The 72,089-nt window shown below is 38.1% G+C and overlaps 1 protein-coding gene across 6 annotated transcripts; it reads right to left on the bottom strand.

Moving 5' to 3' along the window:
- Window positions 1-5,897: 5,897 nt before the first annotated feature.
- Window positions 5,898-30,649, bottom strand: PEX2 (peroxisomal biogenesis factor 2). 6 transcript variants are annotated; one of them, XM_063327082.1, is made up of 3 exons: window positions 30,331-30,649; window positions 20,368-20,528; window positions 5,898-10,743 (listed from the first exon to the last, which is right to left on the bottom strand). In XM_063327082.1, the coding sequence occupies exon 3, from the start codon at window positions 10,722-10,724 to the stop codon at window positions 9,810-9,812; it is 915 nt and encodes a 304-aa protein (XP_063183152.1). In that variant the 5' UTR covers window positions 10,725-10,743; window positions 20,368-20,528; window positions 30,331-30,649; the 3' UTR covers window positions 5,898-9,809. The 6 variants fall into 6 exon arrangements, with proteins under 6 accessions (XP_063183152.1, XP_063183154.1, XP_063183156.1 ...); XM_063327084.1 differs by lacking the exon at window positions 30,331-30,649 and adding an exon at window positions 29,946-30,319; XM_063327086.1 differs by lacking the exon at window positions 30,331-30,649 and adding an exon at window positions 22,477-22,809.
- Window positions 30,650-72,089: the final 41,440 nt, after the last annotated feature.

Raw genomic sequence — 72,089 nt, forward strand, 5'->3', positions numbered from 1 at the left:
TCTTTCTTGGATCAATTTATATTTGTACAAAGATGAGTTTTTGGGGCAGTAAGCAACGGTGCAATGAGCAACCTGCATTCCTTTGTGCCTTGCCACACATCTACCACCTTTGAAATTGTTACACGGTGCCTGTTATTGCTGCTACCAGTCACCTGGATTGTGAAAAGGCTGCAACTGAGAAGGTCCATCTACAACTTCTGCAATGGCCAGGTTTGCTTAAACCTGGAGACAGCTGGCCAAGCACGGCTTGTTATCTTATTTTCCACAATGCATGTAATAGAAGCTGTGCCACTTCGTTAATTGCCCATCTCATGATTGCATTTGCACCATGCTCTGGCCATTCAAGCAATGCTTTTGGAGAAGAAATACTTCTTACCACATGGGACCATTTTATCTTCTGTATAGGGAATGAACAGCAGTGAGTGCAAAGCTTTTGCATGGAAAAAGCCCTCTTCAAAATCCTCTAGAGCTCTGATTTCTGTGTCCAACACCACTCACTAGCATCCAACACGCCTCTAGTCTGGCCCTATTCTTATCCTTTGTGTAAATATGGAACAAATCAGGGATGGGTCGTTATTACTAATAGTGTAGCAGTCACAGAGATGTTAGAGTCTGTTGTGAAAACTATACTGAAGTGATGATAATTATTTGCTCTCTGAATCTGTCTTTCAACCATGATTTGAACTATGTGACTTGATTATGTGGGGCAATTCATGGGATCCACAGTCTTTGGAACGAGCTTACATTGATGTAAGTGCATTAGCTGGAGTAGACTTAGGAGTTACCAATAAATACTGCGCTTGGTTAAACAGGATTTTGGTAATTACAGAGACTGTTTTGTGGATATTATAACCAGCTATGGTAATCACTCATATGACAAACTTACCTACTTACAAGGCGAAGTGCCGGGTCCTGCTCTTGGGTCACAACACCCCCATGCAGCGCAACAGGATTGGGGCAGAGTGGCTCGAAAGCAGCCCAGCAGAAAAGGACCTGGGGGTGTTGGTTGATAGCCGGCTGAATATGAGCCAGCAGTGTGCCCAGGTGGCCAAGAAGGCCAACAGCATCCTAGCCTGTATCAGGAACAGTGTGGCCAGCAGGACTAGGGAAGTGATCATCCCCCTGTACTCAGCACTGGTGAGGCCCCACCTCGAGTACTGCGGTCAGTTTTGGGCCCCTCGCTACAAGAGGGACATTGAGGTGTTGGAGTGTGTCCAGAGAAGGGCTACAAAACTGGTGAGGGGTCTGGAGGACAAACCTTATGAAGAACGACTGAGGGAGCTGGGGTTGTTTAGCCTGGAGAAGAGGAGGCTGAGGGGAGACCTTATCACCCTCTACAACTACCTGAAAGGAGGTTGTAGAGAGATGGGGGCTGACCTCTTCTCCCTGGTGACAAGTGATAGGACGAGAGGAAACGGGTTCAAGTTACGTCAGGGGAGGTTTAGATTGGATATTAGGAAACATTTTTTCACTGAAAGGGTTATTAAACATTGGAATAGGCTGCCCCAGGGAGGTGGTGGATTCACCATCCCTGGAGGTGTTTAAAAAAAGGGTAGATGGGGCACTGAGGGACATGGTTTAGAAGTGGCTCTTGTCAGGGTAGGCTAAAGGTTGGACTTGATGATCTTAAAGGTCCCTTCCAACCTCAGCAATTCTATGATTCTATGATTCTACTTAAGTACAAATGGACTGAAACCTTCTTTTCATCAATGCAAAAGTATTTTCAGAAAAGTTTAATTACCCTCTGGGTCTGCATTGTGAACACTGCTTCTTACACCTTGTTATGAGCCATGAATCTCCACCCGGATAACTGGGTCTCACATAGGTATGTTCAGTCAGATGTTCAGTTCCTGCTGTGGTTTAATGCATCTGAAAGTAAGATGGAGATCACCAGTGACAAACTGGGTATCAACATCCAGAATACCAAGCCCGTTGTTGTACCTTACTGCACCGTGTACAACCATGACTAAAATAACCTTACATCAAGACTGGGTATAATAGGGGAGGATTCCTTCAGAGTAATCACTTAACAGGTGGTTGACCTGATTTATGGCAGAGCAAGTTTCAAAACTCTTTGTATGTCTTTAGTACTAATACTGATTCCAATGTAAGAGTCATTACTGCCACAAACGTTATTTACTGTCTTTGCCTGTTGCAGTAGCCACCCTTCTAGTCACCTAGCCCCAGTGATTGCCCTGCCTCTTGGTGGAGGAACCTGATCCTTTCTGCACCCCGTCATTAGGCCCCAAACAACATGAGAACTAACTACAGAGAGCAAGGTGGCAATCTTAGAATCATAGAATCATAGAATTGCTGAGGTTGGAAGGGACCTTTAAGATCATCAAGTCCAACCTTTAGCCTACCCTGACAAGAGCCACTTCTAAACCATGTCCCTCAGTGCCCCATCTACCCTTTTTTTAAACACCTCCAGGGATGGTGAATCCACCACCTCCCTGGGGCAGCCTATTCCAATGTTTAATAACCCTTTCAGTGAAAAAATGTTTCCTAATATCCAATCTAAACCTCCCCTGACGTAACTTGAACCCGTTTCCTCTCGTCCTATCACTTGTCACCAGGGAGAAGAGGTCAGCCCCCATCTCTCTACAACCTCCTTTCAGGTAGTTGTAGAGGGTGATAAGGTCTCCCCTCAGCCTCCTCTTCTCCAGGCTAAACAACCCCAGCTCCCTCAGTCGTTCTTCATAAGGTTTGTCCTCCAGACCCCTCACCAGTTTTGTAGCCCTTCTCTGGACACACTCCAACACCTCAATGTCCCTCTTGTAGCGAGGGGCCCAAAACTGACCGCAGTACTCGAGGTGGGGCCTCACCAGTGCTGAGTACAGGGGGATGATCACTTCCCTAGTCCTGCTGGCCACACTGTTCCTGATACAGGCTAGGATGCTGTTGGCCTTCTTGGCCACCTGGGCACACTGCTGGCTCATATTCAGCCGGCTATCAACCAACACCCCCAGGTCCTTTTCTGCTGGGCTGCTTTCGAGCCACTCTGCCCCAATCCTGTTGCGCTGCATGGGGGTGTTGTGACCCAAGCACTTGGCCTTGTTGAACCTCATACCATTGGCCTCAGCCCATCGGTCCAGCCTGTCCAGATCCCTCTGCAGAGCCAACCTACCCTCAAGCAGATCAACACGCCCGCCCAGTTTAGTGTCATCTGCGAACTTACTGAGGGTGCATTCGATCCCTTCATCCAGATCATTGATAAAGATATTAAAGAGAACCGGCCCCAGCACCGAGCCCTGGGGGACACCACTTGTGACCGGACACCAACTGGATTTAACTCCATTTACCACCACTCTCTGGGCACGGCCATCCAGCCAGTTTTTTACCCAGCGAAGAGTACACCTGTCCAGGCCATGAGCAGCCAGTTTCTCCAGGAGAATGCTGTGGGAAACAGTGTCAAAAGCTTTGCAAAAATCCAAGTAGATAACATCCACAGCTTTTCCCTCATCCACTAAGTGGGTCACCTTATCGTAGAAGGATATTAGGTTTGATAGGCATGACCTGCCCTTCACAAACCCATGCTGACTGGGCCTGATCACCCTGTTCTCCTGCATGTGCCGTGTAATGGCACTGAGGAGGATCTGTTCCATGACCTTCCCAGGCACCGAGGTCAGACTGACTGGCCTGTAGTTCCCCGGATCCTCCTTCCGGCCCTTCTTGTGGATGGGTGTCACATTTGCTAACCTCCAGTCAGCTGGGACCTCCCCGGTTGTCCAGGACTGCTCATAAATGATGCAAAGTGGCCTGGCGAGCACTTCTGCCTGTGGCCTGGCGAGCACTTGTAGAGAATCAGGTAAATTTACCTGAAGATTTCTACTGAACCTATAAGCCATGACTGTTTTTTTTTCCATTAAGATAACATATTCTGAGGATATGGATATGAGGATCTGAGGAAGATCCTTGATGCAGTCATTGCAGCAGAGGTACCCTTCCCAAACGTACAAGCAATTCGGAGATGGAAGGTTAGGCTACTTCCTTGGCAGACTGTGCCCTGAAAGACCAGTTAGGTAAGATCACCAAACAAGATGGCACACCAGCTACCAGCAAGTGTCCAAGAGCTAGGGAACATGACAGGACACATTGGTCAGTTTAATCAAACTTAGCAGTTCTGCAGTCAGAGGTTAGACAGACAGAGGGTTGTAATGAATATGGAAAATGGCAGGAGAGGAGTCATTCTCTCCCCTTCTCCTGGGCTACTGAAACATAGAATTGAATCATAGAATTGTTAGGGTTGGAAGGGACCTTAAAGATCATCTCGTTCCAACCCCCCTGCCACAGGCAGGGACACCTCCCACTAGATCAGGTTGCTCAAATCCCCATCCAGCCTGGCCTTAAAAACTTCCAGGGATGGGGCTTCCATCACCTCTCTAGGAAACCTGTTCCAGTGCCTCACCACCCTCACGGTGAAGAACTTCTTCCTAACGTCCAGTCTGAATCGATCCATCTCTAGTTTTAATCCATTCCTTCTAGTCCTACCATTACCCAACATCCTAAAAAGTCCCTCACCATCTTTCTTGTAGGCCCCCTTAAGATACTGGTAGGCCACTACAAGGTCTCCTCGGAGCCTTCTTTTCTCCAGACTGAACAACCCCAACTCTTTCAGGCTGCCCTCATAGGAGAGGTTCTCCAGCCCTCTGATCATTCTTGTGGCCCTTCTCTGGACATGTTCCAGCACGTCCATATCTTTCCAACATGCTGTGATCAGTCCTCAGCTACAGCTCTTCCAATATAGCATAATGCAGAGCAGTTAACAGACTGATAACCTTTTGTTCCCTGAAACATCCTTGAATTATCTTCCTGAAAGTAGACCGACTCCTTTGAGATGAATGGTAGCGCACTGGCCAACTTTACCATACTTTGCATCACTCTGTTCTCTAAGTAGACTCAGGATCAGAGAGATACGTAACTAGGGCTTTTTTACTTACTAAAAACTGCCTGCAAGATCTAAACCCACCTGTACTTGCTGTTGCACAACATATTTGCCCATAGCTCCTACCTGAAATGGGTCTGCATTCTGTGTGCAGAGAAGAGACAGTTTAAGCAGAGGTATAAAACCCCAGGTGTGCCCCAGAGAGCTGAAAAGATCTCTTCTTGGCCTTAACAGATGCCCTACAACTATCTCTGGTCATGTTTGTGTAGTCATCTGGTCCCAGTGTTCCAGCCTGAGAGGGCTGTCTTTTGCTTGAAGGCGATCTATTTGATCACCTTGCCAGGCTTGCGTCAGATCCTGCCTTGGAATTGGGCTCCCCTGGAATGGTGGAAACTTAAGATTGCAATAACAATTTAGGTGGATGTTTTGATGGTGACAACATGGAAAACTCTCTTGGGAAGGCGAAGGCAGGCAGCTGTAATCTACTTGACCAATTTTACTAGAGTTTTTCCTGGAAATGCACAAGGTGTTGACATTCAAAAGCACCACTTTAAACCGCTCCCTGGTGTTTTGGTTGCATGCACTGTGACTTGCAGTAGCCCAGGTTACGATATTTTTGTTATTAGAAGTAAATGACCATCAGCTTTAATACCTACCGTGGCAGTAACCACATGACCCTATCCTCTGTGTCCAGTCCTGCCACAATATTCTCTTCTTAGTACAAGCCAAGACAGCTTCCAAGCAAACACGCAGCAAAGTGTAACAGTTGACAATTTATTGCTATGACTAGTCCGCTCAAAAGGAGAATTATTAAAATGATAATTTGCTTTGGAACCTAAAATTGAAGAAAATTTTTAAGTGAACTGTAACTATAAACCAGTTTCCCACTTTGCATTTTAGTCTCATGAATACTGAAGTATGAAACCACCTGACAGCCAAACCATTGAATAGGCATGAAAACTAGCCTTCCAAAGAAAAATTAAATAAATAAATTCTCACAAACTTCAGAAACTCCTGTTAAGAAGCATCTTTTATTTGCCAACTTGGTTTTCATAAGAATAATACATCCCAGATAACAATTGCAGTAATATTCTCAAATAAGGACATTCATCAGTTTGGGTTGCATTTAGGAAATATATTTCTTTCGTCTTTCTTAACATTTTCTCTTCACCACTTTGTACAGATCATCCTGGCTAGTAACAGCTCAGACTTATGGAAAAATAAAGAAAAAATTCCAGGTAATGCAGGAATCAAACACTATCCCTGTAATTTCTTTTACAGAATATTGAAACTCCTGCCTTTAAGTCTTCCATAACACTACTTAAATGAGACCTCTTTTAAAGCTACTCCATAGAGTAGCTGGAATGGAGGTGGTTTGTGGAAGCAAGGAATCGGTATTCCCTGACTCCTTTCATCTAAATGCCTCCAAAACCACACCTTATGACAATTGGTAATTCTCATTCAAATGAAGGTATATTAATAAATATATTAAAAAACTGTTTATAATTAGTCTGTTTCAGTTATGGCTTCATTTTTTGATTTCTGGCACAATGAAAACATTCACGTAGCACACAAAGACGCACAGCAGAGCACAAATAAAACTGTTCATACAGGGCTGTAACTCCTATCCAAGACTGAATAAGAGTTCTGGTCCTTTAAGCTTTCTTGAATTCTAGGCATTTATCCTTTTCACTGCTGCACATATGACTGCTCAGAAGTACCTTCTCATGGTAGCTGAACACTTAAAACCTTTTGTTTAGAGAAAATGACTGAAGAGATTAACATTCCAAAATAAATTTTATTCTCTCTACTGCAGGAAGCATCACCAGATGTATCTTAGTCCTTTGTTACAGCAGAGTTTTAACCTGAAAATATGCTTATGATGACAAATTATCCATGCAATTAGTAGGTAAAATTAGATTATCCTTTGATTAGTCTACAAATTATCTATTTTTTCTCTGTAACATCTTCAAGTAAGACTTTTCTGCAGTTTACGTATCACAAGCCACAACAAAACAGAAATACAACATTAAAAAGGTATATTTTTAACTTTACAGTGCCACAATGAAGCTGCTGAGTATTGATTTTGGAGTCCTAAAAAGCTAACCTGGTAGCAAGCAGCTTTTCAAAACACAAGTTGAAGTTTTGGTCTCATGAATCTGACTTTTGACTACAATCGAGCAAAGGTTTCACCACATTAGATGAAAAAAAAATAATAGTTCAGTATCTGACAAAAGGAAGCACTCTCTTCCCAAATCTTTTATTTCTGTGAGATGCATGGCACCTGCTACTTGCATGGAAAATAAAAGAATTAAAGCCACACCTTAGGATCTAGGATCTTAGGTTAACGCAAACTGTTTATTTATGCCATAAGACACAGACTTCACAAATTGGTCAATGCCACAGGCTACAAACCTAACACACTGATGATGAGGTACTACAGTAGTAGGCCAATGGTTTGGTATAATAAGCCATCATAAGTCAAGTATGAAAAGTTCAACTCCAGAAGAAAAACAGGGAAACCAACTGCAATATAGCACAGCCAGCAGAAAAGCGCTGTACAACAGAGGTACAAAACTTCTGGAAACAGGTTTTGTACTGATACTGTAACAGGGATGAAAAACATTTTACTAGGATTTCACCTGCGTGAAGCTGCAAGAGGCAAAACAAACCTCAGGAAATTCATACAGCTTAGGTAAATCAAACAGCAGGACACAGAAAGATGGAATAAAAAAGGAAGATAACAACATTCTTTAAATATTCAGGAAAAAGAAACATTTCTAAATAGAAAAGAAGTTAACTCCTACATAAGAAGAACATGACACCTAACAGAGTCCAGTATAGAAAATCCATGCCTTTTTGACACAATACTGCACCGTGACTTCAGAAAGAATAAAGCGCCCACAGGAAACAAAGGTCTGCTATGATTGTAAACTACGAACACTGGATTTTGCACATGTAAAGGATAGTTAAAGAGAGAGGTGATGATCCTCACCCGAAAGTCAGGGATGCTAATACATTTCTTCGGGAAGAGCTATTAAGTGATGTGCGGAGACAGTTCATAGGGACTCACTTCGGGACCAGCAAGTGACTCCAGGATATTCTCCAAGAGACTTGCCAGTTTTGATACTTCTAATAAAGACAGATTTGTACCTGCTGGTTCAAGAGGCAACTGCAAATAACAGAAATTTGGCAGGCTGCTGATAAACACATTTGATGTCAAATAATATATTGCGGCGCAGTATCTGCAAGCAGTTGCTCTGAAGTCTGTTGACTCACAGAACAGTAGCAGAATTAATGAAGTTTTGGGCTGCCCAAAGATACTTACGAGCCTGCTAACTATATTTAATTGCATCAGATGAAAGCGTTGTGTGTCACTCTAAAGATCAAAACTTAGAATTTAAGATCTTCAAACAAATAGGCTGGTGGGTTGTTTTAATCAGACACTGAAGAATGTAATAAACCATTTCATAAAAGTAGATCAAAGATGTTGGATCAGTTGTTACCATACTATTTTTGGGACTGACTATTGATGATAGCGAATCAAGAACACAGCCATCATAAAGCGATTTACTCAATTTAACTGTGTAAGTTTTTGAGAATTTTATTTAAGAGCCAAAAACGGATGCACTGTATTTTTGGGTTAATGAGACACTTCTGGGTAAGACTTTCTGTTAAAAAAGGACTGCAATTTTGAAAAAAATAATAAATCTTATAAAACCAGGTCAGAGAATAAGTGGATGAAGTGTTAAAACAGGGAATAATAAAAACACTGATACATTGGAAAGCCAACAGAGAAAGCAAATAGTAAAAACCAGGAAGAGTTACCTATTTTTTTTTAATATGTCTACATGCACATAGCTGCGTTTGATCTTTTTTCTGTGTGGTCTTGAGCCGTTAGCCAGGTTTGGCAGTCACCTTGACCACACCAAACAAAAAAAGAGTGGCAAGTCCCAAAGACAGCATCTTGTGAGTAAACAGTTTTCTCCAGTGCCTCTGACTCAGAAGAATGTGGATTACCTTGGGCAGCTGCCACATCCCAATGGATGATGAGTGGACTGCATCCCTCAGCTTTATAGGGAAGAAGTGGGAGGTGGTCATATGTACATCATTGAAGATCACAGACATATAGTTGAGCGAGAAAATAAGTCTGGACATCTCATGAAGGTCTAGAAGGTGCACTGTATTTGCTCAGGAAGTGCTTATATCTTCTGTAGGCATATGGTAACTATGGAGTATCTGTCTGTCCAGCAGATAGATCACTTAAAGCTTATGGTCTATCAATAAGAGAGCAATTCTGAATTAGAGAAAGAGTATGTCCTGTTATGGTGGCTGAATACGATGATAACTATTAATTATCTTCTGAGATGACAATTCATCTTACACCTTTCCTTTTCACAGTGGAACATCTGACTGGGAAATCAAATTTAAAAATATACAAATTTAAAATGACTCTTCAGGCACGACAAGGATAGCTTTCCCACTAAATCCATCTCCTAGCTAAGTTAATAATGGCAGAAGCTTTTAAAACAAGGTTGAGAAAATCCACAAAATGGATAAAAGGTTATTTGGCTTCTTTGCTATCTTTGAGGGAAGTATATAGCATGCAGTTAGGAACTGGCAGGCTGAAAGACTCGGGATCTAAGGACGGACTTGACAACACAGGGGTACCAAACTAGGATCAAGTAGCCTGAGAAAGTAGAAGAGTTGGTGAAATCCTTTCTTTTCTTTCCTTCAGAGGCAAGCTGGCACTGTTACTCAGAAAAAAAAAAAAAAATAATACCAGTAAAGACATATGTTACAACAAATTACAGAGACTCCAAAAGCATCTTTAAGCTGTCTGTTTACAATAGTTTCTGAATTTTTCCATTAATCTCTGCAACATAATATTTCATGTACAGTACAAAACCCAATCAACTCCCTATCAGGCATGCAATTCTGTCATTTCAATTTTATATCTCAGTGGCTGAAGACTGTGTACCTCTGAGCCACATTTAGGACATGTAAAATACATATCAAATAAGTAGTTACTTTTAATACAGTAGTAACAAAAAATATGTGAACAGCCTATGGTATGAGGCATGGTAGGCCATTCCCCACATAGTGAACATTCCTTGCCGTGAGCTGCTAATGTGTTTTCACTATTGGAAAGACCTGTAATAGGCGAAAACCAAGAAGAAATTTTAAGTTTTAGTTTCTGTACATTAATAAGTGGTAGCAGATAGATCAGAAATTCAGCAAAGCCATGCCATAAGAGCTCCCTATTCATGTATTCAAATCCTACCTGACGAACACTTTGCGGCTTGCAAAAAACTGACCTAATTCCTAGAATGCGTTCTGTAAGTGTTGCAAATGTTCCTTTCTGAAGAAAAATCAGAAAATTTAGAAGTCCGCAAAGTTTAAGAAGTCCAGATCCAAAGTTAATATAACGCTTAATTTTGCAGAAAGACTGCAGTTGACGATTGCTAAATAAATCATAACATCTTTCTTCCAGCCATCTTCCACCAACAGTCAAAATAAGATACCATAACTTCTGGTGCTTGCTCAGAGGTTGGTATTTCTCTGTCTGAGATAAGTTATTCTTGTACTGAATATTCAGAATAGCCTGTCCCACGGTTGCATTCTTGGAATAGATTGTGAATCTCCATAATATAAGCCATAAAAATGCTTTTACTTCTGGTTCAAAGTGAGCTAACACCCCTGGTTTAAATCCATGAAAACAGCTGGTAAACTGGGACCACACTAGTTGTTCCAGGGCTTTGTTTAGTTCAAGAGCATCAAGTTGGCTTATTCTGAGCACAGGATTCACACTCCTTTCCTTTCCAGTGCTGGAAGCCATCTCTTCACAAAAACACTGTCTAGGAATAAACACAAATAGATTTCAGTATAATAGAGCATTTCCTACTTTTATTTTTATTAAAGATAACAAAGTTGCAGTATAACAGCAATAAACAAGAAATAACAAAACAGCTTCTTCAGAATGCTGTATTAATATGCTACAAGTCCTTATAAGAAGCTTGATGTTAACAGTAAAAAACTTCATCTCAAAAGAAGTTATATTGGACTATTTCTCACAAACAGTAACATTTGTATTTTGTTATAGACAAGTGTTTAACCCCTCCCAAATATTTAGAAAACTACACAGATTTAGCATTTGACTGTGTAAATAATAAAAAAAAAATACTGGACATAACTAATATTTAATTGGAACTTAAAATAGAAGACCAGAAACAAGAACTGTAAAACTATATGGTGTTTTACAGAGAAATAGGGAAAATGAACGTAATAACTAAAATCTAGAAGAGAACAGTGGGTTGGACAGAAAATATTGCTATATGAATACTTCAGCAGCTGCGGCTGAAAGTAAAATCTTAGAAATACTAACAAATTTAAGTATTACATACAGAAAGATATGGCTGTAAATTAAGGTGGGAATGATAAAACTTGCTGAATAAAGGTAGTGATTAGTTTAGAGAAGAATCATTATATGAGATTAAAGAAATATTCAGCATTCAGACATAAATTATCGTACAGTACATCCCTGAAGCCTGCATATATTTTCTAGAGTCTTTTGACAGGTGCAGGATTGTGCTACTTGTCATATAACAAATTTCCTGGCAAGATGATTAATGTATACCAGCAACTTCAACAAATGCATACTCTTCTTCTTCAAGCATTACAGAGAAAAATAAAAATATTGTTAAAAATTGCTTGGTTTAATTGTTATTGTAGCTGGAATTCTGTGACTAGGAAAATAAATGTAATAAATTGCAAGAGCAAAATATGGTAACACCTCATTAATGCAAAATTGTGGGGTAATTGAGTTTTTGTTCCTTTTGTCCACATAAAAACCCCAAAGTGTTTTAGGAGAAGTGGTATATTACAGGTAGTATGCACCATATTTCACTTTCTAAACCAGATGCTTTACATAACAGACAAGCAAGGGTCAACAGCCTCCTGGAGAGAGTACTGAAGAAGGTACTTCAAATCCTTATTTATAAGAGGAAAATCTGCTACAACACAAGACTGCTTTGAATAAAAGATGCCATATAGGATCCTATACAGGAGTGGTTGCTAATGAAGATAAGAATACTAAAAAAAATTAATTTCTCCAAACCAATAACTCTTTGCTGAAACAAAGAGCGCCAAAAGTTTTAAAATCCATTACAAAGCATTATTTGTAGCATTCCTACTGTTTTCTGTACCTATAGTTGGTCATGGCTGTAAGGAAAATACCATGCAAAGCTAACGCGAAAGACAATTTTGTTCCTAATGTATGTTGTATAACAGTAGTCTCCAATTTACTAAGACTGGCTATATGGGTAGAGCATACAATAGCTCCACTATGTTTCTTTAAACTCCTCCTTCCCCATTACCAAGCAAAATATGGCTGAAGGCAGTACAAGGCCGCCTCCGGGCAAACAGCTATGGTGTTCATTGCATCAACCTGCACTGGCCTGACAAGCCCATACACAAGGGTATACAAAGGCAGTATACCCAAGCCTGGCTCACTCATGCTTCTGCCTTTTCTAGAGTAAGCAGAGGCACAGCAATGTGGCTGGAAAGCTTTATCCACTATCATCCCAATACCGTACCTCCTCCACTTTGAGATCAAAGGATCAATTCAATCCCTATTGGATCTTGCTGTATCACTTCAACAATTCCAGCTGAAATGACTATCTACCTTCCTACCCCTCATCTTCTCATCCCACTACCCTTTTAGGAACCACAGCCACTGATAATCATCTGCTCTGGAACTTGTCACTCCGCTTTGGCGCTATTCACTCATAATCCCTACAAGTCTATTGTCTTCTTCCCTTCTAACACCTCAGTCCTTTCTACTCATTTCACTCCATTCTATTCATTTCAGTTACACTCCTACTAGTGTACTATGCAATTCCCAATACACAAAATCTCCTTCCAAAATTCTAGTTATTTGAAAGGGACATCTTAACAAACTGCTTCCTTGATCCATCTACTAAGACAATTTTCCAACATCAGTTCTACCATCTTTTCCAGCTGTCTTCCATTACCCCAGGTGCTATGAGAAATTGCTGTTATAGATTTCTCATAAAGTAGGCTAAATCTGTGCATATTTCCCCCCACCCCGGTATAGTCAGATTATCTAAAGAAACCTCAGCAAGTGAGGAATGTGTTATCAGAAACCTTCTGAAGTTCAAGGAAAATGTGTCAAATACACAGGATTATGATGGATCATAAGATCCACAAGAAAACCCATGGATCACTATAGGCTGGGAGTTGACTGACTGCATAGCTGCTTTGTGAAAAAGGACTTGGGGATTCTGGTAGGCAGCAAGCTGAACACAAGTCCCCAATGCAACCTTGTGCTACTAACGCCTACCGGAGTGCGTTAACATGCCTGTAGCTAGCAGACTGAAGGATGTGCTTAATCTCCTCTACTTGGCATTGCTAAATCTACACCTGGGATGCTATGTACAGTTTTGCCTCTTTTCTATCTATAGTAAAAAAACAAGTGTCAACAAACTGAAAAGAATCCAGCCACTAATATCATCAGGGAGCCCCTACACCTGATATATGAGGAGAGCTTGAAGGAACTCAGATTGTCCAACTTGAAGATAAGGCAGCTAAGAAGTGATCTAATAGTAATCTTCCAATACCTAAGGGTTACAGAGAAGATTAAGTCAAACCTTTCTGTGAGGTGCAATGAAAGAAAGAAGGCAACTGGTTGTAAGTTGCTACATGAGAAATTTCAATTGGACATAAGAGAACCGGAACAGTTTGTCTAGAAGGGCTGTGAAATCTGCATCCCTGGAGATTCTTAAAACTTGACCAATGTCCTAGGGTACTTCTTCTAGCATTGAATTTATCCCCAGTTTTCACAGGAGGATGGACTAGATGTGGTAAAGATTTTCCCCAGAACTTGGAGCTCGACCTTCCCAAAAATCTGTGCATGCCTCATTGTCTAACAAATTAATTGATTTGTGACAATACATGTTCATGATCCTTTGCAGAACCCTGTCTGAAGGAAGTAACCTCAGTGAACCTGTCAGTGGGGATTGGAACTTTGTACACAGAAAATGGAAACCACTTTTGAACAAACAAGTCCAACCACTGTTTGTTAACCTTTGAAATTTTTCAAAATCCAACAAGTGTCATTTTTTTAAAAAAACAAAATCAACACCATATATACTGTTTAAGTCACATACGTCTCTTACTGAATTATGAACTAGCAGATTGATTCAACTTTGAAATCACTTTTATACAAACTATATGGAAAAGGAATATCAGATAAAAACATAAGCAACTACTAATAAAGATGTACTCCTTTAAAATCCTTTAAATTATGCTTATAATATACCTATGGAAGCAAAGCTTTCTTTTTGATGAACAATTAGGTAAGCACTCTCAACCTAAGCAATAAAACTGGGCATTTTTTCTGAAGCTCTTTGTGGCTAAGGAACACTGGAAGTTTGCCATAGGCCATGGTGTTAGCTGGACCCTGCAAGTTACTAAAGATTATATCCATATAGCTTTGATTTTAACGTGTAAGCACATTTCAGTGTGCTCACTGTTACATACAGGCTGACATGTTTTGCTGTGCGCTATGCTTACTTCTGAACTGACAAGGTTTTACTGCACTTATAGGGTAGATACTTACTTCCCACAGAGAAACATTAAAAGGGAAAGTTTGACATCTGTATTAAAAATACTGGCAATTGTCCTAATGATGTGGAAAACAGCACCTGTTTCTTTGAGAGAAGAGGCCTAAATTCTCTCTCTATTTTGTGATAGTAAGGAATTGTCATTATATTCTTTATCTATGGTGTCCATTTTTTCAGGTGATAATAAAAAAAAATAATATAATAAAGTTCACTTATTTATTTCTTTCTCTATACATAAGTCCATTCAGTTCATACTGTTTTCACAAATAGTGGTCCTGGAGTTGGAATAATTGAGACTCTGGTTTAAAACTAGATAATAAGCACAGCCTGTAAATGTCAAGACATTTAACTTGTACTTTTTAATGTTATTTTTGCATTCCATATTCTGCTGAGCTACACAGACTATAAAGAAAATGTTGTTTTCCCCTCCATGTTCCTGCACTGAATTCTATTTGTCATGTCCTTACTGTTTTAACTCTCTTATTCGGTCTACTTTAAATTTTTTAAAACTCAAGAACTCAGAATTGTAGACCCAGTAACGGAAGAAACAGGTATCAACACTCAGGTAAGGATGCCATCAGGCTTAGCTTGTATGATCAGTATTGAACAGTCAAGAATCAGGTGAAAATACATAATAAATCCTATGTGTGATTAACTTGTTACATAAATAAACTTTAAGACAAAACACTAAAGACTACTACTTGAATGGTTCTCCCTTGATTTTACACCATCACAGATATTGCAGAGAAAAAAAATAAAAAACTGCCTCACAGAAAAAAACCCACACAGAACGTTTCTTTCTTTAATAACCTATAGTTTGTCTGTTGGGTTTTTTTTAAACAAAACAAATGAACAATCCCACTTGTATAGTACACTGTGCAACAAAAAAAAATAATTATTGTATATCACCAGGGAAAGAGGAATTTCTTCTGGTATACGTTAGTGCTGTTATCGAGCATTGTACAAATTATGAATGAATATATTTTATTTGGAAACATGTTATTGACAGAAATCTATCAATAGTAATGTGAGTATTGTCAACAGCTTGTCAATATTAATGTAATTATGATTAAGGGGATAACATGGATTTTAGCTATAATACCAAGTAACATCTCCTGCATTGCTGCTATCAATATAAGCATTATTATTGACCTGTTCTGGGACTATCAGTACGAGATGTATTACCATCAGGCATATTTGTCAATGCATTCTGCCCACAAAAATTCTACATTTAAATTTACAGGTCTGTAAACTTTGCCTGCAGAAATATACAAATCCAAGTAACCTCTAGGGTGTCATTTTTTCCACAGGGCTATTCCACTGTGGATGAGTAATCAAGGGGTTTCTACTATCTCAGTGTTACTGCAATCACATTCCCTGCTTTTCTAGCACAATCATTAGAAGACAGACAGACATATACTATATGCAGAAGCTTCAAAATATTTTTAAGTTTTGTCAAAACACTTTTTGGGAAGCCAAATAAAAATATACTTTATTAAACCAAAAATGAACTTTGTTCCTTACTGCTCTAACTTAAAATTGCATTTAGAATGAAAGAAGTAGCACACCCATTCACTTCACTGAGTTCAGACTATCTAATCCTAACTCAGCATGAATGCAGGCTCAAGAATATCTTGACAGATGTTTAACTACCAAGAAAGCCTATTCCACACTTTCTCTAGGTAGTCTATTCCAGTGTTTTATGGCCCTAATAATTACAAAGAATTTTTTTCTCATATTCAATCTAAAGCATCTTTATTAGACATAAAGATGGTTTTCATTCCACAGGAGAAAACAATAACAACAATGGAGAAGAATTTCCAGTTTATCTGCATCTTCTCAAGAGGAAAAAGCAGTGACGCATGGGAGGGGACCAACTACATACTGAAGATTTGCCAAACTAGACAACGTCCTCTTTCCTACAACATGCCTGGTATGGTCCCCCAGAAAAAAGAAACCAACCACCTTTACTTTTTTCCAGCAGAATAGTTAGCATTTACCCTGACGTCCACTGTATCTTTAGATCTTCTTCTATCTCCTGTTTTTATCTCCTATCTTTTTCTGTTTCCTGTTTTATATTCATGTATTTGTGTTCTTCCTCTTAAATGCAGTGCTTCACACTTGCCTGCATTGTTTTTCATCTTGTTCATTACCGAGACTCTCTCCAAATTCATCACTGTTTTGGATTCAGATCTCATGTTCAAAACAAAGGGGGAAAAAAAACCCCACAATAACCCCAAACTTTCTACCCCTCTCCAGCTTAGTATCATCAGTAACTTCTGTAAGTGTGCATTCTCTTCAAACATCTCACTCATTTAATGCCTTTTCATCTAGACAGGCTACTATAGGTAATTACTCTGTAAAGACAATTTTTCAACTTGATGCTGATAATATCAGTATCTAATGCAGATAGTATCTATATTACGTTTCCTTAGCTTGCTTATGTAGGGAAAAAGACTTTATTAAAATCAAGCTATACTGTACCTAAAGTTTTTCTCTTACTTACTAAGCTTCTTCTCTAAGAGGAGAAAATAGATCAAGGTTTCTTATGAACAGGTCATGTCAAACCATACCAGCTGTTTTATAATTGCTCTTCTGCACATTTTTACATACAAATTAATTGCTAAACTGCTACTGAATCTTTATTTGGTATCAAAACCGACAGCTTCAATAATTCTCTTAACAGAAGAATAAAGAGACACAAAACCACACACACAAACCCATTTCACTGGCTATTTTCACCCTCTGGGACATTAAATAAATAAATATATAAAATCAGTGGTGCCTAATTCCTCAATCATTCTAGGATGAATTTTATTAGGATTTGCCACTTGAGCACATCTATATTAAGATTCCTTAGGCTATTCTTTCTGTGCTTTGGTTCCACTCTTATTTCCTGTCTCAGATTAATTTTATGAAAGCAGCAGGTCACAATATATCTCTTTTATAAAGTATGAAGTAAAGAATCAGTCTTTGAAAATCTGTTACTTGTTCTCCTTTCTTATTTAATAACAGATCTAGGTAATGGACCTATCCCTTTGTGACTCCTCTTACTTAGATTTTCAGAACCTTTCATTGATTCTTTTCTTGTGCTTTGTAAATTGAAACTTATTTTATTCTTTAGAGTCACTGATTTTATTCTTACATTCCTATGCTATTCCTTTACATTCATTGCTAACCATGTTGCATTATTTTTGCCTTTTGATTTCCAGGCCAGTGAAGAATTCTTGATATATAAAGTCTCCTTGACATTAATTATTATTATTTTAGTTTAGTATTATAAACTGTCTCATCTCAAAGAAAAAAGTACATTAAAGATAACCATTTTTTAGTCTTTTCAACAGACTAGATTCTGCCAAGTCCCAGCATTCAGATCTATGGCCCAGGCAGGGGGAAGCAGTATGTGGTGGGCATGCTAGGGATCACACACACTCTCTGCAGACAACATTACCAACACACAGTTCCTCTTTTCTTCAGGAGCTACAACACATTTGGTATTGTGCCTTCAGTGTTGCCATACTTGGTGTGTCTGAGAGAGAGAGAAAGCCATACCCTTGGTCTCCTACCCCTCCTTTTATGTTCACAAGGTTAAGATATCAATAGATAGCAATGAATACCATCTTTCGACCAACCACAAGAATGCTGAGATTTTTTTTTTTTTTAACTGGGAGATGGAGATTTTTTGAGTTGTTTTTGTGCGTGTTTTTTTGGAGAAAATGTATTCCATTTAACTGTTCTTTTCAGTTACTCTCAACAGCAGAGGATATTTTAGATGTCAATTTGAAATCAATAAACTTTAAAGATGAAAAATCAAAGTATATGTACCCAGTTAATTTTAAAATCTTCCTTTACATCAACTCTCATAATAAAACACAGAACCCGGACACCAGCTGCTCAAAGCCTCATGTCTTACCATTAATTCTCATCTCTTTCTTGCTCATCAAGTGTAGAGAGAAATATCCTCAGATCAAAGTCTAACTGGGAGCCCCAACTGTGTTGTCTCTTAATCACTGTAAAATTAACTTATCACTATATCATTACCTCAAATAACCTTACAAAAGATTGATTTTGTATTACTGTCTGGATTTCTATATACTTCAACTAAATACCTATCATTTTGTAAAGAACATAAAATGATTCTTTAACCATTTCGAATAGCTACTAACAGTAACTGAAAAACCAGTAACACACTGCAATCACAGAAAATACTAATTTCTTACATTCCTGGGAGGCAGGACTATTTCTCAAAATAGACAAAGTAAAGGAAAACACTGAATGACTGACTGTGTGACAAATCAATCCCATAGAAAATTAAGATTTTCACTATGGAGTTCAGTGTGCAACTAGTAACAAATGCCAGAATCCTAAATGTTACAGTTACATTTAATGTTGAAAACCAAGTACAAAACAAAGATACATTCAGATCACAGGTTGCTTTTCCAACTTTAACTCAGTAAACTTAGATTTCATAAAATGGGATACAAGAGATTAGCCACTGATGAATGCCTGAAGACAACAAGAAAACCTAACAATAGCTCATTGATTTATCTTCCATAAGCTACCTGCCAGAGTCAAAATATTAGGGCTTCAAGTTACAAAATCAAAACCAGCTCAGAAGAGCCAGAATTGATACAACAGTAATGAAGAGCAGTAGGAAAGTGCTGCACTGTTAGTAGCTGTACATCAGTCATTTCTGTCACTATTTGATGGAAACTGAAAATTCCGTGTCAGTATAATACATTCTCTCGATGAACACTAGCAACCAAGACTATTATTGGCCACAGTTAAAGACACTCTGAATGCTAAGAGTGCTCACTGACTTCAGAAAAAATTGTGATCAGTCAGCACTCTTAAAAGACACTATTAGATGCAAACAACTAGATGTGTAGACTAATTACTGCATAACACATTTAAAATACTATCTTTTAAAATTTTTGATGTTAAATTTAAGGCTACAAAAGCTCAAACTATATTTGTATTCCCTGTAGCATAAAAGCCATAGATAGCATCATCCGACCAACTTTTTGGATATGGCCCTAATTTTCATTTATTAGAATAAACAGGAAGCATGTAACAAGTCATATGTTCAATCACTATTCTTCTTTACCCCATTCTTCTTCTTTCCCCATCTTATTTCCTCTTTTTTGTCATCCCTCTCCTTAGTATGTCAAATTGCAAACTCATCTCTAAAGGGATGTGTCAATTCTGCATTGTAACTTGAGGCTTTCCAAAAAAACACGGTTAAAAAAAATCCCTTCAACACTAAAATGAGGAGCCAAAATATAAGTCCAATGCGCAATACTGACTCTTTTTCTTTGGAACCATGTAATGGGAATTCGCTGGAGAAGTGCCTTACATCTACTGCTGCTGAATCAAAATGACGGAGGATTTGGCTGGAGTAGTTTACCAGAGCTGTGACTGATGTGACTTGCCCTTGCAGGGAAGGGGCAATCTCTCTGAGCCAGTATCAAGAAATGTAAGAGCATGGGAAAGATAAGGGTCCCTTGTGCTACAAATGTAGGTCTCAACTATTGACCACATCAGCAGACGACAGGGAGACCCTTACGTTTGAAGTGATTTTCATTATGACGAGGATATCAAGTTCTGGTATAAGAATGGATAACAAAGTTATATCGCATTGCATGTGTAAAAGTGAAAAGGATGTAAAGCTTGGAAGATGTGCCATCCTTTGTGTAAAGCAGGTGAAACATCATAGAGTTGCAGAGGTATGCAGCTCTGTTTCAGAACGGTTCAAAGACAGAACATGAATGCATGGTTGTGAGCACACTGTGGGCAGTCATAGCCATAACTATTCATTTGCTGGTTATTGTTACTTACCTGAAAAGCTGGCCTTATGCCTCGTGACATATGTAGTATCTGCTTTTCACTGTTGTAAGGGCACTGTATCTCACAAAGCTTTATTTGTCAAGCGCAGTCTCAATTCCAATTTTATGCATCTTTTCCATGCCCCTCCTTACCTTTCTTCCATTCGAAACTACCTAAAAAAAAAAAAGTCACCTAACTTAAATTCCCATTTCACAGGTCTGTGTTTCTGTTCTGCTCCTACCTGTCTGATCCACGTGAATGGATCATCAGATAGGTACGGAGATGCCAGGATGAAGACTGAGAAGATATGACGTAGAAGGGATTCAGAAGCAATAACTGTTCTATATGCTCTGATACAATTTACCACAGATGACAGAACCCTGAAATTTTGCATTGAACACCTTAGACTCATAATTTATGAAACACAGTCATTGCCCAGATTTTATTCCAACTTTCTTCCTTTTTACATACATATGCATACCAACTGCAGAGTCATGAATATTCAGTGATATGCAAGTGTAACAATGCTGATCCAAGTACTACATTGCAGGAACATAATGCCCTTTAACCTTTTATTAGCAATACTTAATAGACGAGAAAGGTAAAGTCTGTCCTAAATGCATAGCTAACTCATAATTAACCTCTGTCCACATCTGTACCAAAACGAGGACTGTAGGTAAAAATAATGTCGTTACAGACTGTATATATTTATGACATGTTAGAGCCAAGAAGGCCCCTGCATCAATGAAATGACAAGCCTGTTCACTGTCAGTTTTAAGTTCTGGCCTTGTATTGTATGGCATAACTTAGGAATAATTGGATCTAATTATCATCAAGAACCCTCAACTGGCAGAAGGATAAAGAACAGTACTTTACCTGACACATGTCTCATTTTTTAGGCTTGTGTTCCACAGCAACATAAGCTGACGTAATTTCTGACAGTTACAGTCACTGTCTCCCATCCTCCTTCAACTGTGTATTGCCACCTTTTCTTACAGACTAGTGCCAACACTCTTTTGACCCTCTACTGAACTGTTCTTGCATATTAAACTGGCAGAAATCAAAGCTGTTTAAATTTATTTTTCTGCAGATTTAGTACACAAACAGGTCAGCACAGCATCAGGTAAGACGCATGCAGTAGCAGTAAGAAGGGCATCAGGGCCAGGAAAAACAAGTAGTTATGAAAACTGGCTGCCTTTGAATCTCAGCATCACGCTCTCACATCCGCTACCAGTCAATTGCAAGATAAAAACCCAAGTCTTTCATTTGACTAGAAGAAATGTTCTTATGGTCTTCAAACCTGACATGTTGAATGTGCAAGGATAACACCTGTTATTAACACTGTAAATAGGAATAAAAAGGAGAAAAGAAGAATGATTTGTACAAGTCCGCTGTAGGACTCCTGCAGACTTGGATGCGAGAGGCTACTCTGTTTAAAATAAGTAACACTACCCGATTCCTCCCCACTCACCTTTTTGATATGATTGTACTTTGAAATGTTTGGCATACAACAGTGACTAATAGGGATGCTGGGAAAATTAGATGTGCTCAGTGTCCCCAAATCTTGACAGTTTTATTACTTGGTAATTATGGTAACTTTAAGCACAAGACGGAAGACTGATATGCTTTCACCACACTCTCTTCAATCCTGTAACTTCATTAGCATTTTAAAATCCACTGGCACGGTTGCACACACATATTACAAGTAACAGTTTAGAAGAGGGATAGGCAGCCTGAGATGTACACTGCCACAGCTTCCACAATCCCTCTGCAATTCCAACGTGAATTCCCCTTCATGATTTAGTTATACCCCACAGAGTCATGGCCCTAAATTAATTTCCTTTTCAGGAAAAGTTCCTTTCTCCCTGCCAGCCCACTCCAGTGATATCTTCTGTCAGCTCCTCTGCTTACAGAATTAATAATGTTATTTTAGAATGTATTTTTCAGGTTTTTTTAGAATTTAAATTTGGATTGCTTCCTTTCTTTTCCAACCCCACTGCCAACATTACCAAAAACAGAGACAGTGGAGATAAGCAGTGGCAGAGACGGCATTTTTAGAGAGGTTGTTCCCAGACAGCTACTGATACAAACACAATGAGTATAAGAAGTGATTCAACTTACTTCTAAAGGACAAAAACCTCCACAGGCTCTCTCTTGCAGGGAAGGGAGGAAGTGCCCAAACCCAGTCAGAGTCAACCTTGATTTAAGAGTTGCACCACTGCCATAATTCCTCTCTCTCCAATATTATGTATTTGTCCTTGTTTTCCTCCATCTCAAAGCTTTTTATTTATCTTAATTTTTATTCTTTCTTCCTCTGAAAAATCTGCATTTAGCTTCCTTTTGAAAACGGTCTGAAGTAATCTCAGACTTTCAAATTTCTTGCATTCCACCTCCAAATCAAAAAAACCCTACCACCACCTCCGAGAAAGGCACGTTGCAAAGAGATAGCATCCTTTCTGTTCTCCTGGTCCTGAATATTTTTGTAAAGTTTAGATGTGAACTGACAATGCTTGTAGATGTAGGTCAGGCGCATGACTGCAGGAACCATTTAGCTCATCTGAGAAGCTGGAGGACAGACAGCCTGCTACCTTCTCTGTTCATGTACAGCACAATCTGACTCATGAGCCTGCAACTTTACAGCAGAACATGCTCTTTTTTTAAACTTTTTTTTTTATTTGCTGTTTTTAACTTTACTACTCGAAGAGTGCAGGGAGTGCTGTGGAGTAGGTTGTGTTGAGAGCATCCTAATTAGTTAAAATGAGAGTTGTAGCATCACACCCTTTCTCTTCCTGCCTTCACTGGTCTATATGAAAAAGTACATATTCTATTAGGTCTCAAAAGGAAAAAAACCCAAACCTATCCACCCCCACGCCCCACCCCCCCGAAAAAAATCAACAAAAAACCCACAAAACAACATAAGCAGCCTTCTTGAAAACACATAATGTTGAAAACACCATACCCTAATGATGACCATTAACTGCAGCAGTGAGTTTGAGCCTATTCCCATTTTTAGTCATACGCAACTTACCATCATTTAAGTTGGAAATTTAAATTCGCTCTCTGCATGCTCTAAACAACTGTGTGAATTCAGATGTTTTTCCTGGAAAGTCAACATTTGGAAACCAGACCTTGCTAGGGAGAAATTTACATTAGGGTATTCTAGGGAAAGACTGATTTTAATGGATGAAATGATCATCTTCTAACTACACACATTACATGCAAGTGCAAATACATCATTTTCATATTTTGCATCGTATGAGTTCCTCAGCTTAGTATATACTAAACATATGTATAAGGCTAATATATTTGTAGAGAGTTAAGTGTACTTATGATGTGAAGTACCAATAGACACTTTACAGTATTTACAGAATGGAGTTGGTAGTGATTTAAAGAAAAATATGCCTCTCTTGAAGCTTGCTGGCAAAGAGGTTTTTTTCTGCAGTCATTCTAAAGTAGTATGAAGTGGCTTCCCACTCTGAATTTCCTAAAATATACGTGTGAAAGCCCACTGATGGTTGCCAAATACTGCTAGTGTATTTACTGCAACCTAAGGAAAAGAAAAAGAAAACTTCAGAGTTGACTGCTACCCCCTCCCTTTTCATTTTTTATATAAATGTCATAACACGGGCCAGTAGAAAGGGATCAGTGTATTTATGATGTTCAGTCCCCATCTGTTCAAGAAGGGCCAACTGGAGCCAGTTGCCCACAACCATGTCCAGACAGCTTTTTAGCATCTTGACAGTCTCTCTGAGCAACTGCTTTGTCACCTTCACAGTGAAAAAATGTTTTCTTATGTTCAGACAAAGCTTTCTACGTTTCAGTGTGTGCCCATTGCCTCCGGTCCTGTCACTGTGCACCACTGAAAAGAGCCTAGCTCCATCTTCTTTGCATGCTCCTTTCAGGTATTTATATACATTAACAAGATCCACCCTGAGCCTTCTCTTCTCCAGGCTGAACAGTCTCAGTTCTCTCAGCCTTTCTTCACAGGAGTCATCTCCAGTTCCTTAATCAACTTTGTGGCCCTTTGTTGAACTCTCCAGTACGTCCAGACCTCACCTATACTGGGGAACGCACAACTGGACATGGTACTTCAGATGCAGTCTCACCATTGCTGAGGACAGTGAGAGGATCCTCAACCATCTCCCTTGGTCTGCTGGCAACACTCCTCCTAATGCAGCCCCGGATACCATTAACCTTCTTTGCCACAAGGGCACATTGCTGGCCAATTCTGAACTTTGTGTCCACCAGGACCCCCAGGTCCTTTTTTCCAAAGTTGCTTTCCAGATAGTTGCCACCCTGCAGATACCAGGGTGTAGGGCTGATCCCGCCCCCAGGTGCGGGACTCTGCACTTTCCCTTCTTGAACTTCATAATGTTTCTGTCAGCCTGTTTCTTCAGCCTGTTGAGGTCCTTCTCAATGGCAGCATGATCCTCTGACCTATCAGCCACTCCACCTAGTTTTGTGTCAGCAAACTTGCTGAGGTTGCACTCTGCCCCATCATTCAGATAATTAATGAAGATGTTAAACGGGACTGGAGTCAGTATTGACCCTTGGGGTACACCACTAGTTACTAGCCTCCAATTAGACTTTGCACCATTGATCGCTACGCCCCGTTCAGCAAGTTTTATATTGACCTTACTGTCTGCTCACCCAGTCCATACTTCATCAGCTTCTCTATGAGGACATAATGGGAGACAGTGTTGAAAGCCTTACTGAAACAGTATATACTGCCTCTCACCTACCAAGCCAGTCATTGCCCTCTCCTCGTCTACAAAGCCAGTCATTTCATCGTAGAAAGTTATCAGGTTGGTGAATCCCTGCTGGCTACTCCTGATCACTTTCTTGCCTTTAATGTGCCTGGAAATGGTTTCCAGGATTAGCTGCTCCACCACCTTTCACCCTTCTTAGGGATCGAGGTGAGGCTGATCAAACCGGAGCTCCCCAGGTACTCCCCTCTTGTCCTTTTGAAGACAGGAGTGACACTGGCTTTCCTCCAGTCTTCAGGCACTTCTCCCAGTCTCCATGATCAGTCAAATATTATCAAGAGCCTTGTCACAGTAATATCAGACAGCTCCCTCAGCACTCATCAGTGCATCCCATCAGTGCCCAGAGCCTTATATATGTCTGGGTTACTTAAGTATTCTCTGACCTAAACTTCTTCCACCAAATGTAAGTCTTCACTGCTCCAGACTTTCCCCTGGGTTCTACAATTCTTGAAGATCTTTGCTAATAGAGGGAGGTGAAGAAGGCCTTCAGTACCTCAGTCTTTTCCATATCCTGTATCACCAGAGCCCCTGTCCCATTCAGCAGTGAACCCACATTTTCCATAGTCATCCTTCTGCTACTGACGTACTTCTTGTTGCCTTTGACATCCCTAGCCAGATTCAACTCTGGACGGGCTGTGACTTTCCTAATCACATCTCTGCATGTTCAGACACTGCCTCTATATTTCTCCCGGGTTACCTGTCCCTGCTTCTGCATACTTCCTTTTTATGTCAGAGATTTTTTTATGAGCTCCTTGTTCATGCATACAGGGCTGCTGGCATTTTTGTCTGACTTCCTACTTGGATGGACAGCTCTTGAGCTCTGAGGAGGTGATCCTTGAATATCAACCAGCTTTCCTGCACCCCTCCAGGGCCTTTGACTCTTCCAAGCAGATCCCTGAAGAGGCGAGAGTCTGCTCTCCTGAAGTCCAGGGCAACGATCTTCCTTTCTAACACTTAAACCAGGCTCTCAAAGAAAGCTGGCACTAATATCAGTAACAGACTGAATAAGAAATAAATTACACTAGTTTCTGCCAGGGACCATATAGCTTAAAGGAGACACAAGCTAAACTGGAACATACAAACATGTCGAACTTTTTCTATTACAAAAGTATTATCTTGATAGTCTTCAAAAAACTCTCTGCCCCAAAATCATAAAATATCTAAAAAATTATAGAATTCTAGATAGTGAAATTAATGTAATATATTAAATCTTATTCTTCAGTTAGACTGACATTAATCTAGAACGAGCTTATTGGCAATATATGAAGAACACTTCTTACTAAATATGGCACTATCTTTCAATTCAAACACTTATTCATGTTTGTTTCTTATTATTAGCTTACTAGCTAATTTAATGAAGTTGTATTTATACCTAAAATTTATCAGTTAGCATTAGCTGGATACATTTTTTTTTTTTTTAGATCTTCTTGATTCTTGTTCTCGGTGAATAAACATAGACATTCCAAGTGCAACAGTCCTGTGGGATTTTTTTTTACGAGTAGGTCGTTATAACCAATATAGAAATAAAGCACATTGGTAATAAGGTACTTGCATTATAACCTCAAATTGTTGATTGGTCTACTGTTTAATTTACTACTAACTAGTTTTCCTTCAGACTTCTGTTCATCTCCTCCCTCCTTTCCTTCCCCCTACTCTCTCTGAACCTCACAGCTTTGAAATTACTTTCATATGTTTAAAAAAATGGAAAAGGAAAGACATTCCCACTCTCTCCCATTTTGAAGACATAAATGTTTGGGTTTTTTTCCTGACAGATCATGCGCTTCATTACTATGTCCAGATATATGTTAATACTGGATTCAGACATCATTCCCTACCCCTTGATTATTTACATCTTGAAAATATATTTTACAATATATTTTTTGGTATTGATAGTATATACCCATGAACTTGTTTCCTTCCCTCCTTCCCAAATGCTCTCTGGGTAGAAGCTTTTATCAGTTTTCAGAATTGCCACTTTAAAAGTCTATAAAAGATTAAACACAGGAGAAGATCAAATGTCTGTCTTGACTTGCATCACCACAGCATTTGATGTCAAAGAACAAATGGAGGTCTTTGGATTAGTAACAATATCAAAAACTACCAGAGTATAGAAATTACCTTTCCCATTCTGTTCTATGAAGGGTCTAACGAAGTCTTTATATACACCTTTGCAAACACCTGTTTACAAGTTTTAATTGAGTTTTATTTAGTCCATCACAAGAAAACTTGCTTCCCACGTGTCCTGAATCACAGTAAGTATCAAAACCTTTCTATGAGTCACTACCTTCTCTAATAAAAGAAATTATAGCTACTGTCTCGGGGTCGGGGCATAATAACAGAATCTAAAAGGAGACAAACACACAGAGGCCTCAAGCACACAAAAAATTCTCTACCAAAACTAAACATCCTCCTTACACAAAACAGACATTCCATGCATCTTGTATAATCCTTAATAATCCACCACCATGAAGGGGGGCATACCATCCCAGCTGCCTTTTAGTAGGTAGTTCTTTAATCTAGCCTTTTAGATTAGGGCTAGACAGCCTTTTAATCAGTAGTGGATTCATAATGCATCTGAAGGCCTACTACCTAAGAAATTAAACTTTTTAAAAATAAATTCAGAGGATGGTATTTTATATGCTTGTACTGCTGTACTAAGAGTTCTAAGGGCAACTATGAGGGACTTAAGCACAGGCTGATTCAGATACACTTAAGTTCCCCACTACTACTTCACAGTTTTCAACACTTCTAACAAAAGTAAAGGATACTTTGCCACTCATGCAGAGAGTTGTCTAATTTTAATTATTTAATTGTATCAACATTAGAAGTTTCACTAAAGCTTTAATGGGAACTGATTCTCTTCATTTGGTGAAAATGATGATCTCAACACAAAAAAACCCACAAGTCTGAATCAAGGCAGGCCTAGAAATTAAAAGGACTTACAACTAGACACAAAACTCTAAGGAAAGAGTTATTTCAGCTGCTGTGGCCCCAGATTAATGCAATTTCATTATGCTCTGTAGTCAGTAAACACACTTAATTCTTACTTTGAAAACTGCAAATATATATATGTAACATTTTTTAAAAATATATACATACATATACAAATTGTCACTTATAAAAAAAATACCAAACATGCCACCTCTGTCAGCCTCCCACAATACAACCCAGATTGGTAGGCAAGAAAGAGGATGTAAACGTAAGGTCCTTGCAAAACCTTCATAGACAATAGCTTTAGATGTATTCCACTTTCCAATTCACTGACTCTATCAAATACTTAACATTACGGAGAACACTATAAGTATCATGGCAATTACAGCGTAAGTCCATAAGCTATTAAAATACTAAGACCTTTTTAAAATAAAAAAAGAATGCTGCTTTCTGAAGAGTATGTTTGCACAGGCAGATACGAACTTCTCACAACTTTTGGCAGTAAAAGTCATACCTGACTTATCCAAAAGAAGACAAATTATTCCCCAAACTTTACTGCAGTGTATAGCATAGCAAAATATTGGAAGGATTTTTTTTTTCCCCCCAGAAAACTGGAATGAGTTTGAACTAGCCTATTCATGGTGTAATCCCTCATGCACAGCACTATCTTTTCTCCACATACATCACTACAGATACAAGCGGTGAGCTCTCCAAAGAGAGGGTTTGTGGAAAACATAACTTTTTAACTCCAAAAAATATTTTTACTATTATCTAGTGCTAGAGCACTAGCAACCACAGTAGGTGTTCCAAAACTGACACGATCATCTATTTCCATAGTAAATTCCAGAAGAATTAAAAGTGTCAAATCCCTCCAATACTCTTGATTATGTGCCCTACTGGTCTACTCCCTTTCTATGGAAAAAAATGGAAAAAGCCTGTTTAATGAGTTCATTTATATATCTTATAGGTGTGAAGCTATCCCTCTAACTCCAGAGCAAGTAACTGAAATTGATGACTTCATACACTATGAATAAGCTTAAAAAAATAATTCAGAGGAGTGAACTGTTATCCCTTTAGTAGTTTATTTGCTACTCTAATTCATGTCCCAACAATGACACTTTCAGCTGTTTTCCTACTAATCACTTCATTAGATAAACTAGTGATGATGGACACCCAGGAGGTGAAAAACAAACTGCCGATGAGTAGAAACTGAAGTATAGAGGAAAGAGTTTGGAGAAGAAAACACTGATAAAACAGATCTTCATAAAGAATAAAAACAGTATCAGTCTTAAAGTGAAAAACTTAATCACCAACTGTTGCTGAACTGCATATTAATAACAGCTCCAAAGAAATTAGATAAGAATTCAGTAACTTCCAGTAAAATCAAACAAATGGCTAAATATTTTGGAATCAGATTTTACTACAAACTGGCCATACTTCATCTCTGACCTTGGTGAACACTTTCTTCCCACTGCCAGGTGAAAGATGATACAAGAAATAGACATAGGGATTGAAAGTATTACACAGTGCTGTGGTTTTCAGTATGGTCTATATCATAAGTGGAATTCATCCTTCTGCCAAAATGCATTGATAATTCAGCCTAAATCTCTATTAATTTTGTGGCAAACTAACAGTTTATTACTTACACTTACAGGATGGACAAAACTGGATTAACAGAAAGTGGAAAGGAGCCACTGTCCACTTTAGCAGGCAGTGCCTATAGGAAACCTTGTCACCTATAGCAGGCAGTCACAGGAAAGACTTTTGGAGGTCTGTAAATGGTTCTCTCTCAACTGAGATCAGAATACCAATTCAGACTAAAATATCCCTCTGCCAGAATATTATGCCCTTTCCTCTCTACAGAGCACATTACCATGCTCTGCTCCTTCTTACCTTACACCCCGGGCCTAGCTGCAAAACTTGCAGTCTCTTTGCGTGCTGAGGAGACAGAACGTCAGTGGGCCTCACGAAACTGCCCAAACAGAGCGTGAGGAATTTTATAAAAACACAAGTTTTTACGAAGAGGGAGAGCCTGGAGGGGCGCCCGGGGCCGACCCAGCGAGGCTGTCCCACAGAGGCTGTCCCACCGGCCTTGCAGGCCCGCCGCCGCCACCCGGCCAGCCGCCCCGAGCCTGCCGGGCCGCGGGAGCTGCCAGGCCGGGCTCAGTCGAGGGCGGCGGCCCCGGCAGCAGCCCCCCCACGGCACCGGCGCCGCCCTCCGCAGCCCCGCTCACCAGGGAGGCCGGCGGCACCCCGGCCTCCTGCCGCCCCGACTGACCTGCGCCGCCGCCGGGCCCAGGCCGCGGGGACTCGACAGGGCTACGGATACGACGGGCTCGGCCTCGAGCCTCCTAGTGAAGGCCTGCGTGGACGGAGCCTCCACGGGCCGCCCCGAGGGCTCTCCCCTCGACCGCCCGGCTACGGCCCCCGGCCCGCCGGCACGGGCCCGCCAGCAGGCCCCTCCGAGTCATAGAGCCAGCTCCCGCCGCCTAGAGCGGCTGCGGCACGGACTATAGATACGGCAGGTAACCGCCTAGAGTGGCTTTGCAGGAAGTACTCTGGGAGATCGAGCTGACGTGCTAGAAGGGCTCCCGGGATGGTAGCCATGCCAGGGTGAACTGCGGGGAGGTTTGACTGACAGGCCGCAGAGCAAATCAGTGGCTCGGGCTGAGGATGAGGAGCCAATAGGAGAGGCAAGAGGAGGGGCGGCTTCAGAGCCGAGTGTGAGCTAGCGGGCTGAGGTAGGGTGGCGGCCGCCGGGCGCCTCACAGGCCTTGTGAGCGGTCAAGTGTCTCGCTGAAAGCGGAGCTGAGGTTTCGTCGTCTTTAACTCGCCAGCAGCGGCCTCCGGGCGCTCGTGTCGTGGTGGAGGGACTCCCTGCTTAGGGTGGGGTGGTCACCGAGGGTGGCGGGGAGGAGGCGAGGCCAAGCAAGTTGGAGTCGAGGGCAACCTGGGGCGCAGTTGCGGCCTGCGGGGGGCGAAGGGCTTATGTAGCATTTACTGACAGAATTCACAGAGTTGTGAGAAGAGAAACAGAGCAGGCTAGGGAGGAAATGTGTCAAGAGCCTGTAAGTACTGCAGGCAGGTATTTCTCCAGCAGCTTTTGCACGGGCGCTGCTTGGTGTGTGGTTGACCAGTTGGTCACTGGCATTAGTGACAGCCAGGTCCTCCCTCATGGGTCCCAAAGTATTCTACACAACTCAGAAGGTATTATTTGAATGTATTACATGGTTAGTTGAGGAAAACTGCGTTGGAAAATTGTCCATTATAATTCTAGAAAGCAAATTAAGGGGAATGCTCCAAAATGTGACTGTATGAACAGGTTGAGAGGAATCTACATTATTTATTAAACATAAAAGATACTCAATGATTTACTTAGTTCCAAACAGTAACTATATTTAGTTTTGGCATATTCATGAATAGAGATTCACAGGTGACATTAAGGGTCGCAGTTCTTCAGATACCTTGCTGAGGTTATCTGTGCTAAGGAGGCTGTTGGGGGACTCCATGGGCACATATTGTAGGATTCTAAACCATCTTTTTCTAACAGATAAGAAATTATATAACACTCCGGATTACTTGTGTCACAAAACAGGATACAGCCCTTTATGAATATTATGATATTGACAGAACAGTTTCATTGAATATTTACATGCCATTTTTTCACAATGGCATATTCAAAACATGCCTAACTTAAAAATTAGTAATTCGTCTTTTAGAAGAATTCTTTTTGAAGTGAATAAGGCTAATTCATGTGGCTGATTTCACAAAACGGGAATTAGACCTTTTTATATGAAAACTGCATTTTAAGCAAAATCAGGTAACTTTTTCTTTTGAGCTAGGAAGCTCTTTTGTTTTACAGAAAGACATCATAGTGGAAAGCTTATGACCACTGATAAAGGAAAAACGATCGGTCCCAAATGTTCAGATAGTCTACCTATGCACCAAGGTGTTTGAGGTGATTTTTGCTTTGAATAAAAAGATGCAATCATTTATTTCTGCTGAGGAGTAATTAATTTAATTGAATCATGGGATTAGTCTTCTATTTAATATCATTTATTTATCATTACATATTTGAACTAGAAGCAAAGAAAAACGCTTCCTTGTGCAGGGCACTATAAAGAGCTCTATCAGTGTTTAAAAATCTTGTGGAATGAGACCCTGTGCGACATGGGCATACCAGATAAAGGCAACAGAGGACCTGGAACTCAAGACTGAAGCAATGTGCGATTTCTTGGTGGGGCTAATATTGTTGTGACTGTCTCTGGGACCCATGCTTTCTAGGTGAGAGGTTGTTTTCCAGCTTCTTACCTGTATTTTGACCTGACACTCCAGATGCAGCTTATCAGCCATGTCTGTCACCTGAGGTCTCTGAACAAAAGCTTGCAATGCTAAGTTGTCAGTGCTTGGAATACTTTCAGACCCCGTAACAGGAAGTTTAATTGGTGAGTGCTGAACAAGTCTCACATGCAAAGTAAGAGTTTTGACACAAGTTCTGGAAGATGGGTTTCGGAATAGTTCATGAGTAACTTTTGGTGAAGCCACCTTTCCTCATTCACTCCAGTTCCTGAAAGAAACAGTAAACAAATAGGGGTAGTTAATGTCTGAAGTTTGTCCTTATTTCTGTACTCATCTGACACTTGCTGTTCCTTCTGCTCTGTCCATATGGAGATCATCTGGCCCCCATGCTGCTCAGAAAACTCCGTCTCCTCCAGAACTCAATGTGGACAAAGATGGCAAATTCATAGCTGATCAGATTGGTTTTACAGACTGGATAACCTTAGCTTTTTCTAAGTTGGAAAAGAGCATGCTTGCTTAAACTATACTACAGTGGTGAAAAGGAGAATTTTCAGATATGCAGAATGAGATGGGCAGCACACTAAGGTTACCTTTCTCTTTGAAAAACTTTCAACACCCCTTGCTCCCTGCAAGCAATGCTTGAATTGTTGTGGTTTGCTGGTGATTCAGTAATCAAAATCTTATTTGTAGTGTCTTTGTAGCAGACTGCACAGATTAGGAATTTAGTCACTGCAGTTAATGTTCTTCCTGAAGCGGAAAACCACAACTAAGGGACTGAAATATGAAGAGAGAGTGGGGGATGGAAGAAACATTAAAAGCTAGAGCATACCTTTGTCCAAGGTTTTCATTCGTGTCTAACCTGCCCTGTCATTTCCGTCCTTCTAATTCTTTCAGGAGATGATAGAAAAATGTCCTCTCTGACTACAGAAAAGCACTCGCACATTTCTGTGCCACTGCTTGAAATGTGGTGATGCTTTAAAAGCAGACATTTTCCATGGCCTTAGCTGCTCACAGGTCTGTCCTAAACCCAAAGTAGCCACTGTGCATACCTAGTAAGTACTGTTCATAAACATTTTTATAATGTTTGACCTTAAGAGTGACCTGAAGATTAATGGATATGTTGTATCAGTTTTAATGGGTCTCTTCTCCCTTGGATGCACACATGTGACTCCCATTAGCCTTAATGGGAGTTATATGTGTGCCTAGAGGTTAGACAAGATCTCTAAAGGTGCTGTTATGCACTGTTGTATTAACGATCTCATAATTGCTGAGGTGCTGCACCTTTGCATTGAAAGCAAACTAATTAAATCAGTGTAGTGTAAGTTGGTATACTAGCATACCCGGCACGTATGTGTGTTTTCCTGTGAGTCCCTCAGTACGCAGAGGTAGAGGCTAAATCAAATGTGGAATTTAAATTTTAACTGTGACTTGGGTTTCTTTTGAATTTTTTTTTAATCCAAAATGATTTCACGAATTTGATTCCTAAAAGATGATTGTTCATGCCAATACAGAGGAAGAAGCTGTATGTGGTGTTTTATTTTATCATTAAAGCGTGTATTGTGAAAAGGAACCAATTCTTATTTCTGATGTTCCAAATCATGCACTTTGAAAAAGGCAGTTAGGTCTAGAGGATTAACATGAAGCTTGATGTTGAATTTTAATTATGGCTTTGTTACTCATTTGTTCTAAGTGCCTTTAGACAAAGCACTTCACCTTTCTTTGATTTCCCGGTATGTAAAATACCTGCTTGCTTCTTAGTATTGTAGACATAAATTAATATCTGTTCTGTGCTTTGAAATTTTAAGATTGGTACATCCAACTGTATTCTGCTGGCATAATCATGACAGCACAGGAGGATGAAAAAAATCATAGTATCTACCTGATACAGCCAACAGAAGCCCTGGTGAAGGTGCAGATGTATTGAGAGAACTGATTCTGTTCCATAGTTTATGATGTGTAAGGCAATGCACTGGTATCTTTGGTGTGATTTTGGTGGAAGAGATTGTATATTAAACAAATTTATATTGTATAGACATTAGACATTTTTATCAATCAAAATAATGATTAGAATTTGACTGTCACTGTGAAATTTGTGTGCTGTATTCCATGACTATTTCCATACGTTTGAAAATCAACCATGATGTCTTCTTTCTGTCTTCTTTGAAGATAGAAATTTGGGGAAAGAATGAATCTTACCTTCTGGAAGAAAAGAAAGGTTTATGTGGTAACCTCCACATTTAAAGTTTGTTAGTTGCTTTTGTTTTTTTTTCTTTTGTCGGATTAAGGTATTATATAAGTGCAATAGTTCTGCTATTTGTGAAGTAACAGAAGGATCTTGCATCTTTCCTGGGTTTGTTTGTTTGTTTTTAAATAATTATTTTATTTTGCCCTTATGTGGTTTTTAGTTCAGCAAATTTCCACTGAGACTGTGATGGTAACGTCTTTGGCACTGTAATTTAAAATACCTGCTAAAATCTTGTGAATGGTTTTGTAAATATACTTCCTTACATTTGACTCCAGGGTATAAAATATATGGTATAGTTCGATCAAAATTTTCTTCCTCAGGTGATTTTCAAATATTAATTTCCTTGGGTTTTTAGTAATTTGTGATTATTTCTCCATTACTCTTTCCTTCTAAAGAAGGAATAGTTATTCTTATCAGTGTTTTATTAAGGCTATGTAGAACATGGTTACAGAAAGCTGACAAAACCAAAATTTAGCTCATTTCAGTTTTTATATGTATATTTACCCATAAAAAAGAAGGAACAGGTTTATTTTGTAGCTCTGGCAAACTGCATACCTTTAATTTCCAAGTTTTTAGGTGTGTTTCTATGTACTTGAGGTTCTTTGTCTGAAATTTTGCTTTGATGGCATACTGTAAAATCCCAGAGACAGGGATTGTGTCCTATGTATTTTTACAGTGTCAAGCACCTGCCCTTTCATGAAGGAAGCTTATACTGGGGAAAACAAAATAATCTAATTTTCCTATTATTTATAGACCAGTTTTGTAAGCAGAATAAGCAACATCTTCAAAAGAATTTAGATTTTTTTTTCTTTTTCCAGCATAACTATGCTTATATTATATTTGGCAGTATTATATTTGACTGAGAGTGAGCAATTTATTCTATCCCCCCATATTATAAGGGCAATTGAATACCGGAGCAGATTGCCCAGATGAGTTGTGGAGTCTCCATCCCCGGACATAGTAAAAACTCAAATGGACACAGCTCTTAACAACCTGCTTTGAGTGGGGGGTTGAACGGGAAGACCCCCAGAGTTCCATTCCAACCTCAACCATTCTGTGATTATGTAATTTAGGTAGTTACCTTGTCAAGACTTTTTTCATTGTAGACCAGCTTTCAAATACCAGTTCAAGTATTTAAAATGGTAATTGAGATTGAGTAGTTTTTATCACTATGTTAAATTAAAAAGCACATAAACAGAAGCAGTTAGCATAACATGGTTGGCCACGTGGAATGTTATAAGGTTGAACAATTGAAAATATACAATGCACTGTGCTGAGTAAATTACAGTTTTCTTAGAATGGAAAGACTGTACACAGTACCAATATGCAAGCTGCCTATGCTTTAACCTCATTTGACATACTCCCTAAGTAATTATTGCAATAAATATTAATTACGTTAATTACCTATGTTTGATTTTTATGTGTAAACTCTTGATTGTCTTACAAATTGCTTTTATATTAAGTATTCATAGTTTTAATATGAATAAACTAGTTAGGCCTTATAAGAGGTTTTTTTGAGTTATAATAGTTAAATTTGAACTGAGTCACAGAAATATTAGATGGTTCACTAGGAAGTTAAGGTGTTGAAGCTGAGAGCAAAAGCAAGGTATTGGATTTTTTTTGAGTTATACCCTGATTTTGAAAATTACTGTTGAGTAGTTCTGTACATAACTTAGTTCTGATTCTGATGTACTGAGGTTACTGTAGCCCTGTTTACCTCAGTTCTGTAAAAAGGTGGCTGGGTTGGTAAACTAAAACACAAGCTTGCATTTTAGCCTCTCTGTTTCATAGTCCTGTGCCTTTGCTAACGATTGTAAGCTTTAGTGATCTGAAAAATGGGATGATTTAGGCGTTGATTGACTTTTGACTGTAGGTATTACTGAAACAGTACAAGTGGAAAACAGATTGGTGATACCATCTCAGTAGCAATTCGTTTGAACTTGCCCCAAGTGGAAAAGAGATTGGCGATATCATCTCAGTAGCAATTTGTTTAAACTTGCCCCCAGAGCTCTTGAGGATTTGGGAATCTTGTCATTCATTAGGTAATATTCCATAAAGTTGTTGTGTATGCCAAGTATATTAAAAGTCACTGATTATATCCATTAAGAAGGTCTGCTACATTGCATGTGCCCAAATAGTTGTAAGGATGCTAATAAATCACTCTAGATTAATGATTTCTCTATTAAATTAATAAAGAAAAAATAAAAAATATGACATGAAACCTAATGTTGCATTTGGTAACCTGTACTTTTCATTACCTCTACTTGCACACTTCAAAAATAGAAGAAAATGGGTGGTTAAATTTGTTAGTGGTCTATGGAGAGACTGATCTGATATGCTTTCTCTGGCTTGTGTTGAACGCAGGTACAAAAATTAGTAAGTTAGTACAAAAATTGCAGATGTCAAAGTGTGCATGGAAATAAGCTAAAAAGGGCCAAAGCTTGTCTTGACTTTTTCTTTTCTATTTATTTTTATAATAAAATCTAAATTTTGTTTGTCTTTTTTTATTTGTGTTCAGTTTTGCAGTTTTCAGTTTCAGTTTTTGGGACAAGAAACCTCATCCAACTCTGCGTTCTTTTATAAGTGAATAGTTTGTCCCATTCGGTTCATTCTGCAGCTAATGTCACAGAAAAATACTGTAGGAATTCAGTGCTCTTTAACTCAATTTCCATAAGCTACAGTTGCTCATAGCTGGGATAAAGGGACTGATCTGATTGTGAATGAAGGTACGTGACAGATAAACAGGAGTATTTGTTGCGGTTTGTAGGGTACATATTAATGATGATTTCATCACCCTGATACAGACTTTTCAAATCATGCTTTATTTCAAATTGGAGGAGATTATCACCAAACATGTTCTTTGCCATGAAATTTCATTTCACTGTTCATGTACTTACATATGCAAAATCATCTACATTACGCAGATGCCTAAAAGCAGGAGGAGAACTGGATTTGAGAAGAAACCTGTATTGTATTCTGATATCAACAGCAACTTAGATCACATTGGGATCACATTGGTATCACATCAGAATAATGTTTTACAGCCTCTGCCAATTTAAAAATCAAATTGATGTTAGATTTGTATAGAACAACACATTTGACTGACAGAAAAGGCTGTTATAGATGGATGTGATGTTCTATCCTTGTATAACAAGGGTTTTGACTGACAGTTTAACAATACAACACTTTCTATCCCATATATTCTAAATGATTATTATTACAGTACAAAACATTTTTGCACTTGCTGTATATAGATAACATGTACACTTTTTGTGTAATAACATTCAAGAAGAGAGGGTTTCTTTTATGTCTTAAAGATGATGACAATTAATGAAGGCTCTGTCTGACACTTATAACCAATGTCAAGGATTGCTATTGTGGTGCATGGTAATGTAAAAACTATTGGGTATTTAGCTCCCAGTGAAGGATCAGCATAACTCTTGACACATGCTATATGGTGGATGAAATAAATCTCCTTGGAGAGCAATAGAAATATTTCTTAAACTGAAGAGTACCCTTTCTGTTTTATAATCCCTCTTTTCAGCTTTGCAGTTCTTTGCATCACTGTAAAATGCAGTTTTACTCTGAAAAGGAACTGTTTAAAATGGTACCTATTAATGCAACAAATTTGCTTTCTGTTCTTTGCAGTCAACATTTGTCCAATACGAGATCTAAGACTCTTCTTCATAATACTAGAGATAAAAAAGGTATTTTTTTTCTTATTTGGGTGTCTCCCTCATTTTCTTTTGGGAGGACCATCTTTTAGTAGTATCCTTCTCAATTTGAGATTTACACTTTAAATTCGCAGCATCCTTTGTCCCTTCGGATCTTTGCAGCACTGTGTACACTAGCTTGATTTTCAAAGCACAGATATCCCTTTGTGTAGGTTTTTATGAGAGTAGGGGCACTACAGAGTGTCTGCCTTATATTTGATGATGATACAAAGATCAATATTAAAATCTAAACTCTGTAAACTTCAGTTTAGTGTTGCACGCAACTAAGTAAGAAGGCATGCTCTTTTATGACCCACCCAATGAAAAATAATATTAAAAAAATTTGAGTGAAAAAACTAGAGCCACATTCATCGAAACAGGTCTACCTTTTGTCTTTCTGATTATCTAGACTAGGAAAATATGATAAATACAAAGATTGCTTTTACGATATTTTTTTTTCAATTAGTTTACTGTGAAGTCTTAAATGATTGTATTTGGTAAGGGAATTAAATAGATTAATTTTTTCACCTCGTTATGTATGATCAGAGGGATCATGGTATCTCAGTTTTATTCAGTAAGATTTTATTTTTCTGTGGAAGGACAAATTTAGTGAATGTTTTATCCGACAACAAGATTATTTATTAGCTTGGGGCAGTCATGGTGATATTTCTGCAAAGCACTAAAAAGATCTTTAAAAAATATTTACCCTGTTACTGCTGGTGCCGGCTCAACTCTTTGTCAGTTTTAGATATAATACCAGTGCTTCTCCAGCAGTGATTTATGACATGAAGGAAGGGATAAAAGTAATTTGGGAAATAATATTATCCAGTTAGAAAGCAATCACTCTGAAAAAATTGTAGTTTTATCAATATAAACTGCTAAGTTTTTAAGTGAGGCAAACTGAAAAAGAAATTCCATTATCTGGAATTATATTGATCTTCACATAGTTCATTGTGATAATGCAAACATCTGCTACTTAATTTGAGAGAGTAGTAATGATAACCATCTGTATATGGGCCAACTTCTAGAGTTTTGCTTTGCTGACCACTGAGAACTGTTGAGACTGTAAACTCAGATCGTTCTAGTTTCTGAGCAGGATATATTATATAGGTACAGAATTGCACTCTACCCCCTCTCAGCTGACCACATATCTCTGTGTTCCTCTTGTTTTACACAGCTTTTCCTTTCCTCGCATCTTTCCTTATCTTGCTTAACGTGTATCCTCACCTTACTTTCTCTGTCCTGAGTTTGCTCATTGTCCTTCATGAGCAAATACAGGTCTAAAACTGTCTCATTTTAGTTACTCCCCCTTCTGCTGGTTTTTTTTTTGCTTGACCTTTTGTATCATTGTTCCAGTAGCAGTTGTCTGTCTAATCTACCTAATTGTCTTTGGTCTTTCTTCTCTCTTCTACGCTTCTCTCATCTGTGAACTCTCAGTGCTCAATTAGTGAAGGAACAAAAGGCACAGAAGGAAATGTTCCCTTGCTGTCTATTCTTGTCTTTGGCATTGTAACAGCCTGGAACAGAGGCAACTACAAAAGGCTGGATTAGCTCCTTCATCTCCAGTTTGGAGAATACTCAGTAGGGATTTTTTTTTCTTTTTAACAGACTTTTGCTTTTGGAATGAACTTTATGCTGAGCATATGCAAAATACAATTTGCGGAGATTCACAACTTGGCCAAAGGTGCGAGAATTTCTGCAGGGTTCATGAAAGCATGGTATTGAGATTGTTCATCCCATATGCCTTATTTCAAAACTTTGTGCTGAATTGTGATGAGGTTTATGCTTTTAAGTGAAACATTTCCTCACTTCTAATAAGGACAAAGGATTTCCTACGTACTTCATTTTTTGAAGTGGACGCAACATTTTTCTTGACATCCATATGTGTAATTCTTTCCCTGGTTTAAGAAAAAGGAAGAGTACAGCGTGGGACAAACGTAAAAACATGCCAGCCAAAAAGTAAGGATTTGTCACTTGGGGAGCTGAAATACTGGGTTTTAGAACTGTGCAAAGTCTGATATCTGTAAACATTTGCAGTACAATGAACACCACTTATAAATATGTGTGAGGGAAACATATACACTTTCGTAAAGTTACCTTATTTTTTTAATTTAAAAAAAAATTAATCTCCTTAGCAGAGACATTTCCTCTCAGAATAAAGACCTGATTCTAGAGTCTCATAGATAATATTTAATTTTCAATATAGCGTAATGAAAATATGTTAATAGCTTTTTCAATGAGTTAATAGCTTTCAAGTTCATACTAATTAGTTTGTTAAAATATTCTATTGGTAAAATACCTCTTTTTTTTTTTTTTTTCCCCCAGTAAAAGTTAAAAATGTAGCACAGTCTTATAAGGACCATCTTGGCAATAGTAAGGGCAGAATGAGAAGCAGTATCAAAATTGTTAGAAAAGAATAATTAGCAAGTGAATGATGAAGGAAGCTGCCGTAATTGGCATCAAAGATAACTTTCTGTCATTTTACAGTGAAACCTGTAAGAGCCTAGGAGTGGATCTTCCAGAGAAAGTAAATATTCTTGGGAACAAAGGTGTGAAGACAAACCCCTCATGGTGACATACTTGGTCCCAGATGTCTTACATTCCTGACTACAGCAGCAGCTGCAGGAAGGGTGAGTGGTAGCCCATTTTCTGACCATCCTTGGTGGTTAGAGTGCCATGGAATGTCGAATCATAGAATTGCCTAGGTTGGAAGGGACCTTTCAGATCATCTAGTCCAACCATCAACCTGACTCTGACAAAAGCCATCACTAAACCATATCTCTAAGCACTATGTCTACCCATCTTCACATTGAGAAGGTAGCCTGTATCTCTTATTTTCCATGTTAATGCTGTACTGTGCAATACTTTGTTCAGTGAGAAGTAACTGTGTTTTCTTTGAACATTTTTTTTTTTTGTATCATATGTACCCTACATCCTGCCACTGCAAAATCCAGCTTTTTGCTACCTCCCTCTTTCTTTGGCATCTTTTAATACTACCTCTGGACCTCCCTGGGGCTTTCTAAAGCAGCACCCCTTACAGAATCATAGAATTGTTTTATTTGGAAGGGACCTTTAAGATCATCAAGTCCAACTGTTAACTTAGCACTGCCAAGTTACCACTAAAACATGTCCCTAAGCACTATGTCTACCCATCTTTTAAATACCTCCAGGAATGGCTACTCAACCACTTCCCTGGGCAGCTGTTCCAATGCTTCACTGCCCTTTCAGTGAAGAAATTTTTCCTAATATCCAATGTAAACTTCCCCTGGAGCAATTTGAGGCCATTTTCTCTTGTCCTATCGCCTGTTACTTGGGACAAGAGACCAACCCCCACCTTGCTATGACCTCCTTTCAGGTAGCTGTAGAGAGAGAGAAGGTCTCCCCTTTCTCCAGGTTGAACAACCCCAATTCCCTCAGCCACTCCTCACAAGACTTGTGCAATAGACCCTTCACCAGCTTTGTTGCCCTTCTCTGGACAATGCTCCAGCACCTTGGTGTCTTTCTTGGGAGGGGCGCAAAACTGAACACAGTATTTGAGGTGCAGCTGCATCAGTGCTGAGTACAGGGGGACAATCACTTCCCTAGTCCTGCTGGCCACACTGTTTCTAATACAAGCCAGGATGCTGTTGGCCTTCTTGGCCACCTGGACCCACTGCTGCCTTATATTCAGCTGACAATCGACCAACACCCTCAGGTCCTTTTCTGCCGGGCAGCTTTTCAGCTACTCTTCTTCAAGCCTGTAGCGCTGCATGGTGTTGTTGTGGCCCAAGAGCAGGACCTGGCAATGTATACCCTTATACATTCAATTCTCTGATATCCTTTGAATCCCATTACAGTTTTTCAAATTTCTTTCTCATGTCCTTTTGAAAACATATGCTTGTAGTACCTTCAGCTTCCTTTCACTTCTGGTAGCTGGGCAAAAGGCATCATGTGCTCTGGCTTGTTCCAAACAAAGCCTGTGCTTAGTGCAAAGAATGCATGTGCTGAATGTCCTGCTGTCTGTTGTCAAAGTGAATAACATATAAAGTCTCCCTTTTCTACCATCCGTCAAGGAATTCATAGAGATTATTCCCACCTTTGTATTCCTTGGCCCTCCCCATTTGCTGAGTACCACAACACTGGGAATTCAATCGTTCCCAAATTTGGTAGAACTAGGTCCCTGGATTAAAATTTAAAGTAATGTAGTCAACGATAAAATCTAGAGTTGGGGAATTTTACTTGAGATAATTTATTGCAAACCAACAGGAATCTGTGATCGCTGTTTTGAGTGTTGAGGAAAAGAAAATGACAAGCAGTTAGACACGCACCTATGTAAATATCTGTTTCCCCCCGACCCAGTCCAACTGCACTTATTTTGCCATAAGTTTTGCCATACTCAGTCCATGCAAACACCTCTGGTATGGTGATGGGCAGCCAAGAGGTTGAGGTGGCCTGTGTGATTGTTTCTGTCTGCTAATCTGTATCAATGGTTCCTGTGTGGATCATGCGTAAGCCACAGTCCCTTAGGGGTGTCCCTGTCCTGCTCTGGTTTGCCCACAATTGCAGTCCCTCGGGGGTGTCCCTGCTGCCTTTTGGCTTGCAGTGCTCTATCTTCATGAAGTGTGTCTCCAGCCCTTCACACCTGCCTCTGTCTGCAGTATGTCTAAGCAGGAATGCTGTGGGCTCCTCTAGTAGACTGATTTTTTTTCCACCATTTTTATCTCATTTGGGACAGGCCGGAACCAATTTTGACTGGCACATGTCGGTTGATGACCTCCTCCCATATAGGTCACCACTGCAGCTCCTGCTACTTCAAGCCTATAAAATACGCTCATTTACAGCTAAGTAAAACAAGGTGAATTAATAGACAGACAACATAATGTGTACCTCATTTCATACAAAACTATGGAGAAAAAGGGAGGGCACTGATTTTTCCTATGCTTTTTTTTTGGTAGAAGGCAAGTTATTTGCATTATCATTCATGGCATGAATGAGATGGTTACTATGAAGGAAGAATTTTTTCAGTGAATTTTAGTCATATAGGCATCTAATAGGAATGTTCCTTCTGGAGCGGTATTAGATAGGAAAGACGAGCAGAGAAATTGCATTTTAGGTCCTGTCTTATATTTTTAATTAGTGGTTCTTCTTTCTTACAGTACAGCTGTTATAATTCCTAATTAAGCAATTAACTGTACTCGTTGGGTAAAAAAAATTAAAAAATTAATTTTGAGACTTACATTTGGTTCATAGTCCCTAGGAATATCAAGATCTGGTCAACACGTGAATTTTCTTGTTAAAATTCCAGCTTTCTGTTCGTTCAGACTTCTGTCAAATGGCCTACTTTATTCTGACTAATGTAACACTTCAGAAAATGTCCTTGCTCTCTCTGAACAGAGTGTCTCTTTTTTACATTGGTTACAATTGGTCAGGTCACTTTCCTTTTATATTTTTATCCTAATAGCATTTTTCTTCTTGTTCTGGAAAATAATTTCCTGGTTCCATACTTTATTGAAAGTATTTCTTTCTGTTGATTATCATAAGGTTTCAACATTTTTTCAGTGATTTAATCTTTTAGCACAACTATGTATAATTATCAGTTTAATTTGAAATCTGTTTTGGTCAAACATGATTTAGCTCAATTGTAGAAAATTTATAGAATACAATGTTGTATAGAACCTTGATTTTTAAAATACTTTTGTAATAATTATTCATTATTTTCTTTAAACTGTGTTGGTGTTTTGCAAAGGAGACAAAATCCTGCTCATGTGGGGAAAAGGATGAAGCTGTAGAAAATTATAAATATTTTCACTGTGAGTTAGAAAAATAATTTCACTTCTTCCAGTCTTTGCGGTACTTGTGAGTTTATGGAAGGAGTTGAGTGAGGCAAAGAAGTTTGTATAGCAAACAGGGAAACAGGGTTAGAATTGTACAAGGAGTTAAAATTTGTCTTGGTAAGCCTCCAAAAGCTATATCCTAAAGGAAACCGTGTTGTTAGCATGTTACAGAACCTTTAACCTGCAGTTCAGTCTAAACTTCTAATAGAAGTAAGAAAGCTTGTCCTTTTCTGCAGCAGTTCCTTGGGGCTACATTTTAAACATTTTCATTCTGTTTAGTTGTTTTTGTTTCAATACGCATTAACTTACATGGGCATGCTTATTATGACAATTAGGGGAAAAAAAAGTGCGATGAAATAATGTTGAAAGATGAGGAACAAATGAGTATTTTAACTCATGGTAAATGCCAAAATTTTGAACGCAGTGATCCTTTTTTAATGTTATGGGCTTAATTTTTCTTTTATTTTCAATTGATGTGTCAATAAGACTATCAGTTCTGTATAAATGATCTAAGTGAACGAAACAGAGTTTGGCTTCAAATAGCTGAATATTCTGAAAGAATCCAATGACAAAGTTGTTTAGTCCAATGATATGGTTTTGAAAGCAGACTAGGTAGCTAATGTAAGATCATTAGTACTGACTTGCTATAAACATAAATTTATTTGTAGCAATTTTTTTTTCAGCTTTATGATTGCTTGCTATTCTATCTTTCTACTCCTATGTTCAATGTCTGTTTTTGCCCATATTTTTCTGCATAGGCTTTGGGTTTACTGATTCTCGAAAATACTTGCTAAATTGGATTAATATTATCTTCCTCAGTGCACCATGACTGAGAGAAACTAGAAAGCTGATTTAATGAAAGAAGTTTAGGAAAAGAGTTAATTAAAACTTACAGAAACCTAGAGGAGATTTCTGATAGTAGGCTTTTGTGTCTGGTAGAAGACTAAGGAGATCAATGCATGGTAGGTGAAGTTAACGCAGATTTAGATAAGATTTAATTTTATAGTGAGGGTACTTAACCAGTGGAACAAATGGTATAGGAATATGATGGGCTCTTTAGAGCCTGAAGTCTTTTAAATTGGAATTGGAGGTCATTTAATACAATAAAGTGTTGCTTTAGCAGAAGTTTATAGATTTAATTTGGAATCATATAATTCTGTTGCTTGCGTTATTTGGGAGGTCAGCATAGATGATCATAATGTTTTTCATAGCCTTAGGTTCTATAAATCTACAATTTGAGCTTTAACCTATGTGAGAGAGAGCAAAATACTGGATTGGCCAGGAAGGTAAAGGAAGAACACAGTAGACCTGAACATGAATGATACTGTGATAGAAGACCTGTCATTCATTCATTCGATACATATTCAGAATGATGTACCATAGGTATGTTGCTCAATTAGCTAATGAAAGGAAGGTGTTCCCATTGAAAATAGGAGGTGGGAGGGGATTTGAAAAGTATACCTGCACCTTCCAATGCAAAAGTAATTAACCTATGCACAGTGTGCTACTAAGAAAGTTATTAAGTTATTAAGACTGAAGATGGTGTTTCTGTAGACTATTTTAATATGCCATGTAAATACACCGGCTGATTTAGTGCTAGTTCAGTTGTCTCTGACATTAACACTGCGTTGCATGGCCTCAGCGTGCCCTCGGAGTTGCAGTTGGCTTTCTTGGAAGGATTTTATTTTTGAGGAATTTCTCCTGTTTGTGCAAGGAAGAAATGTCAATGCATTTTGATTTCTTTTGGAGCAACTGCATTAATATTTTGCTAGGGAATTCTTGCTTTTAACTAGAGTTCATCAGTTTGGTTTCTTAACAGATTTTGTTCATCTACCTCATATAATAGCCTTTGTGCCTATGTTGTCTCTGACAGACAAATTCCCTGTAATTACTGCTGGTCAAGTCAATGAAAAAGAGTAGCCAGCTAAAACTGAAGCAGACGACGCGAAGCTGAGTGGTGCAGTTGATGCACCTGAGGGACAGGATGCCATCCAGAGGGATGTGGACAGGCTGAAGAAGTGGGACCATGTGAACCTCATAAAGTTCAACAAGGCCAAGTGCAAGGTCCTGCATGTGGGTTGGGGCAACCCCCAGTATCAATACAGGCTAGGGGATGAAGGGACTGAGAGCAGCCCTGCAGAGAAGGACTTGGGGGTACTGGTGGATGAAAAGTTGGACATGAGACGACAATGTGCACTCACAGCCCAGAAAGCCAACTCTATCCTGGGCTGCATCAAAAGAAGCGTGGCCAGCAGGTTGAGGGGGGTGATTCTGCCCCTCAGCTCCACGCTGGTGAGACTCTACCTGGAGTACTGCATCCAGCTCTAGAGCTCTCATCACAGAAAAGACATGGACCTGTTGGAGCAGGTCCACAGGAGGGCCACAAAAATGATCAGAGGGAAGGAATACCTCTCCTATGAAGAAAGGATGAGAGAGTTGGGGTTGTTCAGCCTGGAGAAGAGAAGGTTCCAGGGAGACCTTATAGTGGCCTTTCAGTAATTAAGGGGGCTTATAAGAAAGATGGGGACAGACTTTGTAGCAAGGCTAAGGTGACCACTTCATCATCTCTTCAGCCCCTTCAGTATGTCCTTCTCTAATAAGAAAGCAGAGTACCTGGGCTACAGATGGAAAGAAGGCACTTGCTTCATCCTTCATTTACAGGCTGAGCGTGTCTGCTTTTATTAGATCATTCATGTGGTGTAGTGAAACCTTTGCCTTGTTTCCTGTGGGTAGCAATAAAAAGTGACCACCTTACTGAAAGGTGGGAAACCTGGTCTGTCAGTTCACAGTGCAACAACAAATGCGAAGGAAGGGAAAAGAGGTTGGTGCTAATTACTGGCATCATTGAACAGTGCTTCATCTTCATCCTATGTCATCCTTCTATGCTGAGAAAGAGAGAAATGCCCCTGTCCTCCATGAGAGGTGCTTCATTCTCCTGAAATGGAAGTCAGTGGAAGTGGAGATTAGAGGCAGCTCTCTAAGCCCTTTAAGAAGAAGCAGCTGTCAGCTGCAGGAAGCAGCATCTTTTCAAATAACCACTTCCTCCTTTTGGAGGCAACAAGAGTTGATAAAAAGCCCTGCAGCTTCTTAACCATGTACATCTATGCATAAAGCAAAATGTGAATATGGGATAAAGGGTGTTTTTAGAACAGTCTTCTCAGGAAAAAAAACAAAACATCTTGACATGCATTTGAATGAAGGTAGTAACGTTTACCCCTACATTTAATTGTAATGTGATTTCCTCAAACGAAACATTCAAAACCCAGAAATCTAAAAAGTAACTGAAATATCATGAATTGGCAAATTTTTCTTCATCTGAAACAAATTTTATCATGCTTATGAATTACTAGATGCTATCCAAATGCCATCTCATTTGTTAGAGTTTTCTTTAGCTCTAACTCTGTGTTGTGTAAAGTCTGGCTGAGCTATCAAGTAGCGTATCACTCTTAGGCACATCTGATGTTTCCACCCTGGGACCATTTTCTAGAGCTGTAGAAGATAGCTTTGCCAGCTGATGGGGGCGGTTGAAACTCCTCTAAAGCTAATGCTCTTGCAGGTATGTGTCGATCTGGGGGAGTTTAAAGTTAGACTGTGAGATGACTCATATTTTGATGTCAAAAGTTGTTTCTTTTTTGCTTGTTCTGAATTTACCGTGTACTTAGGGATATCCAGTGCTTGCCTTTGGTGCTGCTTAATGCACAGTGACAGGTTACACTTCTTCTATTAGCTGTTTATGCTTTGTGCCACTGATGTGTTGTAATGTCAGGGAAGGTGTGTTGGTGATGGATTTAGTAAGATAATTCACCAGGTAAACACTTTGCCTCTTTTAACCCTGAAGTCTGGAAAAATTTAAAATGTAAAAAATGTCAAAAAAATTCCAAAATTAAAAACTTGTCTTAGGTCCCTCCGTTTAAAGGACAAATTGCTTGAATACGCAAACTTAACAATTTAAGCTTTAAATACATGTTGAATTTACCAATTAACTTATACATATAATAGTAACATACATATATTAATCTTTTTATATAGATACATTATTTCTGTGATTTATACTTGGAATTCAGGATATATCAATGAGACAACGTCAGAGACTGTGTTTCTATGAAGCAAAATCAAGGTGGAAAATAAGGCACTATACAGCATTATATTTTTATTCTTTAGTGTCAAACCCAGATATGTAGTGTGTTTATTATAATTTCTATGTTTCAAATGGTGATATTTGTTGTTCTTCCTAATATGCTAAAAATAAGATTAACAATTTTGAATAAGTACTTCATCTTCTGGATGCAGAGCCATAGACTTTCTGATACATGTTGCCATGTGTTGTGAGTAGTTAAATATTTTTTTTTGGTTTTGTTTGTTTTACTCATTTTTTGTAAGCCATCATTGCCATATTTACATGATACATCTCAGAATGATTCCTGGAGGACATAATTAGCAGTATGCAGTAATTGGGAATATGTCCTATTATAAAACAATATAACATCCCAATTATTTTTAATCTCTTTTACCCTTCATGGGTGGTAGTATAGAAAAGAAAAATTAAGTCATTTCTTTTTGGATTTTAATTTTTATTCAGTTTTATTTCATTTGGTATTTTTGTAGCAGTTTGGTTTAGTAAACTTCTTGTTTTTGTGGAGATAGTAAAAGCTTTTCTACCTGTATTGCTTTTCTTTTAGGACAATCAGAAGATTTATTTTAGGAGATCTAATGTTTCTCTTTCTCGATTTCAAACATGATCGTAGAGATAAGCTCATTGTGCACCTCTTCCATCAATTTTTTAATATTAACCTGAGATTTTGTCCTCGATTTTTTTGGTTGTCACACATCTCATATCTTTTTGATACATTTTTAAATAGTATTTTTTTAACCTTTTGAATCGAAGTAGGAAATATTTTTTATCAATTTCTCTTAGATATGAATGATATATATATAGATATGAATGATATATATATGTAACTAAGTTGAATAATTAGGTATTTACTTAAATGTGCAATACTGTTTAGAAAAAAAAAATACATATTTTGTGCTTTGCACTGTTTGAGAGGAGTATGTAGCATTAGTTTGTACTTACATTGAAAACAAAGTGTCTTGAGATGTATGGAAATATCCCTGTTTTAGAAATGTGGAATTTAGACCAAATACAATAAAGACTGTGGCTACACTGGGAAATATTATATCATGAATGTATAACTATTGCATATCTATAAGTCTATATATGGGTATTTTTATTCTGGAATAAGCAAGACTATAGACAAACTTCTGATGCTATAAATCTCTTTGTAAATTACATTATGTAAACAAGTTGGAATCATGTGTGCCATGTGCAAACTTCTGTGCACTACGCCAGGAAGGGATCTAAGTTGGCCTGTGCTAACTGGTTAATTCTCCCTCTGTGAATATAAAAGGAAGCAAAGTGGAAAACAATGTAAAAAACATGTTAACGTTACTATAACAAGTAAAAAGCATCAATTATTTTTTAAATTTTACCTGCTCTACAAAAAGACAATAAAAGCGTGACTTGATTTTATAGGACTTAATTCAATATTTTGAAATCTTTTCAAAGTAAAGCCTTTATATTCAGGAAATTGAAATCAATCAATTCAAAATCCATGGATTTGAACTGTTATTAAATAACATGTAGTTCAAGATAAGTAAGTTTCTTAATTTTAGATGTTCTTAATATGGCATGTTCCTTTTGATGAACAATAAAATGGAACGATCATGGGAATAACAGGGCCCTTATACACAGGTATTTAAAGTACCATCTCTGGTTAAACAAAAAGGCAAACCCAGGAATCTCGCAGGTGTTCATCAAGGTGTGACTGTGATCTGACAACCCTACTTGTTTTCTCAAAGCTTTAAATCTTTGTGTGTGGGATAAAAATGTCTGAAAGTCTTTCTCCAACTTTATCAAACTTGTGCTCAGAAACACATTCATTTGTAAATGTGAAACCTGATGCTGTTTCTCCATTATGAAGACACAGTTGCTGTCCCTGATCAAAGAATGCTTTTTCTCATTTTTCCAAATTTAAGTAATTCTATGGATTATGAAGCTATAGAAAAGAACTTTAGGGGAAAAGTCTGTAACAATGAATGCACTCCCTCTTCCCTGCTGCTTCCTGCAGTATGTAAATAAGATTTGTAAACAGCCTAGAACTGGATTGAGTGATAAGGATAAGACAGAGGTAGGTACTGCTTAAATTATTAGTATAGCTGAAAGAAACTGTCATCAATGTACAGCTTGAGAAATTAGGTTGAGATTTTACAGAATTATTTTTCATTGGCTGCTGAGATGCGCATAGTTTGCAACAGGATCTAATAAATGCTGATTTCCCAAATGCAAGTCATACTAAAATGCAGAAGCATTGAGGTGTGCTGCATGCCGTTTTGAAGCTGTTTGTATTCTCCTAATGGTACCCTTTTATGAATTGTACACTAGCACTGCTGGAAAACCGCTGGTGTGAGAGAAGTTACATGGTTGGGCCTCAGAATTATTCCTTTTCCTTGTTGCTGATCTTGCTATGAACATTTTCATTCCTAAGTAGGATTTTCTCTGCTAGTCTTAAATGATGAGTAAAGAAAGAGTGGGAGCTTTGGAACCAAACCATTTGGCACTGGAGCTATGTGAGGATTGCTTAATGTGTGGATTGAGGACGTGAAACAATTACAGAGTAATAGACGTTACAGATGGAAAAGAGACCTGTTAGGTCATCCAGTCTGTCTCCTTACAAATTCAGGACTATTCCCTATAGAGAATTTTCCAACATTTTGTCCAGTTTGCTTTTAAATATCCCAAATGATGGAGATTCCACTACTTCCCTTGGGATGCTTTTGTACTGCTTTGTAGATCTCATTGCCAAGTAGTTACTCAGCTGCAGTTTTTTCTTTACTTCTTTTTGTTACTACTACTTGCAATTTATTTTTCTTTTCAAAAATAATTCTTTAATAATTCTAAAAATCAGTCATAGAAATATTACGTGTAATTACTAGTATCACAATGGCTGGCTGTGTTGCCTCTTCATCCTCTGTAGTGAAATTGAGTGTTTTTCAAATGTAATTGAGTGTAATTTTCAAATGCTTTTCTTTACATGTCAACATTGCCAGCTCTCTAAACACTTCTGTTGGCCATCTCAGTATACTTACTTACACTGATTTATCAGTGCACGTGAACACCTTTTCATAGTGAACCTTTTACCATTTCCTGGTGGACAAACGAAATGTTAAGAAATACTTTGAATTGGTATGGACCTGTGATTTATGTTTCCATATTATTTCAAAGATGGATGGTGACAGTGCAACAAAGGGAAGAATGAGCAGTCATAGTTTAACTATTCTGAGTGTTCATGTGTGTACATTAGTGGTATTCCTCTGTGACAATATATAAACAATGTGGAAGTAATTCTTGAATGAATAGATGACTTTTTGCTGAACAAGTCCAGGTATAAACTTTATGGTTACAGCATACAGTTGTAGGTTGCCACCGTTACAGAAGCTTATAAACTGATGTTGTTGCATTAGTTTGGGAGTCAGAGTGTTTCCTGATAATTAGCTCTTTTCCCACAGTTTTTTTGTGATGGTCGTAAGGGAGAGTAGCTGTGTTTTATCTTTAAACTAGTATAGACATCCATTCCCACATGCATTTATTATTTGAACAAGTGATTAATTCATTAGGCTTCATCAGCAGTTTGACCAGTTGCTATGTGGCTCTTGAAATACTGTTGACCGTTATATGACAATAAGAACTGTATAGATGTTTTGGTGTGAAGTGTCATTAGTGGGTGGTGGTCAGGCCAATTTGAGATTTACTAAACATTTTCTTAGAAGTCAGATAAAGGACCTCTTTCCTTTCTCTGTTAATCTGACAAAATCCTGACATTTAACTTCTAAAAATAAAGAAGGCAGAAGGAATGAAGGGTCTGTCTCCTTCAACATTTTTTTTGATTTTTTTTTTTTGTTCTCCTTGCAAAACTGTTTTCCAGAGCTGTGCATTAGTCTGTTCTGAAAGGAGGATGTCCCCATGTGCATTGGTTTCTTGATGTAGCTTGGCATAAGTTTCTCAGTTGTTTGCTGTTTATTAAGTTGTTGTTTACATTTTGCTCTACTCAGGTTTGAGTTCCATATGATTAAGAATCCTAATACCAAACTTGTTTTCATATTCTTTGTGCATAAAATGGACATGCTATGCAGAAATCAACAGGTTGCTTTACAAGGATTTCACCAACCAAACCCATATCTCAAGAGTCTAAATTAACCATATGGTGCTGCTGATCTGATGTAATTGATCTTTGTGAATTCTGTATTAGTGAGTTAGTTATCTTAAATTCTCTGACTTCAGCACAAATATTGATAGTGAAATATGTGGTTAAAATGGCAGGCGTTAATTTTGTGTATCTCCAGTTCATATGTATGGAGCTTAATCTATCTCAATTGGGAACACTGGAGTCTTTAGTCTGATTTTCAGCCAAGAGGAGGAAGTCTTTTCAGTGCAGTTGAAAAGGAACAAGCTTTACTTGAAACTCAGAAGTGGATGCATTTGACCATGCCTGAGAATGTAACATGAAGCATGGCTGCACTTTCCAATATGTGTTATTCAGGGCTTATTTGGTATTAGATTCATAAAGTTGCTCAATGAAAGATTGTACCCCAAATCCAATGAAGGAATACCATGATTTGTGAACTGTCCCACCAGCATGCATTGTGTTATCCCATGAGCAATAACCATGGTGCTACATCAACCTTCTTTTATGCAGCCTTCCTTAAAAAAAAAAACAACACAAAACAAAACAAATGCAAAAAATTAATTCAGCATTCATGTCAAGTAGCATCATCAGCCTAACTCATCCCTGGAGAGGGTAAGATGGTATTTTTATTAAACAAGAATGTAGAAGGTAACCAAGAACACAGCTGTGTTCCTTGAGTTCCATGCTCTGGAGTTCTCAAGTTTAAGTGGTGACCCAGAACATTCGATAGCTGTGGCTACCTGGATGGAGATGATAAGTACGACACATGCCAACAATCATACTGCTTCTAATACAGCAAAGAGTGTATTTCTCCCATGCAGTCTGCTTAGCCTTCTTAACTCTCTTTGTAGCCACTGAATTGGGAACACAGTATTTACTGCTGACTCCTTCCTGTAAAGTGGAAAATAAATTCACCTGTGTTTATGTAGAAAAGGAGGAGGAGGAGTTAATCATTATGAGGTAAGTGTTAATTGTAATAGCAGTCAGGCCTCCATTTCATAGTCACCGGTGTCAGACTGCATTGCATTCATGCTCTTGAAGAAGCTTATCTTGTCCAAAAAATAAAATCACTGGAATTCCGACCAGCGCAACATAGGTCTTTTTTTCCCAGCTGGAAACTGTAATCAGTTTGAAGGGTTTTGTTCACATTTGCAAACAGGAGATGCCTAGCAGAGCTCCAAAATCCTGACAGCAGGCAGGGCTTTCAGTCTACTCCATCAAGCAACAGAGAAAACTCCTTTTTATTGGTATTGTGGACTGCTTCAGGAAGGTTTCTGTTCTTTTTGGGGTAGCTTGTGCATTTGCTATGACAGTGGTTGTGTTCAGCATCTCAGATGAAGATAAGGCCACCAACTCACTCAGCCTATATGAGAAAAGCCCGTAACACAACACTGTACAACCAAGACCTCTCTTGCGCTGTGAATATCCAGCAGCGTTCCTACTGTGTGGTTGAATATATCTTTGAAAATGGTAGCTGTCACCATACTTCTGTTACTTTTTCAGGACCGGTATGGCATCTTTGCAACTGATTGTATGTGCGTGTGTCCCATTTCTTTCTATCTCCTGAAGCTGGGGAAATGAAAGTGGGTTCACTAGAAGTTCCTAGAGAAAGGGTCTTTTCTACCCCTTCCCTAAACCAAGTAGATATTTTCTTGGATGTTACCTTGCATCTTCCAGGCCGTAATTCCATTATAACACCTATGTTACTTGAAAAAGGGATGTTATAGCACAGAAAGCAAGTTTAAAGGACTTAGTTTTCTGTTTGATGTTGCCAGTACAATTATTATTATTAAATTTATTACTGATCATATCCTAATTTTCAGCGATTTATTCAATATTAAGTGTGTAATTTCTCTTCCAAATATATGTTCCAGTTGAGTACCCTGGGTACATTTGACTGAATTGGAATTTCCCTTGCCTCCTGATGCCGAAAACAGTGCAGTGACCCAACAAAGAATTTCTTATGTCCGTGTCCTCCTCCCATTGCCCTGTAATTTTTAATTAAATGGCAATTGGTAGTAATTGACCATTATTCTTCTATCACAAATGTGTGCACGCACCGTGCATGTTTGAATGCGAACTACAGCGGCTTCAGTGATGCTTTCTTATCTACTTTGTCCCCCAAAAATCATGATTCTGGTTTGCCTTGTTGAACGCGTGACCTTCTGTAACTATATCCAGTTATTCCTAAATATATAATCAGTTCTGGAACAGGTCTTCATATTTTTTCTTTAGATTTCTGGTGCGGCCACGACTGACTTGATTTTACCTAGCTGCCTGATATCAAACCCACCCACAAGCTGAAGTCATAGAGTGATGGGTTATTTGGGGCAGACCCACTTCCTGGTCCATCATATGTGCCAGAACTTACATCTGAATATGGAGAAAGAAATGAAAAGGCCATGTCATGTGAGTCTTGTATGAAAGATTAAAAAAACCCCAAACAACCAATCATCCTTAAAATTCTAAAGTGGAAATTGTAGAGCTGGACCGAGAAAAAGTGAATTGGCTTACCACCAAGAGTTTCTGTGAACAAGTATGATGCATTACTTTCTTAGACTACAAGCTTTAAAAAAGGCTTCTAAGATGCAACAGCCATGGCTGTCAATCCTGCTTTGAACCGTTGGAGTTTTTCTTTGCAATTTTACCTTTTCCTGTTCTGACTCGACTTTTCGCATCCACTGTGTTCCTTCGAAGTGAGCTGCAAGCTGCAAGCTTCAAATGCTAGGCAATTTTCTTGCTGCAAAAGCCTGTGTGTCAGTTCTTATTTAATGGGGCACCATTATTAACCTTGATTATACTTACAATCTTTAATTACACTCAGATACAATTCTGTCTCGAAGTTCCATGTCGTGATGGACCTGATTTGTGGTCCTGCATGAACTACAGTTCTTCATGGTGGTCTTGTGCTTTATTTAAGAACTGAGCTAGTTCCATCACTTTCCAATTTAACACAGTCACGTACGTGTAGAATACTGATGTCCAGTGCAAAATATTTGAGTCACATGTGCAGCCTCTTTTTCTTCATCTGCAGGAAACAGGCCTGCTGTAAACAGCAGAACCGTTTTCTGTAACAATTTAAGGGTGTAATTTCAGAGTTAGCTTAAAGCATTGCTTGCTGTCTTTCTCTCCCTTCTACAGAGTAACACAAAGAAGTTTGATTATCTGGCTAAAAGCCCAGGAAAATGAAAATCAGTATTCTTCATTTGGGCACATGATGGCTGTTGCAACTCAAGGACTTTCTGGAACCCCTTCTAGAACACAAGAATTGCCTTTTTTTTTTAAGGCAGCACATCTTTGATCAGTTTAATCTACCATGGGTATATTCTCAGTGTGTCCCCTCCTACAGGGTTTATCCTTTTGGATTTTGAGAAAAATACCCAACTAGCTACTACTGTCAATAGGTGCCTCTGGATTCATGTTACTATTCACTTAATATTTTGTTGTAGTTTGCATTCAGACATGTCCTTGCAACTCCTCTGTGCCCTGTCATAGACATGGAATAAAATCGCTGATTATAATTTATGTGTAAATGCATGGCAAATAAAACAGAATATTATGTGTATTTCTGCAGCCTGTCAAATATATTGAGATTTGAGAAATTTGTTTGCGTTAACTTTTCATAATATAATGTGAAGGAGCAATGGAGTTAATGTACCTGGCTATGCACATCAGCAAATACAATGCTTTTAGATGCTATGGTTGTTCGGGGTCTTAGAGCGATTCTTGTGCTTGACTAAATCAAATGGCCCTTTGCACTGAAAAACACAATTTCCATTCTTGATACCTGGTGATTAAAATGCGTAGGTAGAAGACCTACTCATTGTTACTTATACCAAAATACTGCCCCACGTACTTGTGCCCTTCCTCCCCGCCTTTAACCAATACATCCAGCACCCTTTGGATTGTTTATCTTTGTACCTTTTATAAATTGAGTGCCAAAGAGGGAGAAAATCCCTAAAGTATATGTCTATACTCTGCCTCACTTTTTTTTTCTTTTTTTACCATTTCAGTTTAATGGGAAAAGAGCTGGATTTCCACATGAATGTGTGTGAAATAGCCTGGCATCCACAAATCACTTGGTTGCACCTTGCAGTCTCCACCCTGGAGGTTGAAGTGTACTTGAGCCTGGTCCTTCTGCTCCGTCTTCATAACCAGTTTCTGGCAAAATTCCCAGGTATGTAGTGGTATCATTTAGGTCTTGATCTGCTGTTAAATATGTCTGTTATTAAGAACAGAAAATGGGCTAACATGAGAGATTTCTTATATGTTCCAAATGAGTTATCATCTTTTGCATCTAACTCTGTTGAATTCTTTTTTCACCTGGGAGAATTTTCCCAAACCATCTTTTTCACAACTGTGCTGTGCACATCTTTCATGGCTGATTTTTGTAAAACTTGGTAGGTTTTTCCAAAGATGGAATTTGATAGGTCTAATTATCAGTGGATGAACATGAAAATGAAACTAGAATTTCTTGTGTTTACAGAGACTGCTAGGATTTTCAGTAATGATGACTTAGGATACATAAGCATGTATGGCTTAGAAAGTGATTAATATACAATGTTTTGACAGATTTTACTTACCATTACTGAAGTTGTTGATGGCTGGTTGTTGCTGTAAAGGTTAAAATAGTTATTTTAATATAGTTTGGTGAAGGAATCTGTAGTGTAATTTCTCTGCAAGTTTCAATTCTGCTGAGTTTTGGTGTTTTTTATATAAAATGTATTCCTTCTGAGTATGAATTAATATTGGGAGATGAAAAGCAGAAAAATAATTTGACCTTTCACTGTTGAAATCATAAATATTTATAATTTTCTTCAATGATGTTTACTGGATTTGAAAAGGATTAAGTGAATAGTAATATTGAACACCTATAATATGTGGCCTTTTGACCTATGGTGAACTGTAATTGTTCTTTCTTAGTTAAAACACTTCCACATTGTAAGGATTTCCAATATAAATGCAGCCAGATTAAAGTGCACCAGCACTTCCCTACCATCTGGGAAAGGTGGTATCCTTTCAAGAAAGCTTGATTGGAATGATAAGAAGCATTACATAGCTTAGGACTGAGAAATGATAGTGCTAATGAGCTTATCTCTTCAGTAATACTGAAGTAATTCCCCTCCCTCTCCAGATCAGCAGCAAAGGAGATCTCTTCTTAGCAATAAAACCCAATAAATTATTGGTGTGAGCTATTACCGAATAATTTGTGATCATGGATCAGGTTTCTGCTCTGAAGGTAATGCACAAATATAAACCCAAAAGATGATTCTTGGTCAGAAGTGCTCAAAAAAGTCAAGAGCAAAGCAAGGTGAATACTCCACCTGTATCATGTTGCTTCACCTCCGGAATTCATTTGCATCCAACTTGTCCACACAGTCAGATTGCTCTGTAGTTTGTGGTTGGTTATTATCATCTGTGAAGCACAATGGGAATGGCTACTTGGAGGAGTGATGGAAGGGGTTAGCTGCTGCCACCAGTGTTATTCATCTACCTTGCATCAGTTGCTGAAGTTTGATATGTTGTCAAGAAAGATGTCAGCCAAAAACTAGCTGTGGGCTGAATGAATTACTTTGAGGAAGGCAGTCTGCTCTTACCTATTTCTTTGTTGTTTACTCCTCAGTTATGAGAAGGGATTAGATGTTTACTGTGCACCCACAGTACAGTTGAACTTTATAAATCAAATGTTGTCGGGACTCGGTGAATTTATTGTGCATTTGCAGATTGACTGCTGTGTGCATATCTGTGTAGAAACGCAGGCAGTGGGACTCAAACCTGGGGGAAGGTAGGTTGTCAACTGAATTCAAACTTGCCACTTAAATCTTGTTCTAGGAGAATATTACTCTTCAATATACTCAACTACGACATTAGACAGAAAATTTTTCTGCCCATGACTGACTGCTCTTAGAGGCTTCTTCTCCTCAATCCCACTGATTTACTCCACTGCAGGTGTTTGCCTGTCTCTAGCAATCCGTCTATAATTTACTGGGAATCCTGAGCTTGTCCTCTTTGGATCTAAAATTTGCAAAGTACGTCCTGCTTCTCAACCCTGATACTTAACAGCACAGCTTGGCTTTGAAACTTTTACTTATGCTTGATATGCCATAGTTGTTATCACAATGATAGAACATACATATTTTATTGACTGGATCTGCCTCCAGTATAGTGCACTTCTCAAAGAAAATTAAAAAAAAGCCCAACAAACAAAAACCTCAGCAATCACGAAAAATTACTTTTCATAGGTAAAATTCCCAACCCTACATGCACCCCATAGTCCACCTACCTTTTTTCTTATGATGATCTACTTTCCAGATGGGCCATTCTACATGTGCAGTTCTGCAGTTGCTTAGCTGAAAGTCCTCTGAAAAGGACTCAGCATTTCACTCCTGGCTACTGCCTGCTTAACCCTTGACTCTCCCTGATCGTGAATGAACTTGCTGTGAGTTAGATTTCAGTTGGACTTTTTAAAATGCTTTCTGAAAAAGAAAATAAATTTCCTTATATTCAGAACAATATGATAGAGATTTTGTGTCAACAGGTTCCGTGAGGAATCTGTCAATCTATGTAACATATTTTATCTAATATAGGGAATTGAATTGTATAAATGGTATGTATCAAAACAAGTAAACAAAGTTAGACTAAGTCATGTATTCAACATATAAATATTTCCAGAAATGTTTTTTCATATCACAGATGCAGGGGCTTGGGGGATAGGACAGTGCACTCCAGTGCTCTCTGCTTCCTTTGTTCAATGTGTACGTTAATATTTGGTTGCAAGAAAACTGGAACAAAGAAACATTTAATATGATCCTAAGTCAATTTGAGGCAATTCTCCTTCATGAGTAGTATCCAGATTTACTGTCATAGTGGATATGCATTCACATTTTTGGAAATCACAAGGAACAACTTTTATAACAGAAGGTACCTGAGGAATGGACAGAGTAATTTTGTAACTAAATGTGTAAACAGACGCTTACTTACAAAATGTATGTTGTGCTTTTAGGGATTTATAACCCTGAAGCTCTTCATTATGCCCTCCTCCATTGAGATAGGATAAATGATTTTGTACGTGCTCCAAGTACATTTCAGCAGAGAGTGAAACAGGTTCGCATAAAGTAGTATCAGTAATATTAAATAGCTACTGTTTTTTCCATCTGTTTTCTTTCTTATCTAAGTGAGTGCCCCAAAATTAAACTGCATTTATTTAGCTGAGCTTTGTTGATTATCAAAACAGTGTCTTTCCTTGCAATTTTAAACTTTATTCCTAATGTATTTTATTTAGATTACTTTAGATTGGGAATTAAATAGAAACCATACTAGGAAGAGGAAAAAATCAAATCCTATTGCTCAGAGGAGTTAGTAAAATGAGGGCAATATGTGCCAAATCTTGCTTCTAGATTTTACCTGAAAGGATCCTTCCTCTGTATCTTTTCCCTTTCCTAGATTGTGACACAACAGACATATGTACGATGATTTAGAATTCTGGATAAATTTTAGAGGATACAGATGGGAAAATATGAAGTAGAGAGAACAGAAAGGAATTTAAGGTGGCTAAAAATTTAGTAAAGGAAGGCGATGGGTTTATGCTGAAAGGTCAACAATCAGAGTCTAAGTACATCATTAGCAGAATTCATTAAGGTTTGTTCTTTGGTGAATTTTGGTTTTAATAATTGGGTGAATTATTTTTGTATAAAGAAGTAGGTGGTTTCTAAAATTTCATTTTCTGATAACATATACTGGGAAAAGTGCTAAGAAAGGAAAATGCCTTTTTAGATTAAATATTGCATGGTGACCGGAACAAACTACTTACACTGTCCATGAATTTAGCGGGACATAAACTCTTCAGGAAAAAAAGAAACTTTGGAAAAGCCTTAAAAGATGGACACTAATGTCAAGAAACAGCTATTTTTAAGATAGCAATTTATTGAATCATATTATGGATTTAGTGTATTATATGATGAGATTCTCAGAAGTGTTGCAAATGATGTTAGTAAAATTAAAATACAGTCCAATAAGATATATGAAGCAAAAAACTCCAAACTCTGTGACTTGAAGTCAGCTGCCTTTCACTAAAGTTGTATATTGTAAGTGTTCAGTTATTGTTAACATCCTGGCAGTAAGACAAATGCAAATTTTCAATGTTACATGAAATATTACAAAGTGCTTCTTGTTTTAAATGAGTTTAAGGTTGGGGTTAAAAATAAATGTATTAAATTATTTGCAAAATCATATGTGACCATTTAAATAAAGGAGTCATTACAATACATCAGTCCGAGGGACCCATTTTGGGACTTGTCTATGCAACCTCGATTGTGGCATTTCTTTGTTCATAATCCTATATATTGTCCTTTTAATATACAGATTTTTATGGAATTATTATAAAATTGGACATTATTCATTGCTGCAATTGTTCTGCATTTTGTTTTTGTGTAAAAATCACATCCGGACCTATGCTCTCTATATTGTAGTTCCAGTTATATCTTCTAGGTGAGGTTATATTTTTTTACTCCTTGTGTCTGTACCAAATTCTTGTACACACATCAAGTAGAAATAAATAAGATAAAATAACCCCAAATCCTACTAAGAGAAGTGAGAGTGCTTGATAAAGTCCTTGGGGATTGCAATAGGTACAAATAAACCCTCCAGTCCTGGAAATGATCAATGGCAGGTAGGCAGTCTCCTTTTGGTTATATTTCTTCTATTGTTCTGGTACGGACAATTACCATGTCAAAGGACTTAACCAACTGCTTTAAAATGTCATTAATTTTCTTAAATGAAATGTATCACAGGAAATAGCTCCAGTGCTTAATTTCAGAAGCTTGGATAATATACTGTGGACCTATCTTGGGACAAGCAGTCCTCTAACATTTTGTTTGCCCTTGAGATTTAGAAGGAATCATATCTATAGTATTCATAATAAGTAGCAATTTAACCAAGTTCAAATTAGATGTGAACAAATGGATTAACAAGCACCTCATTAAAATTTTAATTTCCATTTCATTTATCACTTTTAATAGAATCAACTCTGTTTCAGGGTGGGGGAGGATTCATTTCCAAGTATAACATTAATTTCACTTGTTTTTAGCAATAGCTTGAATTTTTTTATGAAATATACTTTACGTAGTTTCAAAGTGTCTGACCTGCACATAAAACTAATAAATGTTTAAAGAATAAGGAAAATCTAGATTGATTTAGTGGATATTTTTTAAAGTACTGAACTTTACCATACAGTTGTCTGTAGTATTCTCCTCTAAGTGCTCATGCGTGCTTACTTTTAATGATTATAAGAAGAATAAATGAATTTAAAATAAGCACATATTGGGGAGTTATTTAAATAATTTCACTGAAAGTATCAGTGTAAATATTTTAGAAGTAAATTCTGACTTTTAAACTTTACATTCAGATTCAAACTTCAAAGCGATATTTTAAAGTACTTAGAATTCCTTGGATAGCATATATCATAAACGTGTGCAGAATTTTCATAATTTAATGTTTTCTTTCAAATATGCTATTCTGAAGCTCCAACTTGAATATATCTGTTACTGAAGAATGCTTTTATAGAAAAATGCACATCTTAAAAATGTATTCTATTAACATATTTATTTTCAAGGGAAAAATAAAATAAATTATAGGAATAGAAGAACGGTATCTTGCGGTGGTTCATCTGTCCTTTGAAGTTCCTGTATTCAGCAGTGATGTTTTCCAGGTGTCAGGTGCCAGTTTTTTAGTTACAGAAAGGTTTTTCCACAGGCATGTTTTTCCCCAAATATTTACTTCATCCTCTTTTCCATTTTGCACTGGCATGTATTATACTGATCAGTGAGAGAAACAGAATAATTGTCTAGGGCCCTTTTTCTATGTAGCACCAATATGAATGTCAAATTCTTGTGTCTATCAAATAATTTAGAGAGAGATCAGATCATTTTAAATTTTTACACAGCATATGTGAAAGCAAGTAGTTCTCACTGTAATGGCAGGCTGTGTGCTTCAGAGAGAGAAAAGAAGAATGAGAACAGTATTTCAGGCACTTGCAAGGTTCTTCCAGAACATGTTTGGGCAAGAGGAAAAAAAAAATATAAACAAACAAACATCTGAGAAAACATACTTACTTGTTTTGGATTCTGCTTATTTAAGATGGAGAAATATATGTTAGGTTTCTTGGGTGTCAGTGCAGGTCAAGGCTAAACTTGATCATCATGTTTTTTGGTGTTTCTTTTTTCTAAATATTTAAATGTAACTTCTCTGTAATATTTTAATCAATTTTAGACAGATTTTTTTTCACCGAATTGATTGCAGCTATGGCAAAAATCTAAAACTGAAATAGGTACCAGAGCATTCATTAGGATTTAAAAAAAACCAAAACACATCAAAAAAACCCCAAACACCCCCCAGGAATTAATTTAAAATAAAGCTGATCATTCTAAGAGTAGCCTCTACCATATTAAACCCTGTTTCTTACTGTTTTTCAGTTTAAGTGGTTCTAAGAACCCAGAAAAACTACCTTAACTGGTTAAGAAAACCATAATTCAGGAAAATGATCTGATTTCACATCTGAAAGATAAAGAAAGATTAAAGATGAAGAAACCTTGCGTGAGTGCATACATATATGCATGTGGTAGTGTTTTGAATGCTGCCGAGAGTGGCTGAGTACTTTCTTCAGGGAGAGCTGTATGAGCAGGTTAACAAGGACAAAAGGTTGTCGGGACATAAGTGATGTATCAGGTCAGATTAAATATGTTTTGAGGCCTCTGTTGTTCCGCTGCTTCAACAGCCTGACTTTCTCTTCTGCTAGATTCCTTTATGTTTTTGAACTTCTGTTTGGCAAAAGAATAAGTAGAATCCTTTCTTTTTCTTGAGTCTTCTTTTTGTTCTTGAGAGTTTTGTTTTGTCTCGCCACAAGTTTATGTTCTGTGTAATTATATCTCTGGTATAAAGATGTCTAATTTCATGTACCTTGATGTCTCCTTAGGTCCGCAAATTCATTTATATCATACAGATGCAGAGCTAATTTATAATAGATGCCATTTTGTAAATCATACCTTACTGTACTATTTTATTAAGTAATGTTTTGACAGGTTCTAATCAAACTTTTCTTTCTAACTTGTTGGAGACAAAAGAATATGTCAAGGCACTAAAGGGTACTTTGAGTTATTAAGGTAAATTAATTCTAGTAATTGCTATGAAGGTAGAAGATTGAAGTACAGGCTAAGGTTAATAAAGATAATTTAGACATTTTATTTATATATATACTTTGTGTTTCTGTCAGGATTTACATTTCCCAGAATGCCCGTTTAGCATGGATTTCAACTAGTGGACTGAATGTAACTGAAGATCAGGCACATAGCTGGAAAAGTACAAATAACTTTTTGCTCTTTTTTCCAGAAGCTACAGATTCCTCCTGGAAAATGAAGTTACAGTTCATTGAAAAGATACCTTGGGGGGGGGGGGGGGGGGGGGGGGAGAGAAAAAACCAAATAAAACCAAAACCCAGAGAAGAGCAAAGAAGAGTCTGTTAAGGTCATTTGGCTGGGTATTTTCAAAGGCACAGCATTGTCTTTCTGCCGTTAAAAATTCACATGAAAAAAATCCGATCTTTTAAGGAAATATCTGTCTTTTACAGAAAGGCATATGTGGTGAATAAGCATTTTTGTTCTGAGTATTTCTGTTCTGAGAAGTACTAATGTACAAGATGATGAAATATTGTCATCAAAGGCAAGTCTCCGACACTGACAGGTATTTTTTAACATTCTTGTGATTGAAAGACTCAGAGCACTTTTCTTTTTGTATCTTTTTAGCGTCTTAATCAAAATGTCTAAGGTACACAGCTGAATGCTTACAAAAGTCTAACTAGTCTCTGGGGGCCTATGATGACTTGCACATTTGTGATATTATTTGACGGATTATACATTAGGCCACTTCAAGCATTGTTCGAGTCAGTAGACAATCCAAAACCATAGTGCAAAGTGGTTTTTAGTAAAAATCTAGTGAGAAGATTTCTTCCCACTTAAGTGAATGAATGGCAATAATATTTACATAGAAATGCTCCTCTGATGCCTGTTATGACTTAAATCTTTAGATTTTGAGATTGATCATGTAGATCAGTTTCAAGTTTAGAGATTATCATCGAATCATGTAACAATTCAGGTTAGAAGGGATTTCAATGGGCCAACTCCCTGCTCAAAGCGGGATAGGCTGTAAGTCAGACTTTACCCACTCTGGGCTTGAAAACCTCCGAGGATGGAGGCTGCATAACCTGTCTGGGCAACCTGTTCCAGTGCTTGACTGGTCCTTAGGGTGAAAAGAAATTTCCCTATATCCAGTCACGACCTTTCTTGTTTCAACTTAAATGTTCCTTGTGTTTCACAGGCTGTGTGCCCTGACCACTGACCATCTTGGTGTCCCTCCACTGAGTGTAGTCCATTTTATCAATGGCTTTCTTGTACTGGAGGAGGTAGGAAAACAGGATGCACTACTCTAGATGCCAACTAACAAGTGCTGAAGGGGAATAATCATTTCCCTTATCTTCTGGCTATGCTCCATATGGCCTAGGATGATTCTGGCTGCCTTTGCTGCCAGGATACACTGCTGGTTTATTTCAGCTTGCTGTTTGCCAAGACAGGTTTTTTGCAGAATAGCTGCTTCCCAGGCACTCCATCCCCAGCCTGTAATGGTGCAAGGGGTTCTGCTTTCCCAGCTGCAGGACTTGGCCTTTTTTAATGTCTTAGTTTGTGTTTGGCCATTCCTCTAGGCTGTTCGGGTCCCTCTGACTAGCGGCCCCATCCTCAAACGTATCTACTGAACCCCCCCAGCTTGGTGTCATCTGTAGACTTGATGAGAGCGTAGTCTGTTGCCTCCTCTGGGTCACTGGTTGGGATGTTAAAGGGAGAGGTCCCAATACAGACCCCTGTGGTACTCCACTTGTTGCTGGCCTCCAGGTAGAATATGACATATTAACCACTACCCTTTCAGCCTGACTATCCAACCAGTTTTTTAATTGATATAGTTGTCCATGCATCCAGACTAACATCTTGCATTGGATACAAGAATATTGTGGGAGACAGTGTTTAAAACTTACTGGTCAATAGTGGATCCCAGACACAGTTTAAGCGTCCTGGAATGAAGAACAACATTGGTGCCTTTCAGGACTTTTCCATTGTTTCTATTTGGAAGATAGTCTAAGCTTGAATCCTGAAGGTCCAATGTTACATCTTGAGACCCCACCTGAAGTACTACGTTCAGCACTGGGGCCCCCAGTATAAGAAAGACGTGGACTTTGTGTGATCTGTGTGATTCTGTGTGAACTGCTTGAGCAGTTCCAGGGGAGGGCCACGAAGATGATCAGGAGCTGGAACACCTTCCCTATGAGGACAGGCTGAGAGAAATGGGGTTGTTTAGACTAGAGAAGAGAAGATTCCGGGGATACCTTATTGAAGCCTTCCAGTACTTAAAGGGGGCCTACAGGAAAGATGGGGAGGCACTCTTTATCAGGGAGTGTAGTGATAGGATGAGGGGTAATGGTTTTGAACTGAAAGAGGGTAGATTTAGATTAGATATTAGGAAGAAATTCTTCCCTGTGAGGGTGGTGAGACACTGGAACAGGTTGCCCAGAGAAATTGTGGATGCCCCATCCCTGGAAGTGTTTGAAGCAAAGACGGGGCTTTGAGCAATCTGATCTGGTGGAATATGTCCCTGCCCATGGCAGGGGGGCTGGAACAGGAAGATCTTTAAGGTCCCTTCCAACCCAAGCCACTCTATGGTTCTATTATTAGAGTGTTTTCAACATACATTTGTAGTATTATAATCCTGTATTGCAGTAGTTGATACTAGTAGAGAAGGTCTTTAGAAGGAATTAGAATTTTGAGTCTATTACTGTCTTTTTTCCTGATTTTCCGGTGGCATAAAGAAATCAGGTGGTTCTCTAGATCATTTGACTGCAGCTCAGCCTGGATTCGATGAACTGTTGGCTGACTAGTGGAGCTGTTCCGAGAAGGTGTCTGACATAAAAGCGACTCATGACATGGTACACTGATCTGATTCAAAACAGTTTCTTTTCGAGGTATTTCTTATTCATGCTTCTTGTCTCATATTTGTAAAACCCAAAATATAATTTTTCATTTTTATTTTGAGTGGCTTTCAGCATGTTACCTCAGTGTTGTCATGTTAGAAGAGAGCAGTAGTCAAGAATAACATATTTTGTTATTGTTGAAACCACTGACGTTGAAAAACAGGTACCATCTCCATAAACCTTCCATCATCCCCAATTCTTGCTACAGGCTTTAAGCCCACATGAGTGGTTTCTGTGTTTACTTCTTCTGTGTCCCTGCAGTTTTCAAGGATGGATATATTGACAAAAAAACCTTCAAGAATTCTGGTCCTAAATCCAAACATACAAGTGTGTGGTTTTCTTTTCTCAGGTTTCTTTTCTACCCGTGGTCTTTCTCAGTCTTCTTAGCACCTTTGCTCTTTTCTGCCTTACAACTCTTGGCAGCCAGGGTGATAGGGAAGTATTGATAAACACAGAGGAGAAGACCTTTGACATTAGAAGCTTTTTAAATTATATGGAAGAATGTTAAAATAAAACTGAAGAGCTTAAAAAGGGGCTTTAAGAACTTGTTATTGGCTAAATTGTGTGTCTATTTAGGATTTAGTTGTTTGGGGTTGCTCTGCTTCTGTAAATCGGTTACATTTGTGTTATTCAAAGCATACCAGTGAAAATAACCACAGAAATGAACTAGGAAATAAATAAAGATGATTCTTTGTATATTAATGTACTTAAAACATGGTGAAACTTAAGTTCAATTAGTTACTCTTTTTAATAGGAATTGCAGTCCTTCCCCCAACTGACCTACACTTTGTCCACTGTACTGGGACAAGGTCTTCCAGGCTGGCATCACTCTTCCTATTGAAGCTGTGCCAGTAATCAGAATAGAATTGAAGATTAGTTGGGTGAAGTAGTACAAGAAGTATAACAACTTACTGGGAAAATCAAATTCATTATAAGAAACTTAATTCACATTTTTGTTTCATTTAAAAATGTGCAATATTAAAAATATTAACACACAAAGGGTTGCTTCATACATGTTTTGAGTTACGTATTGAACAAAATTCGTGTTACTGAGTAATGATAATGCTGATTGACCTGCAGGGTATAAGTATGATGAAGTGTATAGATGTAATCAATCATGTATTTAGTGAAACGTATGGCAAATATATTAGAACAGAAACATTTTTTTTTACCACTTAGTTTATAACTTGTGATTTTGTCATTATCTGAGTTCCTGTGAGAGCTGTTGGACTGTAAGGGAGTTAAAAACAATCTTCATTTGCTATTACAAATATTTAAACTTCACCAAAGAGCTCATTGAAATTATAACTATTGTGTGAAATTCCATATTATATTACTAATTTGCTCTCTTTCATTTTATTTCCTATAAAAAGCAGTCTTCTAGTGTCTAGTCTAGCAGCCCGTGACTTAATCATTAGATTTATACTTCCTGTCCATAGAGTGTTGAAAGGTCAGTGGAATCAAAAAACATTGCCTTTGGCCATCCATTATGAGTCATAGACCTACTCTCCTTTGTTGAAAGCAACTATCAGACTATCTAAGAGGTATTCCTTTCAAAGTTGCAATGCGCTTACTTTGTTTTCCTCCTAATCAGTGGAGTAAAATCTCCCAAGAATTTGGAACTTCTAAGCAATTTGCTGAAACAGCAAGTGATCTGACTGACCTTAGCCTCCTATTTTGCCAAGTCTTTGAAGAAAAGCTGGTTTTAAGACAGACAGTGTCAGGGTAACATGCATAAAAATTGTGTATTTCTTTAACTATAACTTTAAAGAAAGAATGGTAGCATTTGAATTGCTTTGTAATATCCATCACTAAACGTTATTTGTAATTTCAGTCTCTTACTGGAAATGCAGTTCACTTGTAAGTTATTTCCTACACAGTTATTTCCTGAAATAAAAAAGATAGTAAGACAAGGTAACAAGAAGGATTTGTTAGGAGTTTATTAAGGACTTGATGGAACTCTTTGCTGCCAGTGGTCATCAAGTTACTATATAAATTTTAATATCCATACTGTATGTACTCTGAAGTAATATTTGGATGCTACTTCTAAGTGTGGCCTCTAAAGAACATTCTGCCAAAGTGCAGAGTTTGATACTTTTATCTTGGAATACGTGGCTTGTATGCCAATTACCCTAGCTCCTAAGACCAACGTTGAATGTACTAACTTAAGTACATTGACCCTTGCACTCCAACCTTCTGGGCACTTCTGGTTTACAGTCTTAACTATCTGGGGACCATATAACAGTTAAAGCAAGGAACATGCCAGCTTCACGGTGGAGTGTCCTCAGCATCAATAAAAGGCACAAGACTGCTATAGGTCAGTGGTAAACCTTAAAAACATCTACATACAGTTCCCAGCCCCAGTTTCTTTGCCAAATGCTAGAAGGATATATATACACACACACACATAAAGGTGCTATTCGGTATTCTTTTCTGGTTCAGACTTTTTGTTTTTTCTTACCTCCAATTCAGTCATCTCATTCCAGTGATAAGACCTAGTGAGAATCTCTCTTAAAAAAATGAGAAAAAAAACTCTAGGAACTTTTTCTCCTCTTGCTTGCACTAGGATTTGTCATGTTACAGTTTCAGAGTAAGATTTCTGCTTTCTAATAGAATGTCTGACAAATACAGCAACGTCATCTAACTTTGAAGTTAGCCCTGTTTTAAGCATATGGCTGAGCCAGATGACCTGAAAATGTCCCTCCCAACCTAAACTGTGAGAAAAAATACGCTAAAAGTGTATTTCAGACTCCTCTTCTGCCAAGTACCCTCATTGTTGTGTGTAAGCAAAACTGTGCTGTTTTTGATGCTTCTCTCATTTATGTGTGCACCATGATTTCTTAGTAATATCATTTTATGTAGAATACTGCTTTTGCACAGTTTACCAAAAGGAAATAGCTTTTGGTCAGAGGACTTATCTAAACTGCTTACATTTTTTTCAATTTATCCATGCTCTGTTAAGTCTCTTAGACCAGTAATATTAGTAGAATTCCTAGAAATAAAATCTTTAGCATTTGTATATGAAGTGAGAATTAAAGCCATTGCATACATTTTCAACTTGGGAATCAAGTTAGATGACTGGTTTGGGAAAAATCCTGAAATCTTAATGAGAGTAGCATCCTGACAGCCTTATATTTTAAGGGCATGCTAACCTGTATATTTAAAACAACATTTAAAACTCTGGGGCCTGTATTGAAAGGCCAAATGCCTTTGCTCTGTAGACTTTGTAGATGTTAGTGTGTAGATATTTGAATTGTCTCATTGGATCACATCCAAACCCTCAAAAAGTGGCCAGTACTGAAGGGTTAGAAATACTATAAGAAAGCAAGCATATTGTGATTCCTTTTTGGGTAATATTCTCCAAACTCCTAGCAATGTTCATCTTAGTTTCAAGTAATATTGCTGTGTCTTGTAGCCTTTAAACTTTTATTCTCTGGTTTTCTTACTGAGTTACTTTTTGAACCTATAAACCTCCATGTACTGGTAGTTACTACCACACTTCTATCATTATGGTACAAATAATAGTATTTCCTTGTTTTGAATAATTTTGATGATTTCCTTTGAAGATTTCTAATTCATTTATGATAAGAATATATAACATATTCCTTGCTCTCTTTCTTCATACTACTCATGACTTTATAGGTCATTGTCACATCTCTTCTGAGTTGGCTCTTTTCCAGATGGGCATCAAGTTTATTTCTGGCTGTCTGGAAGCTGTTCTGTACCTTGTTTACCCTTAATTTGCATTTCATAAGACTAGATATTGTTCTACAATGGAAAACAGTAGGAACAGAATACATGGACGTGGACGAGTGAGTGCTATAAGAACTAACATATCAATGGATCAAGTCTCTTTAATTCAACGTTCTGCTCCAAAAGGGTTCGATCGTAAGAGGTCCTTGGGAAGAAGAAAAAAAGACTCAAGTAATTCATATGTATCCAGAAGTCCACTATATTCTGATGTTGATTATAGCCTCTGTTCATGTGTCCAATATGACATCTGGCTTAGAGGTCTGTGATGGCTCAAATTTCCACGGTACCTTTTATGAGGATAGTCATTGCTTTTGTTTTCCTGCATTCCTGTATCAAAGAAAAACAAATGGTCACATACTACCATTAGAAATTCAGATTGTTCATTCCTGAGTTGTGCTAGAGTATGTGGATGAATACTGCTCGGTCCTGGTGACTGAGTAGAATCCATTCTGGCTGGTTTTGCAGTTCAATTTTAGAGAGACCCTCTGTTGCAGCCCATTTTGCTCCCAAAGGGTTCCAATACAGTCACCTCCTTAACTTCTTCTACAACAAATGCGAGTGCAGAGGCCCCACTTGGCTTCTGTGCAATGACTGAGTGGTGTTGTATCAAGGTTGCCAGTTGGTCTTACAAACTCCCTGACAGAGGTTTTTTTTCTGGTGTTTTGGAAAGAAAAAATTAGTATGATCTTTAAGGTCCCTTCTAACCCAAACCATGCTATGATTCCGTTAGAAGATTTGATTCCTCCAGCTAGTTAAAATAGATTCTTAAGATCGCTGGGGGTTTTGTTTTTTCTTCTCCTTGACTTGCCTTTTTTTTTTTTACATTTGAGCTGTTAGAATTTATTTCTATTTTCTTCGCTTAAATAGATTTTTTTTTTCTTTTTTAATTACCTCTTTTACTTTGCTGTTTAGTCAGTCTGACATCCATTGTAATATTTGTTCTCTAGGTCATAGAGAACTGGACTGTACATCTATCATAGTGTCCATGGCACAAAGCTGGCCTTCCTATGGTGGATGGTAATAGCTATTTTTTTATAAAAAAGGGTTATGAATCTTGGCTCCAAATCATTGTTATAAATCCTTTATAGAATAATAATAGTGATTAATTCAGCATTTATGGCTGTATCCATTTTGTTTTCCAGTGCAGATTTGAACATATACTTAAATGCAATGTCATCTTCCATTTGTATTTGATGCCAGCACAAACTCTGATTTGGGAAGGGGAGAGGTGGGTAAGACACAGATACCTAAGAAAGTCAGGGAAAGAGGGAGGGAAAAAATGGCAGTGTTCAGAGCAAAGAAGTGGAAAGGAAGATCAAATGGGTAGAAGTGAGAAGAAAGGAAAAAAATGAAAGTGAAAAGACAGTGGATGTACTACATGGTGGAACAAAAATGATGTTAAGAAATTATGTATTGAACAAGATTGATGACTTAGTTATTTAAATAGTAGAATCCAGAATATGTGCAGTTAAGTACTAAACACATAAGTATACAAAATTTTAAGTGCTAATGCATATAAGCACATAAAACCTGAAGTCATGAAACACTTAATGACTCAGCTATAAATCAGTTGTCTTCCACCAGTCTCAAACTTAATGGAGACTGATAGTGGGAGGTCCAGCTTTGGCCTCCCAGTGTCTTGAAGAGCTGTTCCAATCTTTATGGCGTCAAAGCTATATGGCTGATTTGTCTTCTTAGTGTTTTGCACATTTACTAAATTATTAGTTAGAGGGATGCACTAACGTAAGAATTTTTATTAAGTTTTTATTTACTTTGAAATGTAGTAGAAGGAACACGCATCTATTTTTTGCATTATAAGTATACTTTAAGGAAAAAATGAAGTTTGATGCTATTGAGTTTATTTCTGTGGAGTGCTAAATGCTTTTTGATGATGCTGTCAAAGATT

This window comes from Chroicocephalus ridibundus, chromosome 2 (genome assembly GCF_963924245.1).
Source record: "Chroicocephalus ridibundus chromosome 2, bChrRid1.1, whole genome shotgun sequence".
Lineage (NCBI taxonomy): Eukaryota > Metazoa > Chordata > Aves > Charadriiformes > Laridae > Chroicocephalus > Chroicocephalus ridibundus.

Bases quoted from the DNA above. Each gene is read 5' to 3' on its own strand.
- PEX2 (XM_063327088.1), bottom strand. From the start codon at position 10,724: ATGGCTTCCAGCACTGGAAAGGAAAGGAGTGTGAATCCTGTGCTCAGA.